This window comes from Halichoerus grypus, chromosome 7 (genome assembly GCF_964656455.1).
Source record: "Halichoerus grypus chromosome 7, mHalGry1.hap1.1, whole genome shotgun sequence".
NCBI lineage: Eukaryota > Metazoa > Chordata > Mammalia > Carnivora > Phocidae > Halichoerus > Halichoerus grypus.
The window spans coordinates 101,152,983-101,218,781 of record NC_135718.1 but is presented as its reverse complement, the minus strand read 5'-3'; the positions used below and the strand labels follow the sequence as shown (position 1 = coordinate 101,218,781).

The following is a 65,799-nucleotide window of genomic DNA, read 5'->3' as shown; positions in this document are numbered from 1 at the left end:
TTTTTTTTTATTGACCTGGGGACGTTATCTATTGGTATCAGGAAAATGCAGGTGATCCCATATCTGAGTCTAGCACTGTATCCATTAAGTAGTGTTTTTTAACTATCTCCATAACTTACCTGTATGTTTCCTAGCATGCCATCTCTACTGGTGCCGTCAGACTTGCATCCAGACCTTTACTTATACATTCCCCATCCCTCTCTCCTTCTTCCCTTTTCTCTCTGTCTCTGTCTCTCTCTCTCTCTCTCACACACACACACCCCATCTTGGCCCATGGGTTCTGGCACTGACTGCACAATGATACAGTATCCTTAAGGGCTGTGCATTTCAGGAGTAATCAGAGATAAGTACACTTAGCTGGATGGATGACAATCGGAGGTGCATGAGGGTGCCTACTTAGCCCCTGGGAACAAATGAGCACAAACTGGTAAGAAACTCAGGTCAGAGCAGTGCCATGCTCTGTGATTCTTATCTCCCAGCAGCCAAAGTTCCCTGCCTCCTCAAGCCTGTTCCTAACCACATAAGAAAAATTCTGCTACGATTTACATTTATCTTGCCAGTAACAAGGCCACAGATGTTTCCTAAGCTGGAGGAGAAACTAAGAAATAATACAGGACTGAGACTTAGTTTCTCTGTCTATAAATCAGACAGCATTAAACTAGTTATCCACAAAAGATTTCCAAAACCTTTGAAATGTATAGTGAATTCAGCTGGGAGTGGGGTTAACAAAAGAGATCTGATAATAGAAACTCAAGAAACTTTGTCATAGCGCATAGAAGGGAGCACTTTTAACCACAGGGAGAAGAACAGCATACCGGCATAAATTAGATTCTAAAGGGGGGTTACTTCTCTCTCCCAACTTGGCCAAAGACAAACCCCCAGACCATGTCTGACACCATGTTAGAAGATATTATATTAATGGAAGCACTTACGAAAAATTACTGATTTCTCTTTGCATTAGGAATCCAAGTTTTCCCTTTTGATTCATTGCTTAATAATCTACCAGCAGCATACTTACCAGTGTATGCAGAAGACTTGGTAATATCTGACTTTATGGTCCCTTTGCAAATACTCAAGCTTTTAACAGTCTCTGTACTTGGGGGCAGGGAGGGGCTTTATAGTTCCTCCCAGGTCACAGACTGAAGGGGGGATGTGAGGGGGAACATTCTGCCAAAGTGATTCTGTCCTGAAGCACAATAACAAAACAGGAAGAGTCTGGGCCCCACCTCCCTGACTCAAAGAAATCAGAGATTGTATCTGGTCACTTACTTTATCTACTTACTTTATGTACGTGGAATTCTGAAAGCCCCCCATCACAATTTGGACTCTGGAGCTAGTAGAAATTCAAATGGATGGTGGGGGGAGCCAGTGTTGGCCTGGGAGTCCCCAGCACACAGGACAGCTGGGTCTAAGAGATAAGGAATGTCATGCGGAATTTGGGACCTAAGGTTAGTCATTGTTTACATTTTAATTTGACTAATGGTAATCATGAAATGCTAAGAGCAATATTGCCTGGTGGGTGATGATGTGGAGAACAAAGGTAAAAGAAATGTAGGAATATTAAATTTCCTTACAACTTACAGCACATTGACAAGTGCTAGAGACAGGCAGAGTGACCTTCCTCTAGGAACTCAGCTGCCTCATCTTAGTATTTGCTAGAGGCAAAAGGCACCTCAGCTTGACGTTAGACTCATCTCCAGGATCCTGTAAGTCTTTTTTAATGTATAAAAAAATCCCTTTGGGGTGCCTGGGTGGCTCAGCCTAAGTGTCCCAACTGTTGATCTCAGTTTAGATCATGAGTTCAAGTCCCATGTTGGGCTCTGCATTGGGTGTGGAGCCTACTTAAAAAAATCCCTTTGGAAACTTCCTTTATCTCTGCCCCCCAAGATATATGTTAGCAATCATCCTCTTTCTGCCCACGCGTCCTGTCCCCACGCTTTAATAAAACCACTTTTGCACTGAAGATGTCTCAAGAATTCTTTCTTGACTGTTCACTCCCAGACCCCAACATTTCACATTGGGTGATATGCTCTTTAGGCCCACACTTCTCCCTGAAAAATAGAAATTAACTTAAGGAGTCACAGCAGCATCTTCATTGTTCATCAATTTCACTCTTCGAAGGGAGCAAATAAAATAAGACAATCATGTCAGCAGCTGCTACACCAAATATTCACCTTTAAGGTTTTGGTCCATTTCACATTTAGAGAGAATCGTTATTTTTAAACCACATTGTCAAATTAATCTTTAAAAGCCTTTTTTTTTTTTTTTTTTTAAGTGCAGATGATTGCCCAGACATTTGGGAAATGTAACAAATACATGGGCAGATCATGACCTTTGGAGTCACAAGTCCTGGATTCGAGTATTGTCTTTACCAGTTGTTATCAGAATAATTTTGGGAAAATTATATAACTTTTTGAAGTTTCAGTTTCCTCAATTAAATTAACTATGATAATACCCAACTCAGAAGTTGTGGTGGGGATCAAGCGGGAGAAGCCATGCAGAGTCTTGTACCTAGTAAACACCGTGATCGTCTATGAGGATGATGATGTCATTTCCAGGCCAGATAAGGTGTCTTGATTATTGAATCATAATATTGAAATGACTTCCACAGGCACAGAGAGTAAACTCCAGGATAGACTGGTCAGATTGAAGCAGGGGGAAGGTTCTGGAAGAATAAATCTCTTTTTCCTGATTTCATTATAGTATAATCCTTAAGCTCTGTATCCAGAGGGACTTGTGTATCACGAATCTGTTGCTTGCTCATTAGGCGTACCCTTTACCTTATTTCTGGCTAATTAAAGACTTGGCATGGAGACAGCATTGTTCACTGTGTTGAGTTCAGCTGCCTTCCTGCAGCTACGAAGATGATAATATTTGGATGATTTCAAAGCTTAGTTTTCACCCAGAAAGAAAGCCTTCAAAACTATTATTAGTTCAAGCATGTTTCTAAAAACCAAAATATCTTTGACATTGAGTCGGGGACACCTTGAGAGCTGGGGCCACAATTAGTGTCTGGAACCCCAGTACTCAGGCACTTACCTTGATACACACATGCATCTTTGGTACACACCTAGTAGGTCACCGGGCCTGACCAGGCATGTTGCTCATATCAGTAGAAACAAAGAACTTAAAATGTTGGTTGAGCATAAACATGATCATTTATCAGATCATCTCGTTTTCTGTAATTAGCAAGAGACTTGTAGTAATTATAAATTGGAAGACTGGGTTTCAGCAGCAGCTTTTTCTGCCATTTTTAGCGCTTATTGTAAATCAGCTGTCATTGAGGCCATGGGATGGGGAAAGCTATCCAGGCCCCTTTTTGAAGTGGACCTATACCCTCAGAAGTCAGGTTGGTAGACAATAATGCTCTTTAGAAAATATTTTGGACTTTTTGCCTTCCCGGTGCATGGTAGGATTGAACTTCTTGTCTGTTAGTGTTTGGCTGGGAACATGGGACTAGCTCTGGCCAGTGAACTGTGAGCGAAGGTAATATATGTCCTTTCTGGGCTCAGAGTGGTTAATTGCCAGTATGAGACCCTAGAGCATTTTGTTTGTCTTCAGTGTGTCAACAGCTACTTTCAGCAGGGCTGTTCCATTAGCCTGGATGCCTGAGTGACTCTGATGAGCAGAGCCTGGCCCCAGTGGATATATAACATGAAAAAGAAAGAATCTTTGTCTTATTTCCAGGTTTTGAGATTTGGGAATTGGTGGTTAGTGTACCACACCTAGCTTCTATTGATGGATGCACCAGAGGGATCTTTCTGGCTTTCACTGTATTTCTAAATCATCTTCTGAAGTCTCCCCTCCCTTCCTTCCCCCAGAGCTATGCTCTGATGCATAGCTAGAGCTAGAGAATCTGAGAGCTGAAGGTGAAAATTTACTTAGTTTTAGTCCCAGTTGAAATTAGAACTACCCACTGCAATTTTTTTCTTTCTCCCTCTAAAAAAGAAAGTTAAAACAACCACAAGTCCCTACCTATCATCCCCCACCTGCTAAAAAAAAGTATCAAGAGGCTGCCTACCTAGACAGGTCTTCTCCACAGGTGACTTTCTCGATGGTGATTGATTGATTGATTGATGTTCTTTTTTTTTTTTTTTTTGAGAAAGGGCAGAAATTCATGTTTATTTCAATTTAAGGGCCAGTCACTTAAAAATTTTGACTAAAACCAATTTTTTTCTTATTTCAAAAGTATATTTTTAAGGAAGCAGTAGTAGATTTTTTAGTTATGGCTTTGTTTTGTGAAAAATTATAGTGATTTTATCAACAGTATATTGGTAGAATTTTTGTGGAATATTTAAAAACACACAAAAAGTTCAAACTATATAAAATATATTTACTTTTATTAGTAAGATTAAAATAATGTATATTGAGGGGCGCCTGGGTGGCACAGTTGTTAAGCGTCTGCCTTCGGCTCAGGTCATGATCCCAGGGTCCCGGGATCAAGCCCCGCATCGGGCTCCCTGCTCTGCAGGAAGCCTGCTTCTCCCTCTCCCACTCCCCCTGCTTGTGTTCCCTCTCGCGCTGTGTCTCTTTCTGTCAAATAAATAAAATCTTAAAAAAAAAAATGTATATTGATGGGAGATGGAATTACAGTTGGATTAAGAGCCTACAAAGTACTTTATTTTTTATTTTTATTTTAAAATTTTTATTTAAATTCAATTAATTAACATATAATGTATTATTAGTTTCAGAGAGGTAGAGGTCAGTGATTCATCAGTCTTATATAAAACCCAGTGCTCGGGGTGCCTGGGTGGCTCAGTTGGCTGGGCGATTGCCTTCGGCTCCGGTCATGATCCTGGAGTCCCTGGATTGAGTCCCGCATCGGGCTCCCTGCTTGGCGGGGAGTCTGCTTCACCCTCTGACCCTATCCCCTCTCATGTGTTCTTTCTCTCTCATTCTCTCTCTCTCAAATAAATAAATAAAATCTTAAAAAAAAAACAAAAACAAAACCCAGTGCTCATTCCATCATGTGCCCTCCTTAATGTCCATCACCCAGTTATCCTACCCACCACCCCACTCCCCTCTAGCAACCCTTAGTTTGTTTCCTATGATTAAGAGTCTCTTAAGGTTCGTCTCCCTCTCTGATTTCATCTTGTTTTATTTTTTCTTCTCTTCCCCTATGATCCTCTGTTTTGTTTCTTAAGTTCCACATATGAGTGAAATCGTATGATAATTATCCTTCTCTGATTGGCTTATTTCGCTTAGCATAATACCCTCTAGTTCCACCTATGTCCTTGCAAATGGCAAGATCTCATTTTTTTTTGATGGCTGAGTAGTATTCCATTGTATATAGGTACCACATCTTTATCCATTCATCTGTTGATGGACATCTGGGCTCTTTCCATAGTTTGGCTATTGTGGACATCGCTGCTATAAACATTGGGATGCAGGTGCCCCTTTGGATCACTACATTTGTATCTTTGGGGTAAATACCCAGTTGTGTAATTGCTGGGTCATAGGGTAGCTCTATTTTCAACTTTTTGAGGAATCTCCATAGTGTTTTCCAGAGTGGCTGCACCAGCTTGCATTCCCACCAACAGTGTAGGAGGGTTCCCCTTTCTCTGCATCCTCGCCAACATCTGTCATTTCCTGAGTTGTTAATTTTAGCCATTCTGACTGGTGTGAGGTGGTATCTCATTGTCGTTTTGATTTGTGTTTCCCTGATGCTGAGTGATGTCGACCATTTTTTCATGTGTCTGTTGGCCACTTGTATGTCTTCTTTGGAGAAATGTCTGTTCGTGTCTTCTGCCCATTTTTTGATTGGATTATTTGTTCTTTGGGTGTTAAGTTTGATATGTTTATTATAGATTTTGGATACTAGCCCTTTATCTGACATGTCATTTGCAAATATCTTCTCCCATTCTGTCAGTTGTCTTTTGGTTTTGTCAACTGTTTCCTTTGCTGGCCAAAAGCTTTTTATCTTGATGAAGTCCCAATAGTTCATTTTTGTCTTTGTTTCCCTTGCCTTTGGAGATGTGTCTAGCAAGAAGTTGCTGCAGCTGAGGTCACCGAGGTTGCTGCCTGTGTTCTTTTCTAGGATTCTGATGGATTCCTGTCTCACATTTAGGTCTTTCACCCATTTTGAGTCTATTTTTGAGTATGGTGTAAAGAAATGGTCCAGTTTCATTCTTTTGCATGAGACTGTCCAATTTTCCCAACACCATCTGTTGAAGAGACTGTCTTTTTTCTATTGGATATTCTTTCCTGCTTTGTCAAAGATTAGTTGACCATATAGTTGAGGGTCCATTTCTGGGCTCTCTATTCTGTTCCATTGATCTACGTGTCTGTTTTTGTGCCAGTACTGTCTTGATGAGTACAGATTTGTAATAGAGCTTGAAGTCCCAGGTTGTGATGCCATCAGCTTTGGTTTTCCTTTTCAACATTCCTTTGTCTATTTGGGATCTTTTCGGGTTCCATACAAATATTAGGATTATTTGTTCCAGCTCTGTGAAAAAAGTTGATGGTATTTTGATAGGGATTGCATTAAATATGTAGATTGCTCTAGGTAGCATAGACATTTTAACAATATTTATTCTTGGGACGCCTGGGTGGCTCAGTCAGTTAAGTGGCTGCCTTCGGCTCAGGTCATGATCCCGGGGTCCTGGGATCGAGTCCCACATTGGGCTCTTTGCTCAGCAGGGAGCCTGCTTCTCCCTCTGCCTTTGCCTCTCCCCCCTGCTTGTGCTCTGTCTCTCTCTCTCTCTGACAAATAAATAAAATCTTTTTTTTTTTTTTTTTAAAGATTTTATTTATTTGACAGAGAGAGACACAGCGCGAGAGGGAACACAAGCAGGGGGAGTGGGAGGGAGAAGCAGGCTTCCCGCTGAGCAGGGAGCCCGATGTGGGGCTCGATCCCAGGGCCCTGGGATCATGACCCGAGCTGAAGGCAGACGCTTAACGACTGAGCCACCCAGGCGCCCCAAATAAATAAAATCTTTAAAAAAAACCCAACACAGTATTTATTCTTCCAATCCATGAGCGTGGAATGTTTTTCCATTTCTTTGTGTCTTCTTCAATTTCTTTCATGAATGTTCTATAGTTTTATGAATATAGATCCTTTGCCTCTTTGATTAGGTTTATTCCTGGTATCTTACGGTTTTTGGTGCAATTGTAAAGGGGATCGACTCCTTAATTTCTCTTTCTTCTGTCTCATTGTTGGTATATAGAAATGCAATTGATTTCTGTGCATTGATTTAATATCCTGCCACTTTGCTGAATTCCTGTATGAGTTCTAGCAATTTTGGGGTGGAATCTTTTGGGTTATCATGTCTTTTGTGAAGAGTGAGAGTTTGACTTCTTCTTTCCCAATTTGGATGCATTTTATTTCTTTTTGTTGTCTGATTGCTAAGGCTAGGACTTCTAGTACTATGTTGAATAGCAGTGGTGATAGTGGACATCCCTGCCGTGTTCTTGATCTTAGGAGAAAAGCTCTCAGTTTTTCCCTGTTGAGGATGATATTTGCTGTGCACTTTTTGTAGATGGCTTTTATGATATTGAGGTATGTTCCCTCTATCCCTAACACTGTGAAGAGTTTTAATCAAGAAAGGATGCTTTCCTTTGTCAAATATTTTTTCTGCACCTATTGAGAGGATCATATGGTTCTTGTCCTTTCTTTTATTAATGTATTGTATTATGGTGATTGATTGTGGATATTGAACCACCTTGCAGCCCAGAAATAAACCCCACTTGGTTGTGGTGAATAATCCTTTTAATGTACTGTTGGATCCTATTGGCTAGTATCTTGGTGAGAATTTTGGCATCCATGTTCATCAGAGATATTGATCTGTAATTCTTTTTGGTAGGGTCTTTGGTTTTCAGATCAAAGTAATGCTGGCTTCATAGAATGAGTTTGAAAGTTTTCTTTCCATTTCTATTTTTTTGAAACAGCTTCAGAAGAATAGGTATTAATTCTTCTTTAAATGTTTAGTAGAATTCCCCTGGGAAGCCATCCGGCCCTGGACTTTTGTTTGTTGGGAGATGTTTGATTACTGCTTCAATTTCTTTGCTGGTTATGGGTCTGTTCAAGTTTTATATTTCTTCCTGTTTCAGTTTTGGTAGTTTTTTTTTGTCTCTAGGAAAGCATCCTTTTCTTCCAGATTGCCTAATTTGTTGGCATGTAGTTGCTCATAATATGTTTTTATAATTGTTTGTATTTCTTTAGTGTTGGTTGTGATCTCTCCTCTTTCATTCATGATTTTATTTATTTGGGTCCTTTCTCTTTTCTGGTCAGGGGTTTATCAATCTTATTAATTCTTTCAGAGAACCAGCTCCTAGTTTCGTTGATCTGTTCTACTGTTCATTTGGTTTCTATTTCATTGATTTCTGCTCTAATCTTTATTAATTCTCTTCTCCTGCTGAGTTTAGGCTTTATTTGCTGTTCTTTCTCCAGCTCCTTTAGGTGTAGGGTTAGGTTGTGTATTTGAGACCTTTCTTGTTTCTTGAGAAAGGCTTGTAGTGCCATATCCTTCTCTCTTAGGACTGCCTTTGCTGCATCCCAAAGATTTTGAACAATTGTGTTTTCATTTTCATTTGTTTCCATAATTTTAAAAAAATTCTTCTTTAATTTCCTGGTTGACCTGTTCATTCTTTAGTAGGATGCTCTTTAGCCTTCATGTATTTGAGTTCCTTCCAAATTTCCTCTTGTGATTGAGTTCAAGTTTCAAACATTATGGTCTGAAAATATGCAGGAAATGATCCCAATCTTTTGGTACCAGTTGAGACCTGATTTGTGACTCAGTATGTGATCTATTCTGGAGAATGTTCCATGTGCACTTGAGGAGAATTTGTTTTCTGTTGCTTTAGGATGGAATGCTCTGAATATATCTGTGAAGTCCATCTGGTCCAGTGTACCATTCAAAGCCCTTGTTTCCTTGTTGATCTTCTGCTTAGATGATCTGTCCATTACAGGGAGGGGGGTGTTAAAGTCCCCTACTGTTATTGTATTATCATCAATGTGTTTCCTTAATTTTGTTATTAATTGTTTTATATAATTGGCTACTCCCACGTTAGGGGCATAAATATTTACAATTGTTAGATTGTCTTTTTGGATAGACCCTTTAAGTAGGATATAGTGTCCTTCCTCATCTCGTATTACAGTCTTTGGTTTAAAATCTAATTTTCTCTGCAAGCTTTGTGAAGGCCGTGGGAGTGTTCTGTTGCTCCGCGGCCGGCTGGAATCTGGGTCCATCCGTCCTTCCCAAGCCCACGCAGACCCAGCCAAGTTTGCCATGCCTGAGAATGTGGCACCTTGGAGTGGGGTGCCTGCTGGGACTGCCAGCGGTGGCAGCAAAAGTGCCTATCAGGACCGTGACAAGCTGGCCCAGATCTGCTTCAGCAGCATCTCTATGGCCAAAGCTGTTGCTGATGCTATTAGAACAAGCCTTGGACCAAAAGGAATGGATAAAATGATTCAAGATGGAAAAGGCGATGTGACCATTACAAATGATGGGGCTACCATTCTGAAACAAATGCAGGTGTTACATCCAGCAGCCAGAATGCTGGTGGAGCTGTCTAAGGCACAAGATATAGAAGCAGGAGATGGCACCACATCAGTAGTCATCATTGCTGGCTCTCTCTTAGATTCCTGTACCAAGCTTCTTCAGAAAGGGATTCATCCAACCATCATTTCTGAGTCATTCCAGAAGGCTTTGGAAAAGGGTATAGAAATCTTGACTGACATGTCTCGACCTGTGCAACTGAGTGACAGAGAAACTTTATTAAATAGTGCCATCACTTCACTGAACTCAAAGGTTGTCTCTCAGTATTCAAGTCTGCTTTCTCCAATGAGTGTAAATGGAGTGATGAAAGTGATTGACCTAGCCACGGCTACTAGTGTAGATCTTAGAGACATTAAAATCGTTAAGAAACTTGGTGGGACAATTGATGACTGTGAGCTGGTAGAAAGGCTGGTACTTACTCAAAAGGTGGCGAATTCTGGCATAACCAGAGTTGAAAAGGCTAAGATCGGGCTTACCCAGTTTTGCTTATCTGCTCCCAAAACAGATATGGATAATCAAATAGTAGTTTCTGACTATGTCCAGATGGACCGAGTGCTGTGGGAGGAGAGAGCCTATATTCTCAATTTAGTGAAGCAAATTAAAAAAACAGGATGTAATGTCCTTCTCATACAGAAGTCTATTCTGAGAGATGCTCTTAGTGATCTTGCATTACATTTCCTAAACAAAATGAAGATTATGGTGGTTAAGGATATTGAAAGAGAAGACATCGAATTCATTTGTAAGACAATTGGAACCAAGCCAGTTGCTCATATTGACCAATTCACTGCTGACATGCTGGGATCAGCTGAGTTAGCTGAGGAGGTCAATTTAAATGGTTCTGGCAAACTGCTCAAGATTACAGGCTGTACAAGCCCTGGAAAAACAGTTACAGTTGTTGTTTGTGGATCTAACAAATTGGTGATTGAAGAAGCTGAACGCTCCATTTATGATGCCCTATGTGTTATTCGCTGTTTAGTGAAGAAGAGAGCTCTTATTGCAGGAGGTGGTGCTCCAAAGATAGAATTGGCCCTACGGTTAACTGAATATTCATGAACATTGAGTGGCATGGAATCCTACTGCGTTTGTGCTTTTGCAGATGCTATGGAAGTCATTCCATCTACACTAGCTGAAAATGCAGGCCTGAATCCCATAACAGAACTAAGAAGCCGGCATGCCCAAGGAGAAAAAACTACTGGCATTAATGTCCAAAAGGGTGGTATTTCCAACATTTTGGAGGAACTGGTTGTCCAGCCTTTGTTGGTTTCAGTCAGTGCACTGACTCTAGCAACTGAAACTGTCCGGAGCATTCTGAAAATTGATGATGCGGTAAACACTCGGTAATTGGATAAACGCTGGCCAGCTGGCACCACTGTGGCCACTAATAATGCATCTGAAGTGGAAGATCACCTTGGTGTTCCTTGCTGTTTGGAAGATTGTTTCCTTTGTGAATTCCTGGGCCTGGTCTTCAGTTGGCACTTGCTTGAAATTGTATTGACAAAACTTAATTAAAATATTAAATGTTTGGTTTCAAAAAAAAATAAAATCTAATTTTCTGGTATAAGGATTGCTACCCCAGCTTTCTTTTGATGTCCATTATCATGATAAATCTGGAGGTGTCTTTGGGTCCAAAATTTGGAAGGAACTCAAATACATGAAGGGATAAAAGTTACTTATTAAGGGATAAGGGATCCTTCCAAATTTCCTCTTGTGATTGAGTTCAAGTTTCAAACATTATGGTCTGAAAATATGCAGGAAATGATCCCAATCTTTTGGTACCAGTTGAGACCTGATTAAAATTAAAATTTTATCTTGGATATAAGACAGATACTGAAAAACAAATAATAAATGACTCCCCCCCACGCCCCCCAACTCATTATCTGGTACACTGTCAGATAGCATAGACTGCAGAGGCCGTGGTGACAGGAAAACCCAGCTGGACCCACTTACAGACCACATAACTTGGGAAGGTCATTTAACTACTCTGAGTCTCCATCTCCTAATGCATAAAATGAGTTTGAAGATTAAAGAAATAAAACTGATTTCATTATAGCACCTACAACATAATAAATGATGAGTAAGTGATGGCTTTTTATTATTTTATCCAAGTTACTTAGGTTGTTAGAAGTAGTTCAACACCAAGAGAAATTGACATCAATTACTTTCCACTGCCCGGCAGCACAAAGTACAGCAATGTCTAAGAATAAAACTGTTTTTAATAGTTGCAATTAAAATCCCTCTCCCAGAATATGTGACATATATAGATGGACAGTTAGGTGTAAAAATACAAGTTTTAGATACCCATCCACAAGGGTGAAGCAACCAGTCTTTACTGTGGTATGTTCGACCTGTTAGTGGAAGAAACATCAGGGACATGACTTGCTATGTGGCCCTAAACAATGCCCAGTTTTCTTATCTGAGAGCATTCTGTTTATCCCCTCCATCCTTAAAATGACCTAAGGACTTGGAGTAACCCTTTGGTTCCAAAGTATAAATCCTATTATTGCATGACCCTGAAGAGTGATAAAGTGTCTTAAGCTCTCTCTTTTCCAGAAGTTGGATTTGGTGGCTCCTAGGCATAAAATTGTCATTTTTGCCATTAGTGCCAGCAAAAAGGCAAGAGTGTAAACATTATTGCAGAATTAAAACAAAATAGTTTGGTAATAAAGAGGTGGAGGAGAGGTCTTTTGGCAGAAGGGACTGAGGAAAGCTTGAGGAGAATACCCTCTCACCTAGTGTTGCAGGAATCTCAACTATTGGGGTCTGGGAGGCCATAGTGGATAGCATGAAGCAAGCCTAAGTGCAGCCCTTTTTAGACTGGTGAGGCAGTGGTTAGGTGGTGGGCAGGTATGGGGGCAAAATGGCGGGAGGTAGGGCTGGAAAGGTAGGTAACAGCTAGTGTAGAGAATCTTGAATGACAAAGGAGGTGATGAGGAGCTGCTGAAGGTTTCTGAGAAAAGGAGCCAGAAAGGAAGACCTTACAGCACCTCTTTGTTGGTGCCCTCACAAACACCTTCAGGTCTTGGCTTCTAGGGAACTGGAAGCTTTGGATTAAGGGGAAGGCACACCAATGTCTTAGAGTTAGCTGTGGAAGCAACAAATGACTAGGTAGGCAAATTAATTTAAAGCTTGTAATTCAATTAGTTAAAAAATACAAAAAATGACATTATGAGCCTGAGAATGTGCTTCATGGATCTCTAAGCACAGGTTGTGTAATTGACCAAGGGCTTTAGCTGTTGTGTGTGAGATACATTGTTGCACTTGTGCCCAGGCCCCCTTCCCAGGAGTTGCTGCCAGCCAGACACGTGGGAGAGTCAGGATTCTTTGGTGGCTTGAGGACTCCCCAGTGGCTCTGCTGCATCTTCCTTGGACTGCACAGCAGTCAGGGATGTTTCTACCCCAACCTTCTTTTGTCTCTCCTTCATTCAGAGGCAGACTCTGATGACTTTTCCAGCTACTTCCTGCACTTTCCCTATTTTCCCCCTCATACAGGCATTTTCCTTAATAAAGCCTTGCATGTTCAATCTCATTTTGGCTTCTGACCTGGATTACAAGAATCTAATCCCAGGAGACTTTTTTTTTTTTTTTTTAAGCTTCATTGATCCATAATCTGGTCATAAAACAGACCAGACAAGAAAGTGAGTTATGTTCTGTGTAAACACATTCCGCCTCCAGAAAATGGCCAACAGCTCTGCATTGGGGGTTGTACTGGTGTAGCAGCATCTTCCAGGATGAAGCACTAGTTATAAGGAAGGATCTTCCTTTGCCATCCTTACTGTAATATGAACATTGGATTCTTTGTGGATTAAGCTTTTGAAATCTTTATTATTAGAAATTTTGTTACATGTCGCAGTCCAAGAGTTTTATTTTTAAAATATCTTAATTTTTCTGCAATGAGCAAATGGGACATATTTGGCTTTTGGTAAGAAAAACTGAGTAGCTATCACAGAGAGAAGGGTAGTTAAAATGAAAGGTTAGTAAAGGGAACATCACAGGGAGAGATTTGGGAGGAGGGTGATAACAAGTTAACATTCTTTACAGGAGAAGAACATTGTAAATTGCAACTAGAAGCACCAAGGCTGAACCGAAGGGAGAATTTGGCCCTGAGGAGTGGAAAAAGTCATGGACTGATCTCTGAAAGCAGCTTTTTTGGCGATACCTCAAACCAATGGTTTTTAAATTTAATGTGCACAGGAATCTTCTAGGGAGCTTGTCAAGACTGGAAATTCCAGGGGAGACTCTCATTCAGCAGGTCTGAATTATTACTGCATTTGTATTTAAAAATCTGCACTTCTGTAAGCTCCCTGAGATATTCTGATGCAGGTAGTCTGTGGTCGTAGTTTGGAACAAACTATCCTAGTTGGTTTGTCTGGGATAGTTTCTTGTTTCCTGGTGTATAGAGGCAGAAGAATAAACTTGGATGAGTCTTTCTTAGTCATCTCAGACTCTGGAAATGAACTGTTTATGTTTTTTAAAAGAGAATATTTGGAAAGCTTTCAAGAGTTTAAGCTCTTTCTAAAAATTTCAAGGTTATACATTTAATAATAATTTTGTCCTAATGGAGCTATTTTTCCCCACTTATTCGGTATCAACCCGACACTTGTTTCCCAATCTAGTCCACTGTAGGAGTAGGATAATGACCATAGTTTCTTCCCTGGGTAGTGGTAATGATGAATGAAGCAAGTCCATTTCAATGGACTTTAAAGAAATAAAGCTTCCACTGACAGAGATTGCCATTACATTGCTCTGGGCACTTTAGAGACAAATTCAGGCCAAAGGAAAGAACAATGTCTGCACAGACTTTGGAAGAGTAAGAGGAGAAATTTGCCTAAATCTTTAATCTCCGACCTTTTCCCTCTTCAAAAGTCCTTGGGCTGGGTTTAGGGCATAGCTTATCTTCCAAAGCACAGTTCATGGAAAGAATGGCTGTAGTGGGTTGATAAACCAGATGTTTATTCTGTTGCTCAATGTCTATTGACATTGAATTGCTTGTAACTTTTTTAGATTTCAGTTCCAAGAAAATGTGTCTAACAAACTGGTATGCTTCCTTTTATCAAATGACAGAGATTACATATTGTTTCACTTTTTGCCTTGTTTACCTATAAGGTTAGAGCTAAATACAAGGCTCAATCATTATAATGCTTTTCATCTACTTGGGACATATACTTCGTCCTCAATGCTTGTTTTTTCAAAATGTCAATGATCATCTTAAATGTTCTTGTATAGGTATGTTTCATTGTAAATTCCATCAAATGCTTTTTAGATCTGACTGGACTATAAACCAAAATATTATGAATAAAATTAATTGATCATATTTGCAAGAAGTGTGCTGTTATCTGTGTTAAGTTCCTCCAAAAGCAACATATATGTGATTATAAATAAACTGTTAGTAAGTACTTTATCTGCAATAACTGTTTTGTAAATAAGTATATTCTGGGGAAAGGTTATGATCCACAGTTCCAGAATCAAGCAGAACTGGGTTCCAATCCTGGCTGCCCGGCAAGACCAGCTGTATGGTCTTGAACATGTTACCCAACTGCTCTGAGTCTCAGTTTCATCATCTGTAAAATGGGTAGAATAGCCTCATCCATCTCACAGAATTATTGTGAGATTTAAATGAAGTTAATACATACAGTGTGCACTGAGCACAATGTCTGGTCTATGGAAAGTACTGAATGTGTATATAGCTGTTACTGCAGGTTTATTTTTATTTTTACAGCGGTGTTTCTGTCAAAACATAAGAAATGTGCCTATTGGCTTTGCTTTCACCATGAGGCCCAAGGAATCTGTCTGATCATTGCCATCACTTTCGAGTCTAGCCTCTCATATTTTCCTCCAGGATTTTTGAGTGATTCCCTGATAAGGATATGGAGCATGACCTAACACCTGAGAACTTTGTAACCAAAAGAGTCCGGGTAGGAAGACTATCAAGAACATCATGCAAGAGTTTAAATATTTACCCACCATTGAAATTTTCCAATGTTTTAAACCATGGGGCTTGCTTTTCATTCTGCGTATTTCTATTTTTTCCACACAACCCTCTTATATGGGGCCTGGCAGCACTATTTAGCCAGTGCTATTTAATTGTCCTTTTGGAGAGTCTGATGAACTTGAGGGAAGGGTGGAGTGGCAAAGAAATTTCATGACACCATTTTAGTGTTTTAACATGGACCTAATTCTGCTAATTCTCTACAACCACCTCTCTCTGTTCCTCTCAACTCTGAAATATAGAATCTAGATTTCATATTTTTTCTTTGTCTTTTTTTTTAAGAGGAACTGACTGACACTAAAATCAGAAGCTTTATGCTGACCAATTAGAACCACTGAAGCTGAAAAAAAGGGCCACAACAATAGCAAGAAGCCCCACGATTTTCAACAGAAAGGAAACCGGGAAATCAGATGAAGCTTTTAGTGCCCGTGTCTTTAAAGGCTTCAGTATCCGTTGTTTCTGGGTGAGGATGGCCCTCTTGGCTCCCTTCCACTGCCCAGGCCCAGTGAGGCGGTACTGGTAGGAGTTGCAGGGTCCAAAATAGAGCTTCACAGCCAGTTTGGGGTCTTTCAGCAAGAGAGATAGGACATCTGGCTTCGCACCTATCTCTAAGGCGAGCTCATCCAAGTAGTCGATGTAATTGGTCTGAAGTATCTGGCTCTGGTTCTTTCCAAACCTTAATGAAGAAAGTAAAAAAGGGCAGATTTGCAAAATAGGGATGAGTGAGTGAGTAAATGAGGTTTCAGTGAATCTCTGGTGGAAGGTATGAGCTTATCCCATCAGAAGGCCCAGATCTCAAATTGAGAGTAGGCTGTAAAATAAATAGCCATGAATTCATGGAAGTTTTAGGAATGTGACAAGGTTTATAACCATGATTATTATTTGATATTTAGTAAGTGGCTTCAATTCTCTAGGCAAATACAAATTAGTCAGGATTGCTGCAAAGATTCATGAGCTAACACAGATGAAAGCCTAGCTCAGTGTCTTGCACAGAGGAGATGCTTACTATTTGCTTGTTAAATTATTAAAGTAGTTGGCACTCTGGCTGGCATATAATAGGTACTCAATAAATGTTAGATTAATTAGAATTTGACCATGAGACAACCCCTACATGTGATGTCAGGCCCCCAAGTCTACTCTCCAAGGTGCTTGATCACTTTTGAACCCCATTTTACCGTATCACAAAGCATACATCTACTTTCACTTCACACCAATTCCTTCTAATTTCCTTTGATAGGACAACCCCCAACTAACTTTTCAGAGACACCTGGCCACTGTCACTACTGCTGCTCCCAACCCATTTCCTCTCTCACCACAGAAAGTGGGCAGCCTGAGAAGATGTGGAATCTAACACGGACATCATACAAAACTGAAATAAAATTAAGTCCAGGAAAAATGTCTTGATTTGGTAAAATTTCTATCTTTATGTAGTTGGTTCTTTTTTGTTTTAAAGATTTTATTTATTTACTTGAGAGAGAAAGTGAGAGAGAGCAGAAGCAAGGGGAGGGGTACAGGAAGAAGGAGAAGCAGGCTCCCGGCTGAGCAGGGAGCCTGACGGGGATCATGACCTGAGCTGAAGGCAGGTGCTTAACCGACTGAGCCACCCAGGCTCATGTAGTTGGTTCTTAAACTAGTATGTATAAGAATCACCTAGGGTGAACATAAAAATACAAATTTCCAGTTTCATTCTGGGGTTCCAATTCAGTTGGTCCGGGTTGTGACCCAGGAATTTGCATTTTTAAGAAACAGGTAGGTGGTTCTTGTGGGTAGTTAGGTCACTATACCCTGAGAAACATTGCTTTATGTAAAGAATTAAAAAAAAATTCTTACAGATCTATTCTTTTTTCATTCCTCTTGATAATGTCCGCCATCATAGTCCTCTCTGAGGGCAAGGTACACAAGCCTAGAAAGAAAAGGCTGGTTTGAGTAGTGGGTTTGATTCAATATCATTGCTTTATCTAGTAGTTGGTTCCTACCATTAAACTTGGCCATTTACCCATGTTATGCCAATCAGGGCTGCTGTTTTGTTGAACTCCAGGGTGGGACGAGTTCTATGTGATGCTGCCCTTAAGGTTACAGTGTGAACTCTGAAGTGGAGGGTGTAAGAGAAGAGGCTAGAGTAGGAAGGTGAGCCTGAAGAGCTGGAAATCATGTCAGGTGGCTTGAGCTCTATTTTGAAGGTGATGGGAAGCCATGGGAGGGTTTTCTGCAGGTGGTGACAAGATCAGATTTGCCTTTTGGAAAGATCCTTCTAGTTGGCGAATTTCGGGACATGGGCTCTAGGAAAGAGTCTAAAGGTACCAAGACCAGTTGAGAGGCTGTTGAAGTAAACCTTGTGGGAGTAAAGTTGATCAGTGGGGACAGAGAAGGTAGATTGATGCAGGATTTATCACTGTGTGCTTGTGATTCCATCCTTGTCTATGGGTATTCTCAGACATGGTGAAATGGTCAGTTTCTCCTGGATATAGCTAGTCATCAGATATACCAGAGTCAATGAGTCCAAAACAGAGCCCATCATGGAAGCTCTCCTGGTCAGACTTGCATCTTCTTCCATGTCCTCTCTCTATTCCTGGCCCTGCTGTCTACCCAGTTCCCATGGCCAGAGATCTGCAAGTCATCTGTGATTCCTCTCTCTCTCTGATTTTCTACATTCAGCTGATCATCATGTCCTGTGGATTTTATCCCTAACTATTTCTCACATTTCTATTGTCTTCTCCACTTTGTCTCTCTGCCTGGCTCAGCTACATCACGTTTCAGCCGGGACTTGCTGTGGCCTTCTCACTGGTCTCAGAGACCCCATTCTTTTCTGCTTTCAAATCTATCTTTCACACTAATGCTGAAATAATCTATTGAAAATGTAAATCTGTAATGTCTATTCCTTTCTTATAACCTTTCATTGGGTCCTCCGCCTGAAGAGCTTTCTTTCTTTCTTTTTTTTTTTTTTTGATGATTTTATTTATTTATTTGACAGAGAGAGACACAGCAAGAGAGGGAACACAAGCAGGGGCAGCAGGAGAGGAAGAAGCAGGCCTCCCGCCAAGCAGGGAGCCCGATGCGGGGCTCGAACCCAGGACTCTGGGATCATGACCTGAGCCGAAGGCAGACACCCAACGACTGAGCCACCCACGCACCCCTGAAGAGCTTTCTAAAATGGAGATTCTAGGTCCTCAGGTCAGACTTAATCAGGGTCCCTAAGGATCCAGATGATTTTTATGTGTGGCCAGATTTGGAAAGAACTGATCTACATTTTGTATTGTAAGCCTTTTAGCATGCCTTACAAGGCTCCTGTGGCCTGGCCTTTCTACTGAAAGATTATTCTTTAATAATCTCTCACCCCTCTCTGCCTCACATGTCATGTTCTGGGAATGTCAGATAGCTTGTAATTCTCCATATCCATCATGCCTCTGTGTTTGGCTCAAGTGATTATCTCTTCTGCACCCGAGAAACTTGGTCATCTAGCAAGTTTTCCTTGGCCGCATGCCCTCCTTTATCCCAACATGCTACAAAGCACCCTTTTTCTTCTTCCCATGCACTCCATGCATCCCTCTACCAAAGCACTTATCTTAGTATGTGGAAATGATCTGTTTAAATTGCTCTCTATCCCACCAGGCTCCAGAACAAAGCTAGGTATTCAATGAGTTCTGGTTGAGCTGAATTGAACCCTGGCGTCAGGGAGATAATAGCCTCCTGAGGAATGCAAAGTGCTATACAGGTACTTAGACAGAAACCTTTCAATAACTTGATAACTTTCTAAGGATCCATGAGGTTGAGCTTCTTAACATATTAAGAGTTAATTTGAAGTTAATGTAGAGGCCCTGGGTCTCTAGATTTGCACATATTCAGAGGAAATTATAAACATCATATAGGTAAAACCAGGAGTCAGAGATCTTTCTCTTCTCAACTATTCTTTCATGATTCCAGGAAAAGATATGTATTTAGCTTTATGAAAATTGAAATTCTCTGAACTTTCTAATATTTCAAAGGGTTGATTACAGCTCTTTATTATTATTATTATCTTATCTCTGTATTTGTTATTTTTCAAATTCTCCACTAACTTTTTAGGATGTTAATCTTGCGAGAGCTGCCTAAGGTCGACCAACTTCTTCCTGGCAGCCTCCTTATCTAAACTTGTTATTGAGCAAACTCCATCAGGTATAAAGCCCTCAGCCCCTCACTTTCCCATTCACATACCTTTGAAAACCCTGGTTGCCCAACGAGCTTGAAGTTCGGCAGTTGGGAAAATGGAACCTAGGGGCTGGATGAGACCAATGCACGCCAGAGTTGACTTCTCCAGGTGAGGAGGGAACATGTATTTATACAGTGAGACCATCTTATCCTCTACTTTAACAAGTGAATCTTCAAGGAATGGAAAAGAGAAAGTATATCCCGTTGCAAAGACAATAACATCAATATTCTCCTCCACTGTTCCATCTTCAAAGATGGCAGAAGTTTCTGTGAGCTCTTTCACTCTCGGTTTCACCTTGATGGCTCCATAGAGTATACGACTTGGAAGATCATCATTTATTACAGGTTCTTTCATAAGATATCTAAAACACCAAAAAGAAAACACTTAGAAGGAATATTTAATGATGTTGAGTGAGTCTTGAAACTCTCTTGATATTTTATGGGGTTGGCTTTTCGAATAAAGAGGTTTCTCAAATATCCATAAAACTTTCTAACTTAACTAGTTGGCCTACCCCAAACCTTACTATCTGACTTCATTCTCACGTCACAAATCTCCCCCTCAACAAAGAAGAGAAAACATGTAGGTGATGTGGGAAAAAGACATTTCAAAAAAGGAGGTTAAACAAATACCAGCGCCTATGGTCAATCCATGAATATTCCAGTCATTGATACCCCATCGATGTTTCCACTATTGTTTTAATTATCTTGTTGCTCCAATTAATCTCTATCTGATCATAAGTAAGAAAGGAAAATTTTGTTAAATCCCCAATGGTTTTGAAAGTTTTATTAAGGGATCAGCATAAAAACTAATGTATAAAATTAAGTTTGGGGATATTTGTTGATCCCAAATATCCATGGAGTCTCTGTATGTGATGGCATGGGTGATAGAGCAAAGTCTGGTTGTATTTATGGAATTCCCCTTTTTGTAGATTTGAGAACCTTTTTTTTAAAAAAAATAATACATGCCACATGTATCAGATCTCAGAACTGAGTAGTCACATGGCATTTTGTTGAAAGATTCCAAAGTTCTTCTGTTTTTGTATTTTTTTAACGGGAAGGAGTCTGTTATCAACTAAAGAAAAATAAACATTCATACTGTTTGCTTGTGTTTATAAGATCAGTGATATATAACAGTGAGCTCAGTAGAGATTTATTTTTTGGCAAAGAGATAGTGAGTATGTTCTCAAAAGCTGCTCATGGGAAGAATCCTTATGGTGTACAGAATTAACAAAGCATGAGTTATCACATGGAGAATTTGGGACATATTTCCCAACACACCCCTCTGAAAGGAAGGCTGCAATCTCTTAAAGCAACCTTTTCCAATGTTGGACAGCTTTGGGTATTAGGAAATTCTTCCCATGATCCTAGTTCTGCTTTCTAGAGCAGCTCATAATATTTTTTCTTTTTTAAATTTATTTTTTTATTCATGTATAATTAATATACAGTGTTATATGAGTTTCAGATGTACAATATAATGATTCAAGAATTCTATACATTTCTCAGTGCTCATCTAAGATAAGTGTACTCTTAATTCCTTTTGTCTATTTCATCCAACCCCCCCCCCCCAACTCATCTCCTCTCTGGCAACTGTTCTCTGTGTTCAAAGTCTGGTTTTTTGTTTCTTTTGTGTCTTAAGTTCCACACATGAGTCAAATCATATGGTATTTGTCTTCTTCTGACTGACTTATTTCACCTAGCATTATACCCTCTAGGTCCATCAGTGTTGTTGCAAATGGCAGGATTTCATTCTTTTTATGACTGAGTAATCCAATTAAAAATGGGCAGAAGAGCTGAATAGGTGTTTTTCCAAAGACTTACAGATAGCCAATAGACACATGAAAATAAACTTAACATCACTAATCATCAGGGAAAGACAAATTAAAACCACAATGAGATATCATTTTACACCTGTCAGAATGGCTAAGATGAAAAACACAAGAAATAACAATTGTTGGTAAGAATGTGGAGAAAAAGGAACCCTAATGCACTGTTGGTGGGAATGCAAATTGGTGCAGCCACTGTGGGAAACAGTGTGCAGGTTCCTCAAAAAATTAAAAATAGAATTTATATGACCCAGTAGTTCCACTACTGGGTATTTACCCAAAGAAAATGAAAACACTAATTTGAAAAGACATATGCACCCCCATGTTCATTGCAGCATTATTTACAATAGCCAAAATATGGAAGCAACCTAATTGTCCATTGATAGATGAGTGGATACAAAAGACGTGGTGTATATACACAATGGAATTTTACTCAGCCATAAAAAAGTTCATAATATTTCTACTTCATCTTCTTAAGCATTTACTTTTTAAAAGGTATACAGAACAAATTTGGAATTCAAATTCCAGGATGTCTATGATATTCATACTGTTAGGTTGTAGTTTGAAATACCGCATTAGCAATTTGACTATAAAGAGGAGCCTCTGACAATCTTGCTTACCATACCATAAAAAAGCAAAATAACCCTACTTGTTTTGAGGCTCAAGGCCATAATTTTCATGGTTGAACCACTGATTCATCTGCTGTTCCATCATCCATTTTCGAATTGTTTGTGGCAGGACATTTCGGAGCATGGACCTAAACCGGGTGTGGAACACAATGTCCCAGGGATAGCCATCTTCAGAGATACGGCCCATGACCCAGGAACCATGTCTGGTGCTGATAAATACCTGGTAAGCAAAAAGGAATGCTGTTTAAATCAGGGCATTGTCCCTTTTGGGAGGAATCTACTGTGTAGATGATATATCACATGTATGGCTCGGAGAAGTAAAAGACTTGCTCTGGATTACATGCTGATCAGTGCAGGGCTGGGAGGTAAACCTTGGCTTCCTGATTTCCAGATTTTTTATGATACCTCACTGTAGTAACCAACCAATCAACCAACCAACCAAACAACCAACAAACCAATTAATGAGTAATGGAGCCTTGGTTATGTGGCTGGGATTTTCCAATATGCCCTTCCTCCTTTCTCTCCTCCATGGTACAAGAGAAGCAGAGAGCATCATACCTGAGCAGCCTTCTTACTCAGCTCAATGGCAATATCTGAGGCCGAGTTTCCTAGTCCAATCACCAGGATATGTTTCCCTTCAAGTCCCTCTGGGTGCTTGTATTGGCGGCTATGGAAATACTGGCCTTTGAACCTCTCAATACCTTCAGGGGGAAGAAGAGAGAAGTCCATGAATTATGTCAATTTCAATAAAAGTGCACTGTCATATTTTCTTTTCTGGAGTCAATTATTTGTTTTGCCTCCTCACCTCTTAGGGGAGTTACAATGGCAAGGCCAATTGGCAAACTCAAAGCATAAAGTATATGAGAAATGTTAGCTTATGCATATGGAACAGGACCAAAAAGGTTGACTTCAGAGGTTGCAGCTTACGTATTTATTAGAGATTAAACAAATGGTTTTGTTGAATAGAGCAGTCAGATGCTGGCTTCCAACTACCCATTATCTTATTTTGGACTGTACAGTAATACTTTAATATCATATAGCACATGTATTCTTTTAAATGTTTTTGAACATATTATGAAGTGCTATTATTGTACTTTTACAATTGTACTAATATAATTCTAATTATATTAGAATAATATTTATCATTCTCATTTTGTAGAAGCAAACAAACACTAAAATAAACTGAAATCCAGGCACATAGATATTGAAGGATGGCTTCCACATTGCAGTATAAGTCAGTAACTTACTGGATAAGCCATTTTAAAAAAATTTTTTTATTGTTATGTTAATCACCATACATTACATCATTAGTTTTAGATGTAGTGTTCCATGATTCATTGCTTATGCATAACACCCAGTGCCCCATGCAGAATGTGCCCTCTTTAATACCCATCACCAGGCTAACCCATCCTCCCACCCCCTCCCCTCTAGAACCCTCAGTTTGTTTTTCAGAGTCCATCGTCTCTCATGGTTCTTCTCCCCCTCCGATTTCCCCCCCTTCATTCTTCCCCTCCTGCTACATTCTTCTTCCTCTTTTTTTCTTTCTTAACATATATTGCATTATTTGTTTCAGAGGTACAGATCTGAGATTCAGTAGTCTTGCACAATTCACAGCACATACCAGAGCACATACCCCCCCAGTGTCTATCACCCAGTCACCCCATCCCTCCCACCCCGCCCCCCACTCCAGCAACCCTCAGTTTGTTTCCTGAGATTAAGAATTCCTCATCTCAGTGAGGTCATATGATACATGTCTTTCTCTGATTGACTTATTTCGCTCAGCATAATACCCTCCAGTTCCATCCACGTTGTTGCAAATGGCAAGATCTCATTCCTTTTGATGGCTGCATAATGTTCCATTGTATATATATACCACCTCTTCTTTATCCATTCATCTGTCGATGGACATCTTGGCTCTTTCCATAGTTTGGCTATTGTGGACATTGCTGCTATAAACATTGGGGTGCACGTACCTCTTCGGATCCCTACATTTGTATTTTTGGAGTAAATATCCAGTAGTGCATTGCTGGATTGTATGGTAGCTCTATTTTCAACTTTTTGAGGAACCTCCATACTGTTTTCCAGAGTGGCTGCACCAGCTTGCATTCCCACCAACAGTACAGGAGGGTTCCCCTTTCTCTGCATCCCCACCAACATCTGTCCTTTCCTGACTTGTTAATTTTAGCCTTTCTGACTGGTGTGAGGTGGTATCTCATTGAGGTTTTGATTTGGATTTCCCTGATGCCAAGCGATATTGAGCACTTTTTCATGTGTCTGTTGGCCATTTGGATGTCTTCTTTGGAAAGATGTCTGTTCATGTCTTCTGCCCATTTCTTGATCAGATTATTTCTTCTTTGGGTGTTGAGTTTGATAAGTTCTTTATAGATTTTGGATACTAGCCCTTTATCTGATCTGTCATTTGCAAATATCTTCTCCCATTCTGTCGGTTGTCTTTTGGTTTTGTTGACTGTTTCTTCTGCTGTGCAAAAGCTTTTTATCTTGATGAAGTCCCAATAGTTCATTTTTGACCTTACTTCCCTTGCCTTTGGCGATGTTTCTAGGAAGAAGTTGCTGCGGCTAAGGTCGAAGAGGTTGCTGCCTGTGTTCTCCTTTAGGATTTTGATGGACTCCTGTCTCACATTGAGGTCTTTCAACCCTTTGGAGTCTATTTTTGTGTGTGGTGTAAGGAAATGGTCCAGTTTCATTCTTCTGCATGTGGCTGTCCAATTTTCCCAACACCATTTGTTGAAGAGACTGTCTTTTTTCCATTGGACATGCTTTCCTGCTTTGTCAAAGATTAGTAGACCATAGAGTTGAGGGTCCATTTCTGGGCTCTCTATTCTGTTCCATTGATCTATGTGTCTGTTTTTGTGCCAGTACCATACTGTCTTGATGATGACAGCTTTGTAATAGAGCTGGAAGTCCGGAATTGTGATGCCGCCAGCTTTGCTTTTCTTTTTCAACATTCCTCTGGCTATGCAGGGTCTTTTCTGGTTCCATACAAATTTTAGGATTATTTGTTCCATTTCTTTGAAAAAAGTGGATGGTATTTTGATGGGGATTGCATTGAATGTGTAGATTGCTCTAGGTAGCATTGACATCTTCACAATATTTGTTCTTCCAATCCATGAGCATGGAACGTTTTTCCATTTCTTTGTGTCTTCCTCAGTTTCTTTCATGAGTATGTTATAGTTTTCTGAGTACAGATCCTTTGCCTCTTTGGTTAGATTTATTCCCAGGTATCTTATGGTTTTGGGTGCAATTGTAAATGGGATCAACTCCTTAATTTCTCTTTCTTCTGTCTTGTTGTTGGTGTATAGGAATGCCACTGACTTCTGTGCATTGATTTTATATCCTGCCACTTTACTGAATTCCTGTATGAGTTCTCGCAGTTTTGGGGTGGAGTCTTTTGGGTTTTCCACATAAAGTATCATATCATCTGCAAAGAGTGAGAGTTTGACTTCTTCTTTGCAGATTTGGATGCCTTTTATTTCTTTTTGTTGTCTGATTGCTGTGGCTAGGACTTCCAATACTATGTTGAATAGCAGTGGTGATAGTGGACATCCCTGCCTTGTTCCTGACCTTAGGGGGAAAGCTCTCAGTTTTTCCCCATTGAGAATGATATTCGCCGTAGGTTTTTCATAGATGGCTTTTATGATACTGAGGTATGCACCCTCTATGCCTATACTCTGAAGAGTTTTGATCAAGAAAGGATGCTGTACTTTGTCAAATGCTTTTTCTGCATCTATTGAGAGGATCATATGATTCTTGTTCTTTCTTTTGTTAATGTATTGTATCACGTTGATTGATTTGCGGATGTTGAACCAACCTTGCAGCCCAGGGATAAATCCGACTTGGTCGTGGTGAATAATCCTTTTAATGTACTGTTGGATCCTATTGGCTAGTATTTTGGTGAGAATTTTTGCATCCATGTTCATCAGGGATATTGGTCTGTAATTCTCCTTTTGGATGGGGTCTTTGTCTGGTTTGGGGATCAAGGTAATGCTGGCCTCATAAAATGAGTTTGGAAGTTTTCCTTCCATTTCTATTTTTTGGAACAGTTTCAGAAGAATGGGTATTAATTCTTCTTGAAATGTTTGGTAGAATTCCCCTGGGAAGCCATCTGGCCCTGGGCTTTTGTTTGTTGGGAGATTTTTGATGACTGCTTCAATAACCTTAGTGGTTATAGGTCTGTTCAGGTTTTCTATTTCTACCTGGTTCAGTTTTGGTAGTTGATACATCTCTAGGAATGCATCCATTTCTTCCAGGTTATCTAAATTGCTGACATAGAGTTGCTCATAATATGTTCTTATAATTGTTTGTATTTCTTTGGTGTTGGTTGTGATCTCTCCTCTTTCATTCATGATTTTGTTGATTTGGGTCATTTCTCTTTTCTTTTTGATAACTCTGGCCAGGGGTTTATCAATCTTGTTAATTCTTTCAAAGAACTAGCTCCTAGTTTCGTTGATCTGTTCTACTGTTCTTTTAGTTTCTATTTCATTGATTTCTGCTCTGATCTTTATTATTTCTCTTCTCCTGCTGGGTTTAGGCTTTATTTGCTGTTCTTTCTCCAGCTCCTTTAGGTGTAGGGTTAGGTTGTGTACTTGAGACCTTTCTTGTTTTTTGAGAAAGGCTTATATTGCTATATACTTTCCTCTTAGGACTGCCTTTGCTTCATCCCAAAGATTTTGAATAGAAGAATGTGTATTCCATTGCTTTGGGATGGAATGTTCTGAATATGTCTGTGAAGTCCATTTGGTTCAGTGTGTCATTTAAAGTCTTTATTTCCTTGTTGATCTTTTGCTTAGATGATCTGTCCATTTCAGTGAGGGGGTGTTAAAGTCCCCCACTATTATTGTATTGTTGTCGATGTGTTTCTTTGCTTTTGTTATTAATTGCCTTATATAATTGGCTGGCCCATGTTAGGGACATAGATATTTACAATTGTTAGATCTTCTTGTTGGATAGACCCTTTAAGTAGGATATAGTGTCCTTCCTCGTCTCTCATTACAGTCTTTGGTTTAAAATCTAATTTGTCTGATATAAGGATTGCCACCCCAGCTTTCTTTTGGTGTCCATTAGCATGGTAAATGGTTTTCCACCCCCTCACTTTCAATCTGGGGGTATCTTTGGGTCTAAAATGAGTCTCTTGCAGACAGTGTATTGATGGGTCTTGTTTTTTAATCCAATCTGATAGTCTGTGTTTTTTGATTGGGGCATTTAGCCCATTTACATTCAGGGTAACTATTGAAAGATAGGAATTTAGTGCCATTGTATTGCCTGTAAGGTGACTGTTACTGTATATTGTCTGTGTTCCTTTCTGGTCTATGCTGCTTTTAGGCTCTCTCTTTGCTTAGAGGACCCCTTTCAAGATTTGTTGTAGGGCTGGTTTCATGTTTGCAAATTCCTTTAGTTTTTGTTTGTCCTGGAAGCTTTTTATCTCTCCTTCAATTTTCAATGACAGCCTAGCTGGATATAGTATTCTTGGCTGCATATTTTTCTCATTTAGTGCTCTGAATATATCCTGCCAGTCCTTTCTGGCCTGCCAGGTCTCTGTGGATAAGTCTGTTGCCAATCTAATGTTTCTACCATTGTAGGTTACATATCTCTTGTCCTGAGCTGCTTTCAGGATTTTCTCTCTGTCTCTGAGACTCGTAAGTTTTACTATTAGATGTCAGGGTGTTGACCTATTTTTATTGATTTTGAGAGGGGTGCTTTGTGCTTCCTGGATTTTGATGCCTGTTTCCTTCCCCAAATTAGGGAAGTTCTCTGCTATAATTTGCTCCAATATACCTTCTGCCCCTCTCTCTCTTTCTTCCTCTTCTGGGATCCCAATTATTCTAATGTTGTTTCGTCTTATGGTATCGCTTATCTCTCGAATTCTGCCCTCGTGATCCAGTAGTTGTTTAGCTCTCTTTTTCTCAGCTTCTTTATTTTCCATCATTTGGTCTTCTATATCACGGATTCTTTCTTCTGCCTCATTTATCCTAGCAGTTAGTGCCCCCATTTTTGATTGCACCTCATTAATAGCCTTTTTGATTTCGACTTGGTTAGATTTTAGTTCTTTTACTTCTCCAGAAAGGTTTCTCTAATAACTTCCATGCTTTTTTCAAGCCCAGCTAGTATCTTTAAATTGATGATTCTGAACTCTAGATCCGACATCGTACTAATGTCCGTATTGAGTAGGTCCCTGGCAGTCGGTACTACCTCTTGTTCTTTTTGTTGAGGTGATTTCTTCCGTCTTGTCATTTTGTGCAGAGGAGAATAGATTAATGAGAGAACAAAATGCTAGCAGGGTAACAACGTCCCCAGAAAATATACTCTAAACAAATCAGAAAAGACCTGAAGCAGTGGGAAAAGAAAGGGAAAGAGAGAAAAAAGAAAAAGAAAAAAAAAGAAAAAGAAAAAGATAAAGATAAAAACAAACGAAAACAGAACAAAACAATAAAAAACCAGAATATGATCAAATATGATCAGGGTGGTATATAGATCAGTGCCACACACTAGATTTTGGGTGTATTTTGGTCTGTTAGAAGAAAGTGCCTCCCAAAATTTTAAAGAAAGAAAAACTTATATATGTACAAAAATAAGGGTTGATATGATGAAGGGATGAAATATGACTGTAAAGATGAAAATTATAAAAAATTTTATAAAACGAATTTATAAGAAGTTGGTTGAAAAAAGAAAGAAGAGGATTTAAAAAAAAAGAAAAGAAAAAAAGGGAGAGAATATGATCAGGCAGGAGAGTAGGAAAAAACCATACACTAGAGATTTAGGGTATATTTTGATCTGTTAGAAGAAACTATCTCAAAATTTTAAAGAGAGAACAACTTATATATATATGCCAAAAATACGGGTCACTACTATGAAGGGATAGAATATGACTCTAAAAATGAAAAATGAAAATGTGTTTTAAAAAAGGGATTGATAAGATGTTGGCTGAAAAAGGGAAAAAGAAAAGTTCAAAAAAAAAAAAAAGACAGTTAAAAAAAAATTAAGTTTGAAAGACTACAGAATCATGGTAAAAAAGCCATGGATTCTATGTGCAGTATTCCCCTAGCGCTGGAGTTCTGCCGTTCTCATTGATCGGTAAACTTGGTCTTGGCTGGCTGTTCTCGCTGATCTTCTGGGGGAGGGGCCTGTTGCCATGGTTCCCAAATGTCTTTGCCGGAGGTGGAACTGCCCCGCCCTTGCCCGGTTGGGCTAAGTAATCTGCTGGGGTTTGCTCTCAGGAGCTTTTGTTCCCTGCAAGCTTTCTGTACAGCTTTGGAGGACGAGAGTGAAAATGGCGGCCTCCCAATCTCTGCCCTGGAGGAGCTGAGAACTCAGGGCCCCACTCCTCAGTGCGCCCCAGAGAAAAGCAGTCAGTCACTCCCATCTCCCCGGTCTCCGGCCACACTCCGTGCTCACCCGGCCTGTGACTGAGTGTTTCTATCTCTGGCACCGGACCCCGTGTGGAGTCTCCAAACCCAGCAGATCTCTGTGGTGCGCTCCCGCGCTGCTCCTCCCGGGGGAGGAAGGGGAGTCTCCCCAGATCTGCCGCTTGTTGGGTCCCTGCTGGAGGAGCAGTGGCCCGACTGTGGTGCGGATCACGGTTTATGGCAACCCTGAGCTGAGAGCCCGTGCCTCGGCTCCGTCTCTGCAGCCGGCTTTCCCACTCCAATACCTGGGAGCTCTGCCGCACTCCCGGTCTTTCTGTGACCCCGAGGGTCCTGAGACCACACTGTCCCACAAGGGTTCCACCCCCAGCTTAGCCACCGGAGCGACGTCCGTCAGCGGAGCCAACTTCTAAAAGTTCTGATTTTGTGTTCCACGGCTCTATCACTTGCCAGAAGTGGCCAATGGAGGCCCCTCCCCCGCCGTCTATCCTCCCGAATATCACCTCGGATTCACTTCTCCGCACGTTCTACCTTCCAGAAAGTGGTCGCTTTTCTGTTCAGAGATTTGCTGCTATTCTTTTCTTCGATCTCCTGTTGAGTTTGTAGGTGTTCAGAATGGTTTGATCCCTATCCAGCTGAATTCCTGAGACCAGATGAAATCCAGGTCTCCTACTCCTCCACCATCTTGCTCCACCCCCTGGATAAGCCATTTTGAAGACAAGCTTCCTTGTATCTTTCCCAGGAAAATATGACTTTATTAAATAATTGTCTTTGATGGTGGGTTTCTTGAAAGAACCTTTAGATCATTAGTTTTCAAAGTGTGGTCCTTTGACCAGCATTTTTAGCTGGAACCTGGGAACTTGTTGGAAAGGCAAAATCTCAGCTTCATGATACCATATCTACTGAATTGGAAATGCCAGAGGTGGAGCCTTGCAAGTTTTTTTTAAAAGTCCTTCAGGTAATTCTTTTTGAGAATCAATGCTTTAGGGTAGAAGATCTCACACCTGGCTGCATATTTTTTTTTAAAATTTATTTATTTGAGAGAGAGCACGAGTGGGGGTTGGGGTTTGAGGGAGGGGCAGAAGGAGAGGTAGTGAGATTTTCAGGCAGGCTCTTCACTGAGCATGGAGCCCCAGTTGGGATTGGGGGGGAGGGGGCATGACCTCACGACCCCGAGATCATGACCTGAGCTGAAACCAAGAGAGGCTTAACCAACTGTGTCATCCAGGTATCCCTTACCTGGCTGCATATTAAAATCCCTTGAGTAACCCTTAAATGATCTAAGCCTACCCTATACTAATTGAACTTTGGAAGTCATAAGGATGTTAGAAGCTCAACAGATGGTTTGAATGTGAGGCCTGGACTGTGAACCACTGTATTAGATGTTTCCCTGAGGGCCTTCAGAAGGAAGTACGCTCTCTGAGAGAAGGGTCTGGGAGTTACCAGGACAGATGGTTGTGGGGTTCCCTTGTTTGCACTCCTCTTCTTCTCTCTGTCCAGTAGGAACACTTATTTCCAGGGAATCTCCTCAATAACCCATCTGTAAGCATGGCTCTGAGGAAAAGTCTCCAAGGACATAAAAAAGTCATGGTGTTTGGCAGGATAGATAAAGGCACATGGCTATAAGGGCCTCTCCAACAGAGAACCAATTTGGGTGAAAATTCTCTGAAGTTCTGGGGAAGGTTTGGTGACTTTGGAGGAAGTTGCTGAAGTCCCGGTGTCATGAAGACCCAAAGAGGTCAACAAACAAAGATGGTATGTGGAGACTTTCATCCCTCTAGCTCTGTCCAGATCTTAATATTATGCCCAGTTGCAGTCGCTAATTCTGCTTGTCAATCCAACCTCCATATAAAATACCTGGACACTGTAGGGGAGCAAAATTTGTCACCTCAAAATGTGTCTCCTTGGCATGTGGATTATTTTAGGCTAATAATTTTTAAGAAACAGAAGGCTTAGAAAAACTTTGACTTTCCCCCCAACTGCCTAAAAGAATTTAGATAGAGGATCTGCTCCAGGAAGGGAGCTGTCACCATAGACAACTATAGTATAATAGAATTAGGTGAGGTGGACAGGGAGGAGCAGTCTGTTAAAATTCCTCTCTGTGTCCCACTGTTTCTGAGTGGTCCAGGAAACATTAGTTACCAAACATTTATCCTTTTTCATCTTCCTGTGAATTGTCATCCTTCCCTTTGTAGTCCCCAGCCCCTACATCCTTCTCTTTAGCTCAGAATGGCATGTAAGCTGCAATTGCCTGACTGCCTGTGGGCTTCATATTCTTATGGAGTCTCTATATGCATGGTTGCATTTTATTTTTTTCTTATTAATCTGTCTCATGTCAATTTAACTCTTAGACTAAGCCCAAAGAATGTTGAAAGGTAAGGAAAAATTTTTCCTCCCCAACAACACCCTCTCTGTAAAGCTGGGAATCCCCACAGGCCTCACCTGGCAATGACTCCAGTGGGATGTGAGGGAGGATGTGATGGCCGCTGCAAACCATAACTGCGTCAAAGACAGCACTTTGCTTCTTGCTGTTGCTCTCGGTAACAACCTCCCATTGGCCAGAAGATGAGAAATCCGTGTGTTTTTTCACACTGAGGACAGTTGTCTTGAACAAACACAGAGAAGGCATAATTGAACATTACTCTGGCATAACAGGGGCTTCACACAGTACCCTGGGAGTGGGAATGGGTAAAATGCAAGGTGTGACTCCATTTAGGTTCCATACGAATCCAGTTCAAACTGCTTAAAGCAAAAACTGCTAAGTGTCCCCTTCTCATTCTTCTTTGGTGGGGAGCTACCAAGGATATGGTACTTTGTGCAAGACTCAGCCGTGGGAACCAGTCTGTTAAAGACTGAATAAGGACTCAAGAGAGAGAGACATAAAAGAAACACAAAGTCTGGGCAAGATATAGAACACATGTCCATCATTCAAATGATCACATAGTCAGTATTTATTAAGAATCTTTTATGTGTCCACCTCTGTGCAGACTCTGTATTAGAGAAGATATTTCATGTGAAGCACTTTGCATCATGTCTGGCACATTGTCAGCATCCTATGAATGGTAGTTGTTCATGTTATTATTTTTCAAACAGAGTACATCATGTTAGCAATATAGTTCATGATCTCATTTGGATGAAATAATTTATGTTCATTAATTTTTTTTTATGTAGCTCACTGTCTGAAGGGCTATGAATTTTTAAAAGTATCCATAAAGGTTTTACATCTTTGATGTTTAAGAAACAATGTCAAGCAGAAGCAAAGTTTTTCTCACTTCTAGAGTAATGGCATGTTCCTCCTGCTTATAAGTATTTGAGTCCCATATACATGCTTTTCAAATTTTCAGATATTTAAAAAAAAATGCTGGTTTGGCAATTTTTGAAGTTGTTTCCGTTAAAAAAATATATACAGACTATTAGCATAAAGTTTGCAAAGGACTATAAAATGTCTGGGCAATTTTGGCTGAGATTAAAGATTTCAGATTTGCAGTTTAGAGTAGTAGATTAGGTAAAGTACTGTGGATTATTGCTATTCAAGATATGGTTTGAGAACCAACACCTTCAGTATTCACTCAGGAGTTTATTAGAAATGCAACAGAACCTTTTACAGCCTAACATCTTATGGCTAATACCAACTCAGAGACCAATAATGGAAATGAGTGTCCCTAACTCCTCTCTAACCTCCAGGAAACTGAACAGCAGTAATACAATAAATAAGAGAAATAGCTCTCTTACAACTTTAACCTGATCTTTCAAAGAACAGATAATAAAAAGTACATACCATAAGAGGGCAGTATATCTGTTAAATAAATTGATAATCGAATGGACAAAGACCTACTTCTGGTATAAAAAGATCTGTTATTCATAAGATGGATCCCCCAGGAGATGGGTAATAGTTTTCTAATGTAGTACCTTAGATACATTTTAATGGCATTTACAAATATAGATTTCTACCACAATCAGCTATTATAAATTAATATAATACAAACCTGGAACAAAACTGAAATTACTGAGAAAATGAGAAGTGTTACAAAAAAATTAGTTCACTGAAAGACCTAAATGTGAGACAGGAATCCATCAAAATCCTAGAGGAGAACACAGACAGCAACCTCTTTGACCTTGGACACAGCAACTTCTTGCTAGACACATCTCCAGAGGCAAGGGAAACAAAAGCAAAAATGAACTATTAGGACTTCATCAGGATTAAAAGCTTTTATACAGCAAAGGAAATAATCAACAAAACTAAAAGGCAACCAATAGAATGGGAGAAGATATTTGCAAATGACATATCAGATAAAGGGCTAGTATCCAAAATCAATAAAGAACTTATCAAACTCAACACCCAAAACCCAAAAACTCCAGTCAAGAAATGGGCGGAAGACATGAACAGACATTTCTCTAAGAAGACACACAAATGGCTAACAGACAGATGAAAAAAATGCTCACCATCACTCGGTATTGGGGAAATAAAAATCAAAACCACAGTGAGATACCACCTCACAGGGATCAGAATGGATAAAATTAACAACTCAAGAAACAACAAATGTTGGTGAGGAGGTGGAGAAAGGGGAACCCTCTTACACTGTTGGTGGAAATGCAAGCTGGTGCAGCCACTCTGGAAAACGGTATGGAGGTTCCTCAAAAAGTTAAAAATAGAACTACCCTATGACCCAGCAATTGCACTACTAGGTATTTACCCAAAGGATACAAACATAGTGATTTGAAGTGGCACATTCACCCCAATGTTTATAGCAGCAATGTCCATAATAGCCAAACTATGGAAAGAGCCCAGATGTCCATTGACAGATGAAAGGATAAAGAAGATGTAGTTATGTACACACAATGCAATATTACTCAGCCATCAAAAAAGAATGAAATCTTGCCATTTGCAGTGATGTGGATAGAACTAGAGCATATTATGCTAAGTGAAATAAATCAGTCAGAGAAAGACAAATACCATATGATTTCATTCATATGTGGAATTTAAGAAACAAAACAGATGAACATCGAGGAAGGGGAGGAAAAATAAAATAAGATAAAAACAGAGAGGGAGAAAAACCATAAGATACTCTTAACCATAGGTAACAAACTGAGAGTTGCTGGAAGGGAGGTAGGTGGGGACATGGGGTAATTAGGTGATGGGAATTAAGGAGGGCACTTGATGTAAGGAACACTGGATGTTATATGCAACTGATCAATCACTAAATTCTACCCCTGAACTAAATTGAATTTAAATTAAAAAAAAATTTTAACTCACTAATATTTATTCAGAGATATAATTTAATTTTATTTACTAAGCACAGTTACTAGTTTTCAGAGTGTAGGTTATTGATAAAAATTCAGCATATTTAGTGAGAATATTGTTTTCTTGTTGATTATTTGTTTTTGAGGTAACACAGGAAAGGTAGTTATAATTGTATTTCAAAATGATCCTGCCATCCTTATGTTGCTAGAGAATGCACCATGCCCACCCCCCGCCCCCAAATACCAAAAATAGTTTCTACAGGCTTATGAAATGGAGAACTGTGAGCTTATTTAGTACATTTTTTTCTTAGAAATTCCATTTCTACAGAGAAGATCAGGAAATGAAATAGTAGTTTGATTTTTTTCTTCTGTGCTTTCAAGGGAAATGAGGCTAGGAGTCTGCAGTGGTTATAGGTATTAGCTTAATTGCAGTTTCATCAATATCATCATTATTCAAACCCTTAGTTTTAACAGGTGATTTTTCTCTTCGCTAATGTGTACATAATCTTTAATATCACTACCTTTTAGGTCTTCTATCATGCTCTTATCTTCCAGGAAAGAATTGGATTGGAACACTTGGTTTTATTCACAATTTCTTTCATTACTAGAGTAACTTCTCTATTTAAATGTGAGCTGAACCCATGTAGAGAAAACCATTCTCCCCAAAATACAATACCTGGAACTGAATATATTTTAGAAGATCAAACTTTCTGGCAAAAATTCTGAAATATTCCAGGAGCTTAGAATTGTGCAGGAAGTTTGGAAAGTCTTCAGGCATTGGAAAGTCACTGAAACAAGGCATTTCTTTGCTGGTGTTGGTGATGACAGATTGATAGATACTTGCTCGGCCATCTTCAACATTTTCCTGAAGAATCAAATAAAAAAGAATGATAATCATGTTGCATTTATAACAATCCCTTAGTGTTTTACACTTTTTCCAAATCTAACCCTTGGGAGATGTGATTCTCTTTCATTGTTGTAGCATGATGGCAGTGTCTGGGTGATGGGGTATAACATCATCATCCCATGAGATAGGGCCCAGTTAGGGCCCTCCAGTGTTGCTCCCTGGAGGGGCTATTACCATTGGTGGGAATGGGAGTGGGGACAATCCTCCTTTTGGCACATTGCAGGATATTTAGCATCCCAGGTCTCTACCTATTTAATGCCAGCCATTGTGACAATTAGACCCATTCCAAAAATCCCCCTGGGGAGACTATATCCACCTTCCTTTAGGAACGAATAAAATTCTGGGGCACTGGTCAGAAAACATAATGGAGAATTTCAATTAAAATGAATACTTCTGGGGCACCTCTGTGGCTCAGTCAGTTTAGCCTCTGCATTTGGCTCAGGTCATGATCTCAGGATCCTGGGATTGAGCCCTGTTGGGTTCCCTGCTCAGCGGGGAATCTGCTTCTCCTTCTGCCTCCTCCCCCCCTGCTCATGCTCATGCTCTGTCTCTTTTTCTCTCTCTCTAATAAATAAATAAAATCTTTTAAAAAAATGAATACTTCTGGGGGCAGGTAGTTTTCACATCTTAATTTGAATGCCCTACCTTCATTTTATGCTTTATGCAAATCACCTTCCTCAAGTGATAAAAGTGAAAGCATTAGTACCAATCGATCTTAAACTTGAATATAAATGTTGGTGAGTATGCTTTGGTAAAACTGGAGGTAGCTCATAATATGGTTGAGTTTATAATTTCCTCTAAGCACACTGAAATCAGCAGGTTATCAGAGAGGCTTGCATAAGAAAATTTAAATAATGCCACCCAAGAAATCCTCAGTAAATGCTTCTGAGCAATTTGAGGCTAGTGGTTGAAAATTAAAATACCATGATTTATTCATCCAGAGTTCAAGGTCATTGTATCCTTGTGTATGAGAGGGAAACCCCTTCATATTTTAATGGAAACTCCCTTAGCATTCAAACACTTACACACAGTTAACACCACACTGAACTCTAATCACCTAGAAAGCTGGCTGACCCTGATCTCAAAGCCTTAAAAAAGAGTAAACCATGGGATCTCACCTCTTTTATCAGCAAAGTTTTTATATGCATTGGGCCTCACTATGTGCTAAGTTCAAGATTATTAGTACCAATATGAGGTACCAAAGCTAAAACAATGTTTGTACTCAGATTATGTCATTTAAGAGCGGTATGTAGAATACTTGCTAAATAAGTCTTTGTTTATAAGGATTCTCCTGAAATTGTAACAACAGTATCATCGCAGCCTTGATTCTGGACTAGGAAAGTTAAAGGCATTGCTCCTGTTCATGTTCAAAAGGCCTCATCTTGGCCTATGGTAGGCATGGATGAATGAATGGATGAGTGAATGAATGAGAAAGAGAGATAGAAGGAATGCGGAAGGCAGGAGCTTCAAATTGCATAATACTAGAGTCATACTGATATGTAAACTATTTCTGGATGTTTCAACGTGGTCGAATACAATGTCCTTGATAAGACTAAGTGCCTGACTTCCCTACCCAACCAAATTCTCAAACTTGGAAATACAGTTGACCCTCAAACAACATGGGTTTGAACTGCGTGGGTTCACTTATACTTGGGTGTTTCACAGTACTTAGGATTTTCTAAAAACATTTCTTTTCTCTAGCTTGCTTTAGTGTAAGAATACAGTATATAATACACATAACATACAAGGTATGTGTTAATCAACTGTTTATGTTATCGGTAGGGCTTCTGGTCAACAGTAGGCTATTAGTAGTTATGTTCTGGGGGAGCCAAAAGTTATACATAGATTTTCAACTGTGTGGGGTTCAGCGCCCCAACCCTTGTGATGCTCAAGGGTCAACTGTATTTCATGAGGCAAAGAAATACCAATTTTTTTTCTCAAGACCAGGTAATTTTATAAGTAGTACAGAGTAGAGTTAAACGTGAGAGCCCTGGTGTCAGATGGGGTTTATATCCTGATTCTACCACCCTTAATGACTTTATAGCCATGGGCAAGTCACTTAAGTCAATTTCCTCAGTTTCTCCTGTAAAATGGGGTTCATTAATAATTACAACATTGAACAATTGTTATCAGGCTGAGATTAGACAAAGTGCTTAGCACAAAGCCTGACTTCAAATAAGTGCTCAACACATGTTTGCCTCTGTTGCTAGGATTATAGGTCATCAGGGTTAATCTTACTAAACCAGTCATAGATTTGGAATAGCTAAACTAAGATTGTTGTACTGTAGCCAATATGTTAGTTTTTTCAAGCACCAATAAAGTGGCTTTGAAATGTGGTTGGCTCCTCTGTCAGGTCACTTTTAAGGGCACTTGGAGTGATGAGAACTGGTTCTGATGTCTGAGCTCCTATAGTAATTTCAGAGTCCAGGCAAGACTCTCCTCTGGGAGTTGTACTGGTGTAATTTGTCAATAATTGATGGTGACATCACAAATTTCTTTCCTGAAGATCATGTAATAATCTTAATTATGGTTGATTGGTATACAGCTGTTAAAAAAAGCTTTATTTCTATATGTACTTCTTCCTATGTTGGCTGAAGCAGATGTCTATGTGTTTAGATAAATCTGGGTAAAACTGGGGTTTGCTGAGGGTAATAAAGGAAGAATGATTCTTATTAATAAACAATTACATATCAATCATCTCTCTTGTCCAGGCCCTGAGCTTGGAGTTAGGGACAAAAACAGGACACACAGTTTCTATCTCTAGGGAGCTTATTACTACATTGAATAAAAATGCATTTGGACTTTTAGGACGGAAAGGTGTAGACAGAATAAGATGACAAGCCAAAAAGAGGAAGACACAGCTTTCAAAATAGATAAATGTAACTCACATACATAATTTAAAATATAAGCAGTGCCAGGGTGTCTGGGTGGCTCAGTGTCTGACTCTTTTTTTTTTTTTTTAAGTGTCTGACTCTTGGTTTCAGCTCAGGTCTTGATCTCAGGGTCTTGAGTTCAAGCCCCACATTGGGCTCCACACCCAGCGTGGAGCCAACTTTAAAAATATACATTTAAGCACAAATACTGATAGTCTGAATTTCCTAGCAGACAGAATATGCTACAATTTATCTGTTTAAAATAAATGATCATATGATAAAGTATTTTCCTAATATGGAATTTTCTGAATATCAGAGGACTATATAGCAAAATCAAGTTAGTTCAGACAGCACTGATTTAGAATTTATGATCTTTTGATCAAAGGTTGGACTGAAGTTTATCTTTGACTCTATAAAAATAAAAAGGTTGTGAAGACTAATCTAAGTTTAAGAAAGATTATAAGGGTGAGGCACCTGAGTGGCTCAGTTGTTAGGCGTCTGCCTTCTGCTCAGGTCATGATCCCAGGGTCATGGGATCGAGCCCTGCATCGGGCTCCCTGCTTGGTGGGAAGCCTGCTTCTCCATCTCCCACTCCCCCTGCTTGTGTTCTCTCTCTTGCTGTGTCTCTCTCTGTCAAATAAATGAATAAAATCTTAAAAAAAAGAGAAAGATTATAAGGGTAATATTTAATCTACTAGAGGGAGCAAGCTTATATAGCAAAGATAGATTACCTTATTACAAATGTGAATTACAAAAACTTACTAATTAGTCATTTTCATTGTGAAGCATTATTATATTGACCTCTACCAATCAATATTTTGTTCACATGGCTAGTTACTTAAGCAGTTGGAAATAATAAAATTGTATTTCTTTAAAAATATTCTATCATTCCAAATTTTTACTCTTTCAGGTGGACCTTATATCTATCTGCTCCATTGTTTGAAATGAGTAAGACAAACTATTTTTATGTTCTTGTCCTACAGTTTGGGATAAAATTGTGGTTCCCAAATGCCATTCAGGGGACCAGTTGCATTATAAGAATTCAGGGGAGCTTTGAAAAAAAATATAAAGTCCAAGTAGGTCTGGTTTGGGTCCAGACATCTGTATTTTAGAAGTGCTCCCCTGCTGATTCTTATGCATATGAACATGGGGAACCACCACATTTATTAGACCATCACTGCATTCTGCTCTCTCTCCATTAGGCTGGTATCTCTAGATCTCTGGCTTTGATCATCAATAGTGACCCCCAGTTAAACTCCCTGACCCCAATATTGCTCTCTTTCTTTACTGCCTTCAGGGTAAAGAGTATACTCCTTGGCATGGGACACACATTTCTCATGATGAGACCCTGGCTATCTTCTCTAGCCCCATCAGTTACCACCCACCAGTCTGCATCCTTCATTCTAGCTGTATCACGTGACTTTATCTTCTCTAAGTGTGTCAGGCTTCTTGAGCTTCTGTATTTTTGCACATGCCACTCACTCTACCTAGAACACTCTTTCTCCATATTCACATGCCTGATCTCTGCTTATTGTCAAGACAAATGAAAGCATTACACCCTCTAGGAAGCTTGCCCTATTCTGTACTGCATGAGATTCTGTGCTTTCCATAACATTTAGTGTAAGAACCCTTACAAAATTGACTCTGATATGGATTTTCTTTAGTATTTCCTCTCATGAACTATAAGCCCTGAGACTGTGGGAGTGCTGTGCATTTTTAGTACTGTGAAAATTAGCAACAGAAAACCTCACTAAAATGGAGTTGGGAGGTTTTGGCCCCAACACTTGTTGTCAGTTGCAGACCCAGCAGGAAGAGATGGGCTTGACCTTGCACATGGATACTACTCTACTCTTCCATCTGGAGGAAGAGATGCTTTCCTCATCCTTCTGGGAAACAGCTCAGCCAATGAGAAGCTACCATACCCCAAATTCCCAGTTTACTCCAATGGACTTTTAGTTTATAACAGTCTTCCCAACTTACCCCTTTTCTCCCTAAAAAAAAAAATCCCTTTACTTTTTTCCCTGACTTGCCTATGATTTTGCCACAGCTTGTTTGTCCCAGATTGCAATTCTCTTTTATTCCTGTGCAAACCCATCGTTTGCTGGTAAAATCTTATTTTATTTTTAAGGTCAACAGTACCTAGCATATGCCTGGGATATTGTACAAAATCATTTAATATGTTGAAAGAATGAAAGAATATGTGATGTTAACCAGAAGCATTTTTCATCACTGCAAATAGGGCTTAATGATACTAAAATGGACATTCAGTAGCATAGTGGGAATAAGTAAATGTTTTGCTAGTAGTATGCTATAAACTTTTTTCTGTTCTATTACATGCAAACATTACTTCTTTAAAAGTATTATGGCAAGTTAACCAATGTATATCTTAAACTACTGGTGAATAGGCTTAATTAAGGACCATGCATAGTATTTTATATTTCATTGCCTGGAAAGTTACAAATATCTAATATGTTAAACTTGCTTCCATTAAATGGGCAGCAAGGTACAAATGCCTAAATTATATTGAATTATGCTGTGATAGATTCTTGGGTTAAATTTACCTAAGGGAATGCCCAAAAGTAAAACAAGGGAAAGGCGGTTATCTCTTCTGGAGAGCAAATGGCTGTTCTAAACCAATGAAGAGGAGCAGAGTTTGCCACCCTAGAATATGTCTGTTTAGCATGGGGATTATTTTAAACTGGTTTATTTATTTTTATTTAAATTCAATTAGCCAGCATATAGTGCATCATTAGTTTTTGATAAAATGTTCAATGATTCATTAGTTGCGTATAACACCCAGTGCTCATCACATCACATGCCTTCTTTCATGCCCATCACCCAGTTAACCCCATCCCCCCACCCACTTCCCTTTCCGCAACCCTCAGTTTGTTTCCCGGAGTGAAGAGTCTCTCATGGTTTCTCTCCCTCTCTGATTTCTTCACATTCAGTTTTCCCTCCCATCCCATATTGTCCCTTGCACTATTCCTTATGTTCCACATATAAGTGAAACCATATGATAATTATCTTTCTCTGACTGGCTTATTTCACTCAGCATAATACCCTCCAGTTCCATCCACATTGATGTAAATGGTGGGTATTCATCCTTTCTGATGGCTGAGTAATATTCCATTGTATATATGAACCACAGCATCTTTATCCATTCATCTGTTGAAGGACATCTCAGCTCCTTCCACATTTTAGCTATTGCAGACATTGCTGCTATGAACATTGGGGTGCATGTGCCCCTTCTTTCACTACATCTGTATCTTTGGGGTAAATACCCAGTAGTGCATTTGCTGGGTCATAGTGTAGCTCCATTTTCAACTTTTTGAGGAACCTTCATACTGTTTTCCAAAGTGGCTGCACCAGCTTGCATTCCCACCAACAGTGTAAGAGGGTTCCCCTTTCTCTGCATCCTCGCCAGCATTTGTTGTTTCCTGTTTTGTAAATTTTAGCCATTCTATTGGTGTAAGGTGGTATCTCATTGTGGTTTTGATTTGTATTTCCCTGATGGGAAGTGATGTGGAGCATTTTTTCATGTGTCTGTTATTTTTAAGAAACAGCTGCCACAGGGGAAGCTCTGAAGACTGAGTAGAAGTTACCCTTCTGTAAGAGATACTTACATGTAGAAGGGAAATCTCCACTTGTAAGGGTGTCCCCTCAAAGTACCAGGATGAAGGGGGTGAGTCAATCTCTAGAAACTCTTATCAAAGGAGAAGGCAATGACTTAAATCTGCACAACAACCTTACCCTTACTTACTGCTTTTCCTGGTCACCTTCTGTAACTGACTCCCCACCCTCAACATCTTTTGTCTTTAGCTGAAGATGGTATTTAAAGTGATGGCCACTTCAGGGAGTTGCTCAGTTTTCCTGGGTCTCTCCCATGTACAGAAGAGATAGACATGTTATTAAATGTTTGTTCCTTTTCCTCCTGTTACTCTGTCTTATATCAGTTTGATTACTAGACCAGACAAAGAACCTAGAAGGGAAGAAGGGGAAACTTTTCTGTGCCTACACTGGTCCTGTATAATGCTAAACTTCAAGTGAACAGAATGTGCTGTTAAAAAGAACAAGCTGTTTGTGGGTGTTCTCAGTCGGTTAAGCATCTGCCTTCAGCTCAGGTCATGATCCCAGGGTCCTGGGATGGGCCCCACGTCAGGCTCCCTGCTCAGCGGGGAGCCTGCTTCTCTCTCTGCCTGCCACTCCTTCTGCTTGTGTGCGCGTGCTCTCTCTCTATTGGACAAATAAATAAAATCTTAAAAAAGAAAAAGAACAAGCTGTTTGAAACAAAAGAGAGACTGTGAGCCATAGGAAAGATAAACAGGAGTGCATGTTCAGGTCAGTGCAGAGATGGTATCATGTGGGAAGTTCCATTTGGTGCTACCCCAGGTGTCTGTTTCACATTTTTATCTTCCTATTTTCAACATTTAAGTCAATAGTTTTGATGGACACAAATACAGGTGATCAAATTTGTGTGTACCCAAAGCATAGAATTGAAAGAATTGAAATAGAATAGACAGAATTGAAATTTCAAATAAACATTTCTTGACCAAGGATAAAACCAACAAAATACTGTTTAACATTCACAAATGTGATTTCCTATAAACTGGATTAAAAATTCAGTTTCATAAGGATAGAATAATAGTGACCCGGGTCATCAATGGTTCAAATAAAAAAGACCCAGAACTTTTTTTAAAAAAAGATTTTATTTATTTGTCAGAGAGAGAGAGAGAGAGAAAGCACAAGCAGGGGAAGCAGCAGGAGGCTTTTTTTTGAGCAAGGAGCCCGATGTGGGACTCAATCTCAGGACCATAGGATCATGACCCAAGCCGAAAGCAGATACTTAACCAACTGAGCTACCCAGACATCCCAAGATCTAGAACTTTTAATTGATCTCAAACTCAATATAAATGATTGGAGTTATGTGAGACAAAGCATGATGGAGAACTTATGTATATTTAATCTCACTATTGTGGCTACTTCTAAGACCTATCAACCACCATTTATTAGTCACTATGGGTAAGCCATTTACCCTTGGTTTTCTTATATTTAAGTTGAAATTAATAATAAATAATGTAAAAGAGTATTGTGAGTATAAAATGATATAATTCATGTGAAAATAATATGAATGATAGCTTTAATTTTGCAAATGCAGAAAAAGCTAATGCAACATTAAATTTGTTTTAGTAGGAGCCAGACCATCCAGGCCAAGTGAAGCGTCAGTCATAAAGGTTAGAGCAGTTGATTATAAATTCTTTGAGGGCCGTGATTGTGTCCAATTCATTCTCCATTGCTCTGAAGCAATGCCAAGCACCTCTTTAGTTCTGAAAAATATATATGTTATAAAAATAAATTGGTTTGGAATATTGGATCTTGTGGGAGTCACATTTTAAGAGAGAAAGTAAAATTTCAGATTGAATCTAGAGGAAGGAAACCAAGATGGAGAGATATTTAGAGACTATTATATGAAGATTAATTAAAATAATTGAGTATACATAGCTAGGAAAAGATATATTTATATCCAAATGTAAAAAACAAACAAGCAAAAAACCAATGTATATTGGTAACTTTCCTGTGAATGCAGGTGTCAGGAACAATGAAAGAGGCAGAGATTAGTGGCTAAAGGAAGATCATGCTTTCCTCTCTTAACACCTCAGTAAGATGATCAACTACGTGGGTTCAGGTATCTTACAGACCTTCATTTTTGTGCTTTTTCCACCACCTATGTTCCCCTGGACAAGTTGTTCATTCCAGATCTCAGCTTCCTTTTCACATGTCCTTGAGGATAATCATAATACCTACTGAAGGGGTTCAGGACAGCCCCCCGCCCCAAACGTGCCACTTTGGCATGAGGATTATTTTGAGCTGGAAGCACTTGAGACCTGATGGGCTCAAGAGAAACTTTTGTACTCCCTTAACCACACAGAAGAATCTAAATTGTGGGTATTTCCCAGAGTAAGGGTTATTAACAGAGATAAATTTTATCTGAGTGACCCATCTGAATGGTAGGGCAAGTATCTAATTACCAAGCATCTATTCTTCTTATGGCCCTGTGAAATGTATTCCTTTCCTCTGAAGTCCCAGAACCACACCCCCTTCTCCTTAGTTCAGAATGACATACACATCTCATTTTGCTTGTCTTTGGAATTCACGTCTATGTGGATTCCCTGTGCTACATCTGTTAAATTTGATTTTCTCCTGTTAATCTGTCTTACGTCAATCTGACTCAGTCCAGCTGGAAGGACTTTTGAGGGGGCAGGAGTTCTTGCTCCCCAACACTACTTTTTAGGAGTATTGTGAAGAAAAAGGATGCATGGCAAGTACTTTTCCATCGCTGGAAAAACGCTAAAAATATGTTAATTACCCACCCTGCCCATGTTCCAAAGCTGCCACTAGGGGCTGCTGGAGAACCTTTTGGAAGAATTCAGCACTCTGAGCTGGGCATGGGGCAAGGATTCTTAAATTTTGTTTTAACTTGTCAGCACTAAATATATTAAGTGACCTTAGAAGGATTGTGTGTAAATATAGAAATTAAAGAATAACCTATTTCCAAAATTGATTCTGGATGGTAGAGTACTGAAGCAGCAAAGCTTCTGGGGGGAGTGGGCATGGTGGCTCCAGCATCCTTTTCAGTACCTCCTCCCTTGAGCAACCCAGTCTGTTGGTAATCAAGACCTTCACATGGCTCCAGTGGCCACCTGTGTGAAATTTTGCATCCTGTATGTTTCACATTGCGGGAGATTATTTGTCTTGTTTGAGTTGAGAAAATTGTTTATGTTTCTTTATTGGATATAGTTTTGAGAGGTTTGAAATGTGATCTTGTTACAGGTTTCAGGAAATTATATACTTAAGCATTTTATATCTAATAAGATTTAATTAATTCAAATTGTAATCTAACTTTTCTAACTCATAGGAAGATATCTCTAATTCTGAAATATTAGACACTGGGAACTGTGTAGGAAAAATATTTTGGGGCAGAAAGAAATCCTCCTGGAATTCATCAAATCATATTTTGCCAGATCATTCAAAATAACTCTCACCTCTTCTGTTGCCAAATTGATGATAATCAAGTAAGGGACATTAGCCTTTTTGATATTAACTCCCAAATCAGGTAATAAAAGAGTGAAAATTTATTATTAAATATTAATTTGTTATAACTTCACATTTCTTCCTTAGGTTAAAAAATCTACCTGGGGGGGGGGGGGAAGAAACCTCAGTGGAGTCTGTTTGTGAACCTAGAGTGAACAACAACAAAAAATACATCTTTGGTTAAGACAGGAATGACCACCTTATTATATCACCCTCTCAGGAAAAGCTATAATGTTTCTAATGATCAGCTGTTAGTAAGCAATGAATGTGATTCAAGATGTTTTTCCAGTTTCCTCTCTGCAAGTTACCTGTCCTATATAAGGATCAACATCTCCATCACTAGCTCTGATTGTGTTTGTATAGTTGAATGAATAGATTTTTATTCGGTATTTGTGCAATTTGTTTGCAAACTTGTCTCACCATAGGATTCATTTGGGACTCATGTTAAAAACAGATTCCGCTCCTCAGAAGATTTTGATCTTACTGAAGATCACTTACTTACTTACTGAAGTCTGGTCTGGTGTTAAGTATCTTTATTTAATTAAATAATTTATTTGGTGTTAAGTATCTTTAAAAAACCCTCTGGGTGTGTCTTATAGTCATATACATTTAAGAAACCTAAGGTTTCTTAAAAACCTTAAACCAAAAAAGTCTGTTTTGGCATAAAATTCACTTCAAACTCGCAAAGCACACGTGCTAGATGTCATGCCTTCTCCATAATTGGTCGGCTTACAGGCAGAGCTCTTTGGATGGTCTCTGCTGATGTCAGAATCTGCTTTTAGCATATTCAAACCTTTTGCTTTTGTCTAGAGTGTTCTCACCTGTTCTATCCCTCACTTAGATGTACCTGATACACAATCCTAAAGTTATTGCTCTGGAGTTCTGAGCTGGAACTTCTGTTTAAACTTTTTGAGCAAAAATGCAAGTTGGGCATGGTTATAAGTAGGGGGTTAGCTGTTTAGAAGTCATAGAGACCTGGGTTTGAATGCCAATTCCTCTAGCTGTGTGACCATGATCAACTTATTTAACTTCCCTCAGTTTCTGTTTGCTTATCTATAAAATATAAATATAATTATTGTAGCTAACATTTATTGCCCTCTAAGTTTTTTACATGAATTATCTCCCTTAATCTTCAAAACAGCACTGTGAAATAATTATACTATTCTATTATTATCCCGGTTACACTTAGAAAACTAAGACATAGGGATGTAAATAAGTTTGCCCAAGATCTTGCACTGAGGAGGTGGCAAGCTAGTACTTAAATTCAAAAGACTGTGGGAAAGAATAATTATGAATCTATACAGCTGTCTATCTATATATCTTTCTAATTTTTATGTAAAAACTGTTGAATGGATAGCATTATCAATATTTAGATTTGGCTAATAGAATGAATTGAATGAATATATTTAATAATATCTTTTTATTTTATTTTATTTTTCTTAATGATTTATTTATTTATCTGAGAGAAAGAGAGAGAGCACAAGCAGGAGGGGCAAAGGGAGAGAGAATCTCAAACAGACCCCACGCTGAGCATGGAGCCAGATATCGGGCTCGATCTTAGGACCCTGAGATCACAACCTGAGCTGAAACAGAGTTGGACGCTTAACGTACTGCGCCATCCTGGCACCCCAATAATATCTTTAAAGAGTTTCCCAGCAGTTACCCTAGAGTGTCATCAGTAAAGCTAAGCAAACAAACATGGTTTATTTGTCAGAGAAAAATAGTCAGTAGTAGTAAGAGCACACTCTCTGAAAAAGCACCTGCTCAGTGATTGGAATGGAAGTGACATCTTGAAAAGAATTCCTGTCACTTCTGTTTTGTAATATGCTCTCCAATATTACTATGTGGCTTTGAGAATCACAAGAATGTGGGCTGGAAATTGCAGGATCCATAAGGAAAAGTCCTTTGCATGCCTGGGTTGGCCACCTGGGGTAGGATAGTAGTGATCTGGGAGAGATGACAGCCTATTTCTTTAGTTCCTGTGTAGCTGCATGAAATAAGTCTGATCAAAGCTGCTTAGAAAATCCCCAATAAGGCCCATCTGTAAGCACAATCTGCTCAAGAAACATGAAGATCTTACTTACTTTGAACCTCCACAGCCCTCCAATATCTTCCGTTCGCTCAAAGCAAGTGGGCTCCAGTTCCTCATCCACACAGCACTTCAGAGAGACCAGGCCACTGACCCCAGCTCCAATCACTGCCACCTTCTTTGCCATGGTCTTCTGTCAAGAAGTTGATCAATCAATACTGCTTCACTGGGACAAGAGGTAAGAAAGCTCTCACAGTGTGGTCAGTAATCAGCTGGAAACACCGTAGCAGTGGCAATAAAATAAGTAGCACTAACTTAATAAAACACTTCACTAGTCAAGTCACAGACTCCTCATCCCTTTCCTTGGAAGAGGCCAAATTGTTTCACGGACTTGGCTGCAGACTTTGTTTATGATATCTTGGTTTAGCATTTAAAACCAACTCATTTAACAATGCCAAACCATTTAATAACGTAGTGCCATATGAGCCAAATCTCTTTACATTCTTTGGAGTGCTGAGCATGTCCTTTTCAGCTACTATCCCCAGCTATTATCTTCACCTTCCTTTTGCCTTTTGGTGCTGTCCCTTTGACACAATAGTTTTCTCTGTTGGGTGTGGGCTGGGAAGCAGTCAGAAGTGCTTTAAATGTTGGAGGAGGCTGGGAGAAATAGGAGGAGCTTCTCACTCCTTCAGCATTTTGTAACCTGAAACTCCTGGGCCTTCCTTAGGAGCTCTGAAATTAAGCAAGAGGCTTATATTCTGAGGTCCAGGATAATGATCTTTACAGTAACACCATTATATACTTACACATATCATACACATAGTATAAAAAAAAACCTTTTTATAATGGATGAGACCAATGTTCATCAACAAAGCTGCAAATATGAATAAATAAATAAAGAAGTTAAAATTATCCCTAACCCCACTGTACAGAGATAATTATAACCAACATGGACATTTTAGTATATCTTTCCAGATATTTGTATATCTACACATATACACACCTGAACAAAAATGGAATGACACTCCAAGTGTCATTCCCAATTTGACTTTTCACTTTCTGTTATATCAATACCTTTATATCTATAGCAACACTTTAATGGCTGCATGAATTCTATTTAGTTGATGGATTAGTTATCTATCTAACAAATCTTCATTTCTACTAGTTAGGCACTATTTCTGGCATATGACTGTACGCAGATGAATGAAACAGATTATGTCCCTGGTCTCCTGGAATTTACATTCCTGCTCTGGCCTGGCTTTCTTAGACTTGACAACATCGAGATCCTTGCATACTACGCTCACATGTTCCTAGATTGCTTACCCTGCCCAGACCTATATCTGATCTTCATGTTTCTGCTTGTGTGTGTGCTGGTTTAGACAAACCTACTGGGACGGCCAAGATCTTCCTGTCCATTGACCTCTTTTTGGCTTGATATAGAAATGACTTATTTTTCATAAATAAAACTTCTTTTTATTTTGGATAACTTCCTTTTGTTTACAATCTCAGTTATTGGCACTAACAATTAAGAAGTCTAAATCAAGGGGCTGGAAATCTTTGTGTATCTTGGATATTGTCTAAATGATGAAGATGAAGGACTCTGTTGTTCAACAAGACCAGTGGATCTAAGGACCCTGAGATTTTTTTTATTTTTCTTTATTTTATTTTTATTTTTGTTTTATTATGTTACGTTAATCGCCATACATTACATTAGTTTTTGATATAGTGTTCCATGATTCATTCTTTGTGTATAACACCCAGTGCTCCATTCAATACGTGCCCTCTTTAATACCCATCATCAGGCTAACCCATCCCCCCACCCCCCTCCCCTCTAGAACCCTCAGCTTGTTTCTGAGTCCATAGTCTCTCATTGTTCATCTCCCCCTCCAATTTCCCCCCCTTCATTTTTCCCTTCCTACAATCTTTTTTTTTTTTTTTAAACATATAATGTATTATTTGTTTCAGAGGTAGAGGTCTGTGATTCAACAGTCTTACACAATTCACAGCACTTACCAGAGCACATACCCTCCCCAATGTCTATCACCCAGCCACCCCATGCCTCCTACCCCCCACCACTCCAGCAACCCTCAGTTTGTTTCCTGAGAGTAAGAATTCCTCATATCAATGAGATCATATGATACCTGTCTTTCTCTGATTGACTTATTTCGCTCAGAATAATACCCTCCAGTTCTATCCACATCATTGCAAATGGCAAGATTTCATTCCTTTTGATGGCTGCATAATATTCCATTGTATATATATACCACCTCTTTATCCATTCATCTGTTGATGGACATCTTGGCTATTTCCATAGTTTGGCTATTGTGGACACTGCTGCTATAAACATCGGGGTGCATGTACCCCTTCGGATCCCTACATTTCTATCTTTGGGGTAAATACCCAGTAGTGCAACTGCTGGGTTGTAGGATAGCTCATTTTTCAACTTTTTGAGGAACCTCCATACTGCTTTCCAGAGTGGCTGCACCAGCTTGCATTCCCACCAACAGTACAGGAGGGTTCCCCTTTCTCTGCATCCCCACCAACATCTGTCCTTTCCTGACTTGTTAATTTTAGCCTTTCTGACTGGTGTGAGGTGGTATCTCATTGAGGTTTTGATTTGGATTTCCCTGATGCCGAGCGATGTTGAGCACTTTTTCATGTGTCTGTTGGCCATTTGGATGTCTTTTTTGGAAAGATGTCTGTTCATGTCTTCTGCCCATTTCTGGATCAGATTATTTCTTCTTTGGGTGTTGAGTTTGATAAGTTCTTTATAGATTTTGGATACTAGCCCTTTATCTAATATGTCATTTGCAAATATCTTCTCCCATTCTGTCGGTTGTCTTTTGGTTTTGTTGACTGTTTCTTTTGCTGTGCAAAAACTTTTTATCTTGATGAAGTCCCAATAGTTCATTTTTGCCCTTGCTTCCCTTGCCTTTGGCGATGTTTCTAGGAAGAAGTTGCTGCGGCTGAGGTCGAAGAGGTTGCTGCCTGTGTTCTCCTTTAGGATTTTGATGGACTCCTGTCTCACATTTAGGTCTTTCAACCATTTGGAGTCTATTTTTTTTTTTAAAGATTTTATTTATTTATTTATTCGTAAGAGACACACAGAGAGAGAGAGAGAGAGGCAGAGGGAGAAGCAGGCTCCCCGCTGAGCAGGGAGCCCGATGCGGGACTCGATCCCAGGATCCTGGGATCATGACCTGAGCCGAAGGCAGACACTTAACCATCTGAGCCACCCAGGCGCCCCTGGAGTCTATTTTTGTGTGTGGTGTAAGAAAATGGTCCAGTTTCATTCTTCTGCATGTGGCTGTCCAATTTTCCCAACACCATTTGTTGAAGAGACTGTCTTTTTTCCATTGGACATGCTTTCCTGCTTTGTCGAAGATTAGTAGACCATAGAGTTGAGGGTCCACTTCTGGGCTCTCTATTCTGTTCCATTGATCTGTGTGTCTGTTTTTGTGCCAGTACCATACTGTCTTGATGGTGACAGTTTTGTAACAGAGCTGGAAGTCCGGAATTGTGATGCCGCCAGCTTTGCTCTTCTTTTTCAACATTCCCCTGGCTGTTTGGGGTCTTTTCTGGTTCCATACAAATTTTAGGATTATTTGTCCCATTTCTTTGAAAAAAGTGGATGGTATTTTGATAGGGATTGCATTAAATGTGTAGATTGCTCTAGGTAGCATTGACATCTTCACAATATTTATTCTTCCAATCCATGAGCATGGAACGTTTTTCCATTTCTTTGTGTCTTCCTCAATTTCTTTAGTGAGTATTCTATAGTTTTCTGCATACAGATTCTTTGCCTCTTTGGTTAGATTTATTCCTAGGTATCTTATGATTTTGGGTGTAATTGTAAATGGGGTTGACTCCTTAATTTCTCTTTTTTCTGTCTTGTTGTTGGTGTATAGGAATGCCACTGATCTGTGCATTGATTTTATATCTCTGCCACTTTACTGAATTCCTGTATGAGTTCTAGCAGTTTTGGGGTGGAGTCCTTTGGGTTTTCCACATAAAGTATCATATCATCTGCAAAGAGTGAGAGTTTGACTTCTTCTTTGCCAATTCGGATGCCTTTTATTTGTTTTTGTTGTCTGATTGCTGTGGCTAGGACTTCTAATACTATGTTGAATAGCAGTGGTGATAGTGGACATCCCTGCCGCGTTCCTGACCTTAGGGGGAAAGGTCTCAGTTTTTCCCCATGGAGAATGATATTCGTTGTAGGTTTTTCATAGATGGCTTTTATGATATTGAGGTATGTTCCCTCTATGCCTATACTCTGAAGAGATTTGATCAAGAAAGGATGCTGTACTTTGTCAAATGCTTTTTCTGCATCTATTGAGAGGATCATATGGTTCTTGTTCTTTCTTTTATTAATGTATTGTATCACGTTGATTGATTTGTGGATGTTGAACCAACCTTGAAGCCCAGGGATAAATCCCACTTGGTCATGGTGAATAATCCTTTTAATGTACTGTTGGATCCTATTGGCTAGTATTTTGGGGAGAATTTTTGCATCCATGTTCATCAGGGATATTGGTCTGTAATTCTCCTTTTTGATGGGGTCTTTGTCTGGTTTGGGGATCAAGGTAATGGTGGGCTCATAAAACGAGTTTGGAAGTCTTCCTTCCATTTCTATTTTTTGGAACAGTTTCAGAAGAATAGGTATTAATTCTTCTTGAAATGTCTGGTAGAATTCCCCTGGGAAGCCATCTGGCCCTGGGCTTTTGTGTTTTGGGAGATTTTTGATGACTGCTTCAATTTCCTTAGTGGTTATAGGTCTGTTCAGGTTTTCTATTTCTACCTGGTTCAGTTTTGGTAGTTGATACATCTCTAGGAATGCATCCATTTCTTCCAGATTATCTAAATTGCTGGCATATAGTTTCTCATAATATGTTCTTATAATTGTTCATATTTCTTTGGTATTGGTTGTGATCTCTCCTCTTTCATTCATGATTTTATTTATTTGGGTCCTTTCTCTTTTCTGGTCAGGGTTTATCAAACTTATTAATTCTTTCAGAGAACCAGCTCCTGGTTTCGTTAATCTGTTCTCTGTTGTTTTGGTTTCTATTTCATGGATTTCTGCTCTGATCTTTATTATTTCTCTTCTCCTGCTGGGTTTAGGCTTTATTTGCTGTTCTTTCTCCAGCTCCTTTAGGTGTGGGGTTAGGTTGTGTATTTGAGACCTTTCTTGTTTCTTGAGAAAGGCTTGTATTGCTATATACTTTCCTCTTAGGACTGCCTTTGCTGCATCCAAAGATTTTGAACAGTTGTGTTTTCATTTTCATTGGTTTCTATGCATTTTTTTAAATTCTTCTTTAATTTTCTGGTTGACCCATTCATTCTTTAGTAGGATGCTCTTTAACCTCCATGTATTTGAGTTCTTTCTGACTTTCCTCTTGTGATTGAGCTCTAGTTTCAAAGCATTGTGGTCTGAAAATAGGCAGGGAATGATCCCAATCTTTTGGTACCTGTTGAGGCCTGATTTGTGACCTAGGATGTGATCGATTCTGGAGAATGTTCCATGGGCACTAGAGAAGAATGTGTATTCTGTTGTTTTGGGATGGAATGTTCTGAATATATCTGTGAAGTCCATTTGGTCCAGTGTGTCATTTAAAGTCTTTATTTCCTTGTTGATCTTTTGCTGAGATGATCTGTCCATTTCAGTGAGGGGGGTGTTAAAGTCCCCTACTATTATTGTATTGTTGTCGATGTGTTTTTTTGCTTTAGTTATTAACTGGCTTATATAATTGGCTGCTCCCATGTTAGGGACATAGATATTTACAATTGTTAGATCTTCTTTTTTTTTTTTTTAAGATTTTTTATTTATTTGACAGAGAGAGACACAATGAGAGAGGGAACAGAAGCAGGGGGAGTAAGAGAGGGAGAAGCAGGCTTCCCACCAAGCAGGGAGCCTGATGCAGGGCTTGATCCCTGGACCCCAGGATCATGACCTGAGCCGAAGGCTGACGCTTAACGACTGAACCACCCAGGTGCCCCTACGATTGTTAGATCTTCTTGTTGGATAGACCCTTTAAGTATGATATAGTGTCCTTCCTCATCTTTTATTATAGTCTTTGGTTTAAAACCTAATTTGCCTGATATAAGGATTGCCACCCCAGCTTTTTTTTGGTGTCCATTAGCATGGTAAATGGTTTTCCACTCCCTCACTTTCAGTGAGATTTTTTTTAACATAAATTCACTCAACAAATATTTATTGAACATGTCCTAGGTATCAGACATTTTCTGAATGCTACAGACACAGCAATGAACAAGGAGATAATACTCCCTGCCCTCATGGAGCTTGCTTTTAGTGGAGGGAGTCAGACAAGCAGTTAATAAAACAAAATAAACAAGTAGAGTAGTGGGTGATAAGTGTTCAGGAGAAAAAAGAAAATGAGCTCTGGGGTGTAGGAGTGGAGGATAGTTTGATAATTTTTTTTTTTTTTTTAAAGATTTTATTTATTTATTTGAGAGAGAGAGAATGAGAGACAGAGAGCATGAGAGGGAGGAGGGTCAGAGGGAGAAGCAGACTCCCTACCGAGCAGGGAGCCCGATGCGGGACTCGATCCAGGGACTCCAGGATCATGACCTGAGCCGAAGGCAGTTGCTTAACCAACTGAGCCACCCAGGCGCCCTAGTTTGATAATTTTAAATAGGGTATTTAGGAAACATTATTTTCCTGAAATTTCCCCAACTGAATTGGGTCATGATTAAAGGCTTTCTCTGTCAAATAGAGCAACTCCATGACGGGAGTAAAGACACAACAAAGATGATGATCAATGACCATGGAACAAAAGAGCTTAAAAAAAAAAAAAAAAAAGATAAGTCACCTCATTGATATTGGGTCACAAGTTTGTAACTAGCCTGTGAATAATTCTCCAATTTTATCTTCACTATCCCTTGTTTAGTGAATTATGATCTCAATAGAAGCCTTGTAATTAATAATTGTACCTGACAATCATACAGAGAAAACAAAACACCTGGATATGCTAGAAAATGTTTTAACCATCTGAATGCTTGGGAGTGAAAAAGTATGAACAAAAAGTCTACAATGCATCTTATGCTTCATGTGTGTATAAAATACTTGGAGATTTTCTTAAAAATGCAGATGTGGATTTACCAGCTGTAGGATAGGCCTGAAATTATGTTAAACAAGCTTCTGGGTGAGGCCAATGCTCCAGGTCCTTGGACTACATTTTGAGTTGCAAGTTTCTACTATGTTTTGCCAAGTTGCCTTCCAGGAAGCAGATACAATTGGATAGTATTTCATGTTTACAAAGTGTTTTAACGTGTAAAAATACTTTCATATACGTTAATTCATTTGGTTAGTTTAGAATCATAGGTATTATCATCCATCCTCATTTTATGGATATGGGAACAGGCTTGGCTTGGCTACTAGGAAGTTAAAGAATAACCTGGATGATAAAATGAGCATAAAACCTTGTCACATAAGGAGCCACTGAAGAGACTTTTGATGTTTAGCCTAGAGGATATATGTACATGATAATTGTTTTCAAAAGGCTATTATATGGAAATGTTTATATAAGTCTATTTTGGGTGGACATAAAAGTCTATCTAGGACCAACTATATGAATGTTACAGAAAAGGTGAATTTGCCTCTATATAAGAAAGAACTTCTGGCTAATAATGGTATATAAATATGGAACAGACTATTTTGTAAAGTAGTAAATTCCCTATCACTTCGAACAGAAGTTAGATAACCACTTGTTACAGGACAATAGGAGGATTCATGCAAGCAGGGTATGATACTGAAGTAAAGTGGTCACTAAGTATAATATTTTAGTGTCTGAAATCTGAGATTTTTATCTTTATCAGTTGCAATTCTATTATAGGTATGAAGTTGCTGAAAAGACTTTAGATTGGATTTGTAAGTATACTTGAAACTGTTGCCACTATTCACCTATCTATGTGGTTTGGGCCCTGCAGTCACTTTCATGAGCCTTTCCTGGAAGAGTCCAAGCTCCTTTAATTATGGCTACTCCCATAAGAATAATGTTTATATCAACTGTTGTATCTCTTCCTCCTTCAATTTTAGCTTTCTATTATTTGTTTCAACAGAAAATTTCTTCTTAAGACCATGTCTCTTAAACAACACAGTAAGCCACCTAGACCTAACAGACATGTACAAAACACTCCAATGAAAAGAGCATAAATGCTCTTCCCAAGTGTACATGGGACATTCTCCAGAATAGAGTATATGTTAGGCACACATTAAGTCTCAACAGATTTAAGAAGATGATTATGATATAAAATATCTTCTCTAACCACAAGGGGATGAATTTAGAAATCAGTAACATAAATAAAACTGGAAAATTCACAAAATTACAGAAATCAACACACTTTAAACAACCAATGGCTCAAAGAAGAAATCACAAGGGAAATTAGAAAATACTTAGAGACAAATGAAAATAAAAACAACATACCAAAACTTATGGGACACAGCAAAAGTGGTGCTAAGGGGGAAATTTATTGCTATAGATGCTTACATTAAAAAATGAGAAAGATCTCAAATCAACAACCTAATTTTATAACTTAAGGAAGTAGAAAAGAGAACAAACTAAACCCAAAGCCAGCAGAAGGAAGGAAATAATAAAGATTAGAGCAGAGATAAATGAAAAAATATGAAATAAGAGAATAAAAAACAGTAGAGAAAATCAGTGAAACCAAAAGTTGGTTCTTTGAGAAGATCAACAAAATTGACAAACATTTAGCAGGATAGACTAAGAGAGAAAAAGAAAGACAAGAAGAGAGAAGACTCAAATTATTAAATCAGAAAAGAAACTGAGGCATTACTATATATTCTACAAAAATAAGAAAAATTGTAAAATAGTACTATGAACTATTGTGTGGAAAAAAATTGGATAACCTAGATGAAATGGACACATTCCTAGAAACAAAAAGCTACCAAGACTAAATCACAAAGAAATAGACAATCTAAATAGACTTATAACTGGTAAAGCAATTGAATCAGAAACTGAAAATGTCCTGACAAAGGAGAGCCTAGGACTTGATGGCTTCACTGGTGAATTCTACCAAACATTTAAAGAACTAATCCAATCCTTTTCCAATTTTCCCAAAAAATGAAGAGGAGGGATCACTTCATAACTCATTCTATGAGGTCATAACTACCCCAATACCAAAGCCAGACAAAGACACTACAAAAAGAGAAAACTACAGATCAGTATCCTTTATGAACATTGATGCAAAAATCCTCAGTAAAATACTAGGAAACAGAATTCAGCAGCTTATTAAAAGGATTATACTCCATGATTAAGTGGGATTTATTCCCGCAAGGCAAGTATGGTACAACATATGCAAATTGATCAGTGTAATAGACCACATCAAAAAAATGAAGGAAAGAAAAAAAAGAAGAAAAAAAAAACGAAGGAAAGAAAACACATGATTATCTCAGTTGATGCAGAAAAAATATTTGACAAAATTAAATATCCTTTCATGATAAAAACACTCAAAAAGATAGGAGTGAAAGGAAACTATCTCCACATGACAAAAGCCATATATGAAAAACCTACAGCAAACAAAATACTCAATTGTGGAAGACAGAAAGTTTTTCCTCTAAGATCAGGAACAAGGCAAGGATGCCTGTTTTCACCACTTCTATTTCACATAGTACTGGAAGTTCTAATCAGGGCAATTAATCAAGAAAAGGAAATAAAAGGCATCTGAATAGGAAAGAAGTAGAATTATTTCGATTTGTAAATGATATGATCTTACATATAAAAAAAATCCTAAGGAGTCCACAAAGAAACTGTTAGAATTGATAAATGAATTCAGCAAGTAGCAGGATACAAAGTCAACACATAAAAATCAGTTGCATTTCGGGGCGGAGCAAGATGGCGGAGGAGTAGGAGACCTGGATTTTGTCTGGTCCCAGGAATTCAGCTGCATAGGGATCAAACCATTCTGAACACCTACAAACTCAACAGGAGATCGAAGAAAAGAATAGCAACAACTCTCTGAACAGAAAAGCGACCACTTTCTGGAAGGTAGGATGTGTGGAGAAAATCCGAGGTGATATTCAGGAGGGTAGATGGCGGGGGAGGGGCCTCCATTGGCCACTTCTGGCAAGTGATAGAGCCATGGAGCACAAAATCAGGACTTTTAGAAGTCTGCTCCACTGAGGGATGTCGCTCCAGTGGCCAAGCGGGGGGTGGAATCCTCGCTGGGACAGTGTGGTCTCAGGACCCTCGGGGTCACAGAAAGACCGGGGGTGCCTGAGTGTGGCAGAGCTCCCAGGTATCAGAGCGGGGAAGCCGGCTACAGAGACGGAGCCGAGGCGCGGGCTCTCAGCTCAGGGTTGCCATAAACCGTGATCCGCAACACAGTCGGGCCACTGCTCCTCCAGCAGGGACCCAACAAGTGGCAGATCTGGGGAGACTCCCCTTCCTCCCCTGGGAGGAGCGGCACGGGAGCACACCGCAGGAATCTGCTGGGTTTGGAGACTCCACACGGGGTCGGGTGCCAGAGATAGAATGCTTGGTCACAGGCCAGGTGAGCACAGAGTGCAGCCGGAGACCGGGGAGATGGGAGTGACTGACGGCTTTTCTCTGGGGGCTCACTGAAGAGGGGGGCCCCGAGTTCTCGGCTCCTCCAGGGCGGAGATTGGGAGGCCGCTATTTTCACTCTCGTCCTCCAAAGCTGTACCGAAAGCTTGCAGGGAACAAAAGCTCCGGAGAGCAAACCCCAGCAGATTACTTAGTCCGACCGGGCAAGGGCGGGGCAGTTCCGCCTCCCGCAAAGATATTTGGGAACCATGGCAACAGGCCCCTCCCCCAGAAGATCAGCGAGAACAGCCAGCCAAGACCAAGTTTACCGATCAATGAGAACGGCAGAACTCCAGCGCTAGGGGAATACTGCACATAGAATCCATGGCTTTTTTTACCATGATTCTGTAGTCTTTCAATGTTAAATTTTTTTTAACTTTTTTTTTTTGAATTTTTCTTTTTCCCTTTTTCAACCAACATCTTATCAATCCCTTTTTTAAAAAACATTTTTATTTTTCATTTTTAGAGTCATATTCTATCCCTTCATAGTAGTGACCCATATTTTTGGCATATATATGTAAGTTGTTCTCTCTTTAAAATTTTGAGATACAGTTTCTTCTAACAGATCAAAATATACCCTAAATCTCTAGTGTATGGCTTTGTTCTAGTCTCCTGCCTGACCACATTCTCTCCTTTTTTTTTTTAATCCTCTTCTTTTTCAACCAACTTCTTATCATCAATTCCTTTTATAAAATCTTTTATAATTTTCATCTTTACAGTCATATTCCATCCCTTCATCACATTTACCCTTATTTTTGTACATATATAAGCTTTTCTTTCTTTGAAATTTTGGGAGACGCTTTCTTCTAACAGACCAAAATATGCCCCAAATCTAGTGTGTGGCACTGATCTATGCACAAGCCTGATCATATTTGATCATATTCTGTTTTTTTTGTTTTGTTCTGTTTTTGTTTGTTTTTATCTTTTTCTTTTTCTTTCTTTTTTCTTTCTTCCCCTTTCTTTTCCCCCGGCTTCAGGTCTTTTCTGATTTGTTTAGAGTATATATTCTGGGGATGTTGTTATCCTGTTAGCATTTTGTTCTCTCATTCAACTGTTCTTCTCTGGACAAAATGATAAGATGGAAAACATTACCTCAACAAAAAGAACAAGAGGTAGTACTGACTGCCAGGGACCTACTCAATATGGACATTAGTATGATGTCAGACCTAGAGTTCAGAATGATGATTTTAAAGATACTAGCTGGGCTTGAAAAAAGCGTGGAAGTTATTAGAGAAACCCTTTCTGGAGAAATAAAAGAACTAAAATCTAACCAAGTCGAAATCAGAAAGGCTATTAATGAGGTGCAATCAAAAATGGGGGCACTAACTGCTAGGATAAATGAGGCAGAAGAAAGAATCCGTGATATAGAAGACCAAATGATGGAAAATAAAGAAGCTGAGAAAAAGAGAGCTAAACAACTACTGGATCAAGAAGGCAGAATTCGAGAGATAAGCGATACCATAAGATGAAACAACATTAGAATAATTGGGATCCCAGAAGAGGAAGAAAGAGAGAGAGGGGCAGAAGGTATATTGGAGCAAATTATACAGAGAACTTCCCTAATTTGGGGAAGGAAACAGGCATCAAAATCCAGGAGGCACAGAGAACCCCCCTCAAAATCAATAAAAATAGGTCAACACCCCGACATCTAATAGTAAAACTTACGAGTCTCAGAGACAAAGAGAAAATCCTGAAAGCAGCTCGGGAGAAGAGATCTGTAACCTACAATGGTAGAAACATTAGATTGGCAACAGACCTATCCACAGAGACCTGGCAGGCCAGAAAGGACTGGCAGGATATATTCAGAGCACTCAACGAGCAAAATATGCAGCCAAGAATACTATATCCAGCTAGGTTGTCATTGAAAATAGAAGGAGAGATAAAAAGCTCCCAGGACAAACAAAAACTAAAGGAATTTACAGACATGAAACCAACCCTACAAGAAATACTGAAAGGGGTCCTCTAAGCAAAGAGAGAGCCTAAAAGCAACATACACCAGAAAGGAACACAGACAATATACAGTAACAGTCACCTGACAGGCAATACAATGGCACTAAATTCATATCTTTCAATAGTTACCCTGAATGTAAATGGGCTAAATGCCTCAATCAAAAGACACAGGCTATCAGACTGGATCAAAAAACAAGACCCATCGATATGCTGTCTGCAAGAGACTCATTTTAGACCCAAAGACACCCTCCAGATTGAAAGTGAGGGGGTGGAAAACCATTTGCCATGCTAATGGACACCAAAAGAAAGCTGGGGTGGCAATTCTTATATCAGACAAATTAGATTTTAAACCAAAGATTGTAATGAGAGACGAGGAAGGACACTATATCCTACTTAAAGGGTCTATCCAACAAGAAGATCTAACAATTGTAAATATCTATGTCCCTAACATGGGCCAGCCGATTATATAAGGCAATTAATAACAAAAGCAAAGAAAAACATCGACAATAATACAATAATACTGGGGGACTTTAACACCCCCTCACTGAAATGGACAGATCATCTAAGCAAAAGATTCACAAGGAACTAAAGACTTTAAATGACACACTGGACCAAACGGACTTCACAGATATATTCAGAACATTCCATCCCAAAGCAACAGAATACACATTCTTCTCTAGTGCCCATGGAACATTCTCCAGAATCGATCACATCCTAGGTCACAAATCAGGTCTCAACCGGTACCAAAAGATTGGGATCATTCCCTGCCTATTTTCAGACCACAATGCTTTGAAACGAACTCAATCACAAGAGGAAAGTCAGAAAGAACTCAAATACATGGAAGCTAAAGAGCATCCTACTAAAGAATGAATGGGTCAACCAGAAAATTAAAGAAGAATTAAAAAAATTCATGGAAACCAATGAAAATGAAAACACAACTGTTCAAAATCTTTGGGATGCAGCAAAGGCAGTCCTAAGAGGAAAGTATATAGCAATACAAGCCTTTCTCAAGAAACAAGAAAGGTCTCAAGTACACAACCTAATCCTACCCCTAAAGGAGCTGGAGAAAAAACAGCAAATAAAGCCTAAATCCAGCAGAAGAAGAGAAATAATAAAGATCACAGCAGAAATCAATGAAATAGAAACCAAAAGAACAGAGAACAGATTAACGAAACTAGGAGCTAGTTCTTTGAAAGAATTAACAAGATTGATAAACCCCTGGCCAGACTTATCAAAAAGAAAAGAGAAATGACCCAAATCAACAAAATCATGAATGAAAGAGGAGAGATCACAACCAACACCAAAGAAATAGAAACAGTTATAAGAACATATTATGAGCAACTCTATGCCCACAAATTAGATAACCTGGAAGAAATGGATGCATTCCTAGAGACATATCAACTACCAAAACTGAACTAGGAAGAAATAGAAAACCTGAACAGACCTATAACCACTAAGGAAATTGAAGCAGTCATCAAAAATCTCTCAAGAAACAAAAGCCCAGGGCCAGATGGCTTCCCAGGGGAATTCTAACATTTAAAGAAGAATTAATACCTATTCTTCTGAAACTGTTCCAAAAAATAGAAATGGAAGGAAGACTTCCCAACTCGTTTTATGAGCCCACCATTACCTTGATCCCCAAACCAGAGAAAGACCCCATCAAAAAGGAGAATTACAGACCAATATCCCTGATGAACATGGATGCAAAAATTCTCACCAAAATACTGGCCAATAGGATCCAACAGTACATTAAAAGGATTATTCACCACGACCAAGTGGGATTTATCCCTGGGCTGCAAGGTTGGTTCAACATGCACAAATCAATCAACGTGATACAATACATTAAGAAAAGAGAGAACAAGAATCATATGATCCTCTCAATAGATGCAGAAAAAGCATTTGACAAAGTACAGCATCCTTTCTTGATCAAATCTCTTCAGAGTATAGGCATAGAGGGAACATACCTCAATATCATAAAAGCCATCTATGAAAAACCTACAACGAATATCATTCTCCATGGGGAAAAACTGAGACCTTTCCCCCTAAGGTCAGGAACGTGGCAGGGATGTCTGCTATCACCACTGCTATTCAACATAGTATTAGAAGTCCTAGCCACAGCAATCAGACAACAAAAACAAATAAAAGGCATCCGAATTGGCAAAGAAGAAGTCAAACTCTCACTCTTTGCAGATGATATGATACTTTATGTGGAAAACCCAAAAGACTCCACCCCAAAACTGTGAGAACTCATATAGGAATTCAGTAAAGTGGCAGGATATAAAATCAATGCACAGAAATCAGTGGCATTCCTATACACCAACAACAAGACATAAGAAAGAGAAATTAAGGAGTAGATCCCATTTACAATTGCACCCAAAACCATAAGATACCTAGGAATAAATCTAACCAAAGAGGCAAAGGATCTGTACTCAGAAAACTATAAAATACTCATGAAACAAATTGAGGAAGACACAAAGAAATGGACAAACGTTCCATGCTCATGGATTGGAAGAACAAATATTGTGAAGATGTCAATGCTACCTAGAGCAATCTACACATTCAATGCAATCCCCATCAAAATACCATCCACTTTTTTCAAAGAAATGGAACAAGTAATCCTAAAATTTGTATGGAACCAGAAAAGACCCCGCATAGCCAGAGGAATGTTGAAAAAGAAAAGCAAAGCTGGCGGCATCACAATTCTGGACTTCCAGCTCTATTACAAAGCTGTCATCATCAAGACAGTATGGTACTGGCACAAAAACAGGCACATAGATCAATGGAACAGAATAGAGAGCCCAGAAGTGGACCCTCAACTCTATGGTCTACTAATCTTTGACAAAGCAGGAAAGCATGTCCAATGGAAAAAAGACAGTCTCTTCAACAAATGGTGTTGGGAAAATTGGACAGCCACATGCAGAAGAAGGAAACTGGACCATTTCCTTACACCACACACAAAAATAGACTCCAAAGGGTTGAAAGACCTAAATGTGAGACAGGAGTCCATCAAAATCCTAAAGGAGAACACAGGCAGCAACCTCTTCGACCTCAGCCACAGCAACTTCTTCCTAGAAACATTGCCAAAGGCAAGGGAAGCAAGGGCAAAAATGAACTATTGGGACTTCATCAAGATAAAAAGCTTTTGCACAGCAAAAGAAACAGTCAACAAAACCAAAAGACAACTGACAGAATGGGAGAAGATATTTGCAAATGATGTATCAGATAAAAAGCTAGTATCCAAAATCTATAAAGAACTTATCAAACTCAACACCCAAAGAAGAAATAATCTGATCAAGAAATGGGCAGAAGACATGAACAGACATCTTTCCAAAGAAGACATCCAAATGGCCAACAGACACATGAAAAAGTGCTCAACATCGCTCGGCATCAGGGAAATCCAAATCAAAACCTCAATGAGATACCACCTCACACCAGTCAGAAAGGCTAAAATTAACAAGTCAAGAAAGGACAGATGTTGGTGGGGATGCAGAGAAAGGGGAACCCTCCTGTACTGTTGGTGGGAATGCAAGCTGGTGCAGCCACTCTGGAAAACAGTATGGAGGTTCCTCAAAAAGTTGAAAATAGAGCTACCATACGATGCAGCAATTGCACTACTGGGTATTTACCCCAAAGATAGAAATGTAGGGATTCGAAGGGGTACATGCACCCTGATGTTTATAGCAGCAGTGTCCACAATAGCCAAACTGTGGAAATAGCCAAGATGTCCATCGACAGATGAATGTATAAAGAAGAGGTGGTATATATATATAATGGAATATTATGCAGCCATCAAAAGGAATGAGATCTTGCCATTTGCAACGACGTGGATGGAACTGGAGGGTGTTATGCTGAGCGAAATAAGTCAATCAGAGAAAGACATGTATCATATAACCTCACTGAGATGAGGAATTCTTACTCTCAGGAAACAAACTGAGGGTTGCTGGGGTGGGGGGTGGGGTGGGAGGGATGGGGTGGCTGGGTGATAGATATTGGGGAGGGTATGTGTTATGGTGAGCGCTGTGAATTGTGCAAGACTTTTGAATCACAGATCTGTACCTCTGAAATAAATAATGCAATATATGTTAGGAAAAAAAAAAGATAGCAGGAGGGGAAGAATGAAGGCGGAAAATCGGAGTGGGACACGAACCATGAGAGATTATGGACTCTGAAAAACAAACTGAGGGTTCTAGGGGGAAGGGGGGTGGGGGGATGGGTTAGCCTGGTGATGGGTATTAAAGAGGGAACGTTCTGCATGGAGCACTTGGTGTTATGCACAAACAATGAATCATGGAACACCACATCAAAAACTAATGATGTAATGTATGGTGATTAACATAACAATAAAAAATTAAAAAAAAATCAGTTGCATTTCTACATACAAACAGTGAGCCAAGAAAATGACAAAAGGAAATGATAAAAACTACTTCATTTATAATAGCATCAGAAAGAATAAATACTTATGATTTAACCAAGGAGATGAAAAACTGGTACAATGAAAACTATAAAACATTGCTAAAAGAAATTAAAGAGGACAGAAATAAATGGAAACACATCCCATGTTCATGGATTGGGAGGACTTATATTGTTAAATTCTAATACAATAAACATTTTTTTGGAGAAATAGAAAAACCCATACTAAAATTCTTATGTAATCTTCAAGGGACCCTGAATAGCCAAAACAATCTTGAAAAAGAATAAAACTGGAGGACTTATGTGTCCCGATTTAAAAACCTACTACAAATCTACAGTAATCAAAACAGCATGGTATTGGAATAAAGGCAGACATATAGACCAATGGAATAGAAGAGAGAGTCCAGAAATATACCATTGAATATATGATCAAATGAATTTTGACAAGGATGTGAAGTCCATTCAGTGGGGAAAGGAGAGTCTTTTCAACAAATGGTGTTGGGAAAATTAGATATTCACATGCAAAAGAACAAAGGTAGATCTTTACCTAACACCATATACAAAAATTACCTCAAAATGGATCAAGGACTTATATGTAAGATCTAAAACAATGAAATTCTCAGATGAAAACATAGGACAAAACTTCACGACATTGGCTTTGGCAATGATTTCTTGGGTATGACACCAAAGGCACAGGCAATGAAAGAAAAAATAGGCAAATTGGACTTCATAAAAATTAAAAAAATTTGCATATCAAGAAACACTTCCACAGAGTAAAAAGGCAACCCACAGACTGTGAGAAAATATTTGCGAATCCTGTATCTGATAAAAGATTAGTATCCAGAATATATAGAGAACTCCTAACACTCAACAACAAAAAACATGCAACCTAATTAAAAAATGGGAAGGATTTCAACAGATTTTCCTCCAAACAAAATACATGGATGACCAATAAGCACATGTAAAAATGCCCATCATCACGAAGCATTAGGGAAATGCAAATCAAAACTATGATGAGATACCATCTCACAGCCAGTAGGATGGCTACTATCAAAAAGCCCAGAAAATAGCAAGTGTTGGTGAGGATGTAGAGAAATTGGAACTCTTGTGAACTGTTGGTAGAAATGTAAAATGGTATAGTCACTGTGGAAAACAGTATGGAACCTCCTCAAAAAATTAAAAATAGAATTACCATATGACCCAGCAACTCTACTTCTA

The 65,799-nt window shown here is 39.2% G+C and overlaps 1 protein-coding gene and 1 pseudogene across 2 annotated transcripts; one reads left to right on the top strand and one right to left on the bottom strand.

Annotated features, from left to right (window-relative positions):
- Positions 1-9,212: 9,212 nt before the first annotated feature.
- On the top strand, positions 9,213-11,040 carry LOC118528242 (T-complex protein 1 subunit delta pseudogene; annotated as a pseudogene).
- Positions 11,041-13,288: 2,248 nt separating this feature from the next.
- Positions 13,289-48,237, bottom strand: FMO2 (flavin containing dimethylaniline monoxygenase 2). Of its 2 annotated transcripts, XM_078077945.1 has the most exons (8): positions 47,694-48,237; positions 35,417-35,605; positions 31,942-32,104; positions 22,679-22,821; positions 22,141-22,340; positions 19,675-20,030; positions 17,314-17,386; positions 13,289-16,159 (listed from the first exon to the last, which is right to left on the bottom strand). In XM_078077945.1, the coding sequence occupies exons 1-8, from the start codon at positions 47,823-47,825 to the stop codon at positions 15,796-15,798; spliced, it is 1,620 nt and encodes a 539-aa protein (XP_077934071.1). In that variant the 5' UTR covers positions 47,826-48,237; the 3' UTR covers positions 13,289-15,795. The 2 variants fall into 2 exon arrangements, with proteins under 2 accessions (XP_077934071.1, XP_077934072.1); XM_078077946.1 differs by lacking the exons at positions 22,679-22,821; positions 35,417-35,605; positions 47,694-48,237 and having other exon boundaries at positions 31,942-32,069.
- Positions 48,238-65,799: the final 17,562 nt, after the last annotated feature.

Excerpts from the sequence above, each read along its gene's own strand:
- FMO2 (XM_078077945.1), bottom strand. The coding sequence starts at position 47,825 with ATGGCAAAGAAGGTGGCAGTGATTGGAGCTGGGGTCAGTGGCCTGGTC. Across the intron at positions 35,606-47,693 it reads GAGGGCTGTGGAGGTTCAAA|GAAAATGTTGAAGATGGCCG; the intron begins GTAAGTAAGATC and ends TTGATTCTTCAG. Across the intron at positions 16,160-17,313 it reads AATGAAAAAAGAATAGATCT|GTTTGGAAAGAACCAGAGCC; the intron begins GTAAGAATTTTT and ends TTCTTCATTAAG.